The sequence below is a fragment of the Oncorhynchus gorbuscha genome, linkage group LG21 (genome assembly GCF_021184085.1).
Source record: "Oncorhynchus gorbuscha isolate QuinsamMale2020 ecotype Even-year linkage group LG21, OgorEven_v1.0, whole genome shotgun sequence".
In the NCBI taxonomy this organism is placed as follows: Eukaryota; Metazoa; Chordata; class Actinopteri; order Salmoniformes; family Salmonidae; genus Oncorhynchus; species Oncorhynchus gorbuscha.
This window is the reverse complement of record NC_060193.1, coordinates 44,787,969-44,860,057: the sequence shown is the minus strand read 5'-3', so window position 1 is coordinate 44,860,057 and position 72,089 is coordinate 44,787,969. Positions and strand designations below refer to the sequence as shown.

The window sequence follows — 72,089 nt, the reverse complement described above, 5'->3', positions numbered from 1 at the left end:
TGCTCTTACCTGGGACCAAAGCCAGGCCACTGGTACTTTTCACCTCACATTTACATAACAACGGCTGACTGTGAACTTTAACACCTTCTCACAAAGCAACTGTTTTGATGCAGCGGTTGTTGATTCTGCTCTTCATAAGCCCTCACTGTCAGCCCTAGCTATGGAAATACAATTTCCCTGGTATAACATGATGGTGTATACACTAGTGTCACACTGGTGTTACAGTTGAAAAGCAGCATTAATGCTGTGTTGTTTTGTATTATCAGAAGAAAAAAATATTATACCGAAAATGTTTGATAAATACCAGAATTCCTATTATATCCTCCAATATTCTATATGTGTAACGTATTATGCTATTTTGGGTGCTAAACCATTTGGTTATAAGTGAATTGGAGGATTTGGGTATGCTTTTTGAAACATCCTGTCATAGGCTGTACCAGCATTGTTTCAATAACAGCAATTCTAATGCTGACTGTGGGGTAAGTTACATTTGAATAACGAAGCAATTTTGTGGTCAACGTCTCCCAGGACCACTTTTTTAAAGTGAATTTAATCACTTTTTGTCAGTAAACTTCTGTATATTTTAAATGTTGTTCAACTGCCCCTTTAAATGGCAGTTGTTTATGTGGTACCACATAAATATGATAAAATAAATATTTACTTTAAAATTCTGAAAATGAAATGATAATTTAATCAAATGATGGTAAATATATTTTTTTGTACTATTGTGTATTGCACATTGGAAAACAGCTGTGCATTTTCTAAAGATTATGCAAATTAAATGTAATTTGGCTAAAATATGTCTGTTTTGGTCATTTTTTTATTTCAGATAACATTAATTGCATGTCTAATGATGTTTTTATAAGAACTGAGTTGATATTTTGTGATGATTGTTGCTTTTTCCAAAAGTTTATTCTTGGGGTCAAAATGACCCCAGTTGGTAATCGATGTATGTAAAATATAGGACTAGCTTGAGGGTTAAATGTGTAACAGTAATGGTATAATGTAAATGTATGTCACAACTTGTCTTTTAGAAGCAAGAATATATTAATAAAGGATATATAATATATATAGCTATTTTAGTTACTTTACACAATTTCCCAAATGTGAAATTAATTGTCCTATACCACCCTACATTCAAATGATCAGGAACTGACCTCCAAGACAAACATTCATTCTGTGATTCATTTTAAAGTGTCACCTCTCAGCATATCAGAAAAAGCAGGTCAGAAAAAAATAATTTCACCATTTAACCTTTGTAGAGGAGAGATCCTTGAATTCCTCCTAGTTTAGACACACACAGGCCTATAGCCAGGCTTTGCTTCAACCATCATCGGGGAGAGAGGAGGTACAATAATATTTAATAGGCTAAAGTCTCCACTGCTATTTCTCTGGAGGATACGGTGCCTCAATTCATATCTGAGTCCTTGGAAGAAAAGTTATTATTGGGGCTTCGTCCCAAATGGCACCCTATTCCATACATGGGCCCTGGGCAAAAGTAGTGCAGTGTGTAGGGAATATGGTGCTATTTTCAAGATTCTGAGCTGTGATATTCCATTGGTCCAGCTGCATTGGATCGGGCCAACTGGTCTGTTGGGATGATGAGCACAAAAAGATTCCTTCCACTTAACCATGAAGGAGATGCATGGATAGTGCTGCCAATGTGTGGCATGATGTACTTATGATGTACTATTACACACTTGAAAATGTGGAGGCTCAAAATGCAGCCGTGCACCGTCACTGTACACTGAATTAGGTAATGTTCCACAGCCACCAGAGCCGCCAGAAAACTTGTTGCGAGACAGCCTTTACCCCAGTTCTTTTTCAATTGGGTGTTGCGCCGCCACACTACTTTCACCAAACACGTTTACCAGACATATTCATTAGTTTCTGTCATAGAAAACATTTTTGCAATGGAAAAGAAAGCAGGCAAGTTATTGGACAAGTTGACATAGCACCTCACCCCAGCTAGATGTTCTTTACCATCCGGCCATCAGATTTTCCACCAATGCTCCTTATAGGACACATCAATGCACTCTATACTCCTCTGTAAACTGGTCATCTCTGTATACCCGTCGCAAGTCCCACTGGTTGATGCTTATTTATAAAACCCTCTTATGCCTCACTCCCTCCTATCTGAGATATCTACTGCAGCCCTCATCCTCCACATACAACACCCGTTCTGCCAGTCACATTCTGTTAAAGGTCCCCAAAGCACACACATCCCTGGGTTACTCATCTTTTCAGTTCGATGCAGCTAGCGAATGGAACGAGCTGCAACAAACACTCAAACGTGACAGTTTCATCTCAATCTCTTCATTCAAAGACTCAATCATGAACACTCTTTCTGACAGTTGTTGCTGCTTGGCGTGATGTATTGTTGTCTCTACCTTCTTGCCCTTTGTGCTGTTGTCTGTGACCAATAATGTTCGTACCATGTTTTGTGCTGCTACCATGTTGTGTTGCTACCATAATGTGTTGTCATGTGTTGCTGCCTTGCTATGTTGTTGTCTTTAGGTCTCTCTTTATGTAGTGTTGTGTTGTCTCTCTTGTCGTGATGTGTGTTTTGCCCTATATTTATATTTTATTTATTTTTTTATTTTTAATCCCAGCCCCCGTCCCTGCCTTTTGGTAGGCCGTCATTGTAAATAATAATTTGTTCTCAACTGACTTACCTAGTTAAATTAAGATTACATTTTTTAAAATTAAAAAATACTATTCAACTATTGCTGTATATATTCTGTCCTATATATTCTACAGATATACTAAATATTTTATCCACATACTGTCCATAATGTCTATATTGTCTGTACATCCCATCATATACAGTACCTGTGAAATGTTAGGACACACCTACTAATTCCAGGGTTTTTCTTTATTTTTACTATTTTGAACATTGTAGAATAATAGTGAAGACATAAAAATGATGAAATAACACCTATGGAATCATGTAGTAACCAACAAAGTGTAAAATAAATCTGAATATATTTAATTTATTTGAGACTCTTCAAAGTAGCCAACCATTGCTTTGATGACAACTTTGCACACTTGGCATTCTCTCAGCTTTATGAGGTAGTCACCTGGAATGCATTTCAATGAACAGGCGTGTCTTGTTAAAAGTACATTTGTGGAATTTCTTTCCTTCTTAATGTGTTTGAGCCAATCAGTTGTGTTGTGACAAGGTAGGGGTGGTATACAGAAGATAGCCCTATTTGGTAAAAGACCAAGTCCATATTATGGCAAGAACAGCTCAAAATAGTAAAGAGAAACGACAGTACATCATTATTTTAAGACATGAAGGTCAGTCAGTACGGAAAATGTCAAGAACTTTTAAAGTTTCTTCAAATGCAGTTGCAAAAACCATCAAGCACTATGATGAAACTGGCTGTCATGAGGACATGGAAGACCCAGAGGTACCTCTGCTGCAAAGGATAAATTAGTTAGCGTTAACTGCACCTCAGATTGCAGCCCAAATAAAGGCTTCACAGAGTTCAAGTAACAGACACACCTCAACATCAGCTGTTCAGAGGAGACTGTCGGAATCAGACCTTCATGGTCGAATTGCTGCTAAAGGACACCAATAAGAAGAAGAGACCTGCTTGGCCAAGAAATACGAGCAATGGATATTAGACCGGTGGTAATCTGTTCTTTGGTCTGATGAGTCCAAATTTGAGTAGGTGAACGGATGATCTCTGCATGTGTGGTTTCCACTGTGATGCATGGAGGAGAAGATGTGATGCTGTGGGGGTGCTTTGCTGGTGACACTGTCAATGATTTATTTAGAATTCAAGGCACCCTTAACCAGCATGGCTACCACAGCAATCTGCAGCAATATACATCCCATCTGGTTTGGGATTAGTGGGACTATCAATTGGTTTTTAACAGGACAATGACCCAAAACACACTTCCAGGCTGTGTAAGGGCTATTTGACCAAGAAGGAGAGTGATGGGGTGCTGCATCAGATGATCTGACCTCCACAATCACCCAACCTCAACCCAAATGAGATGGTTTGGGAGGAGTTGGACCGCAGAGGGAAGGAAAAGCAGCCAACAAGTACTCAGCATATGTGGGAACTCCTTTAAAAGACAGTTGGAAAAGCATTCCTCATTAAGCTGGTTGAGAGAATGCCAAGAGTGTGCAAAGCTGTCATTAGGGCAAAGAGTGGATACTTTGAAGAATCTAAAATACATTTTGGTTTGTTTAACACTTTTATTGAACTTTTGACTGGTATTGTATATATTTTTTGTACTCTGAACCTCGAAATTGCTTGTCCTAATATTTATATATTTCTTAATTCCACTTTTAGATCTGTGTGTATTGTTGTGAATTTTTAGATATTACTGCACTGCTGGAGCTACGAACACAAGCAGTTCCCTACACCCACAATAGCATCTGCTAAATATGTGGATGCGACCAATAAAATTGGATTTGATTTTACTTGGTTTCTTTCTTTACTCACGCTCCTCTCTGGTCTGTGGAATCAGACTTTGTGGCTATGTTATCTCGTGGAAACTCTCCTTTTCTGCCTGCCTGGTTTCCTGTCTCATAATAGAATAAACACACATTTTCATGGAAAAAAAGGTACAGCTGAAGTCGGAAGTTTACATACAACTTGGCCAAACACATTTAAACTCAGTTTTTCACAAATCCTGACATTTAATCCTAGACAGGGAGTCTTAGGTCAGTTACATGCTGACCAGACCGGACACGTCGCATGCACGAGCGTTGTAAAATAAATTTTGAAATCCATGTTATTCAATTATTGCACCCACACTGCTCGCGCGCGCCAACGAGCGTCTGCGACGCCAAGGGCTAAAATGGAACTCATTCCTATTTCTGACGCAGATTGCGCTGAAAATCCTGCCTCTTCCATCTCCTCACTGGTTTATAGAAGCAGGTACCCACGTGCCATCTCCTCATTGGTTTATAGTAGCAGGTACCCACGTGCCATCTCCTCATTGGTTATACCCACGTGAGTGACTGAAAGATGAACTGTTTTGCCGGGAGTCATGGTAATACAATGAAAGTTTAGACGCGATCACCATATAAGTTAAACGATGAAAAAGCCCGGAAGGAGGAGAGATGACTAGAAACGATTCGGTTGGCCGTTTTATGTGTGGATTAATTGTCGGAGTAGAGGTCCTTGTGAATTACAGGTAAAATAACAACTCAATGTTTATATCCCAGGACAAATTAGCTAGCAACAGCAATTTAGCTAAATAGGACAAATTAACGTTAGCTAGCAAGTGCAAGCTAACCAGCTAAATTGACATACATGTTTACCGCTTTTTGACCTCTCCCCAAATGAATGTCATTGGTTCAGAGTTTGTTTTGATATTTTAACCTGCGTGTCGTGATCGTGTTTGGTGTGGGGGGGCAAAATACATTTATGCTCGATAGCGCAAGCGCAGCCGGTTTAGGTTCTGTGTTAGGATCACCACTTTATTTTAAGAATGTGAAATGTCAGAATAATAGTGGAGAGAATGATTTCTTTCAGCTTTTATTTCTTTCATCACATTCAGAAGTTTACATACACTCAATTAGTATTTGGTAGCATTGCCTTTAAATTGTTTAACTTGGGTCAAACGTTTCGAGTAGCCTTCCACAAGCTTCCCACAATAAAGTTGGGTGAATTTTTGCCCATTCCTCCTGACAGAGCTGGTGTAACTGAGTCAGGTTTGTAGGCCTCTTTGCTCGCACATGCTTTTTCCGTTCTGCCCACAAATCTTCTATAGGTTTGAGGTCAGGGCTTTGTGGTGGCCACTCAAATACCTTGACTTTGTTGTCCTTAAGCCATTTTACCACAACTTTGGAAGTATGCTTGGGGTCATTTCCACTTGGAAACTTCCTGACTGATGTCTTGAGATGTTGCTTCAATATATCCACATCATATATAGGACTTGTTTTACTGTGGATATAGATACTTTGTACCTGTTCCCTCCAGCATCTTCACAAGTTCCTTTGCTTTTGTTCTGGGATTGATTTGCAATTCTCGCACCAAAGTACGTTCATCTCTAGGAAACAGAACGCGTCTCCTTCCTGAGCGGTATGACGGCTGTGTGGTCCCATGGTGTTTGTAATTGCGTACTATTGTTTGTACAGATGAACGTGGTACCTTCAGGCGTTAGAAAATTGCTCCCAAGGATGAACCAGACTTGTGGAGCTCTACAATTTATTTCTGAGGTCTTGGCTGACTTCTTTTGATTTTCCCATGATGTCAAGCAAAGAGGCACTGAGTTTGAAGGTAGGCCTTGAAAAACATCCACAGGTACACCTCCAATTGAATCAAATGATGTCAATTAGCCTATCAGAAGCTTCTAAAGCCATGACATCATTTTCTGGAATTTTCCAAGCCATTTAAAGGCACAGTCAACTTAGTGTTGTAACCTTCTGACCCACTGGAATTGTGATACAGTGAATTATAAGTGAAATAATCTGTCTGTAAACAATTGTTGGAAAAATGACTTGTGTCATGCACAAAGTAGATGGCCTAACCGACTTGCCAAAACTACAGTTTGTTAACAAGAAATTTTGGAGGTTGAAAAACAAGTTTTAATGACTCCAACCTAAGTGTATGTAAACTTCCGACTTCGACTGTATGTCTAGCACCACCATAACTTTCACAAATACAGAGAAAAGTTGGCATCATGACATCGGCCTTTTTGACACCTGCTGTTATGAACTGGTAATGCAGGTTTGGTTAGAATAGAGTGCAATACAAATGGGGGATATTATTTTCAATGAAAATGTTGAAAGTAGTTGATTTAATATATACATTTGAAAGGCAATCAGTTCCTACAGTGAGCACCAACCTTTGGTGGGCCAGACAGAGACAGGACAACAACACAAGCTTATTTGTTTTATCTTTATTTAACTAGGCAAGTCAGTTAAGAACAAATTATTATTTTCAATGATGACCTAGGAACAGTGGGTTAACTGCCTGTTCAGGGGCAGAATGACAGATTTGTACCTTTTCAGCTGGGGGACTTGAACTCGCAACCTTTATGGTTACTAGTCCAACTCTCTAACCACTAGGCTACCCTGCCCCCCTTAAATGATGACTTGTGACATAAAGAATTGTGTTCAATGTAACCCTCCCTGCCTTGTTACAAAATCTACCATGTATAGTGTTACATGGAACCATGCCTTACATAAAGCTTACAGAATGAATCATTGCAGAAGAGCACTGTAATCAGATGAACAAATAAAAGGTTTTATGACATCAAATGGCAATATTTTTTTTATTGAAATGTTTATTTTTCAAAGTCTACTGATTAACATTGTGTGTGTGTAGAGCGAAATTAACATTTAAAGACATTGTGACATTTTTCTTTGCATAACACAGCCCTGCTATAGTAAACTACAGAGTACTCGTGCCTTCAGAAAGTATTCACACCCTTGACTTTTTCCACATTTTGTTGTGAGATTTCGTGTCACTGGCCCTTGTTGTCCAATGTAAGTTGTTTGTCTCTGGCTCTTTAGATATCAGATTCAGAATGAAAAATAACAAGGCTTGATTGTGGTAGTTAGAACGGGTTTGATCCACCTTAGGCCAGGAGTGTTTCCAATTCACATAACCCGACAAGAAAAACCCCCAACCCTATAGTCATAGCACAGATGATAAGGGAAGCGATCTATAATAATTATATTTGGTCACAGCCTACGAATAGTACCCAGAGTTTTACCTGACCAGGTCATGAGACCAGGAAAAACTCCATGTCCCAGATTTTTTTTAAATTTTTTTTGCCATACCATTTAAAAAAAAATCTGTGGTATCACCTCTGCCAACCACTAAAAACATGTATGCAACGAACACATCTATCTCTGTCTGAGTACGTTTACTCCATATTCTCTATCATTAAAGATGCTATTAGTATTTGCTAAGGCAGCAATGGGGTGTCAATATTGGATTACCTTTATAAAACTGTTGATTGTGGATAAACTGTAATGATGTTGGTCATTTATGGTCAATCTAGTGTTAATTGGATGTAAGGTCTTCTTCCCGCAGTAGCCTAGCCCGTATTTCAGAGGTTTATATTGGTCAGGCAGGCTAAACAGATGAGCATGTAATGAACAAGCTGACCAGATGGATTTCATTAACCAGTAGCCAGTAGCTTAGTTGACATACTGATGTTGAGCAGATATACATGTATTTGAGTATTTGATACTTTTGTTTTTCTTGCGTGATTGTTTTTTTCTTTGATACATTTTCAACTGCACATAGCCCTAAACATCATCAATCAATTATGAATTCATTCCCATCTGTTATACATCCATTTGAACAAGCCCCTATTGTTCAGACTTTGCAACAAAATGTTTAATGTGGGTGGGCTATAAAGTTCAAACAACAAAAGGAAAGTGGTAGCCTACCTAATGCTCAATTATACAATATCAAATAATCATGTTATTTGGGTTAAATCACAGGATGAATAGAGCAGCCTTCTGTTCATCTTCTGCATCGTGCATGTTATCTATAATAATGGCATACAAAAACTTCCATCCGAATTCGCATTATTAGCACATCACACACTTAATTCAGTGATTTGTCATTCAGATATTTGTAACAAGCCTTGCTAAACAACATAACACATAGGCCTACGTGACAAAAAGCCAAGGACAAGGTCATAAAATGCTTTTGGAAATCTATGATTGTGATGTGATGATGATGATATGATACGAATAGATGGCTTTTCGACAGTAATAGCACAACATGAACTTGTTTTTACCTTGATCTGCATCCGCAGTTGTCAGCATTTTAGCAATTTGAAATAATCCCGATATGGTCAAAAAAGCTAAAATAAAGTCAGACATCGTTGCGGATCTAAAACTGGCCGCAGCACTTCATTCACTCACGTCCTGGTCCGGTTATAACGTTGAGAAATGTCAACTGTACAAAGCCACTTCGCTTGTCACGCAAACCTTTGCGTTCTACCTTTACCTCTTCCCAGCTGTATGTGAGCGAGTGGAGGACACTGTGAAAGCGTGCGAGAGATAGAAAAGGTAGGAAGGGAGGAAGGCGGGAGGGAGGTAAGAGCTATCCGTACAGGGAGATAATGTTTCTATCACTTTTCAACACTGAGGGTCTACATTACATAGCCTGTCCTCTCATTTGTAAACGTGACGATTTTTCTCGTGAGAGAGGGAGAGAGAGAGAGAGAGAGAGAGAGAGAGAGAGAGAGAGAGAGAGAGAGAGAGAGAGAGAGAGAGAGAGAGAGAGAGAGACTATAATTTAATTGACAATAGGGAATTGCATACATGCATATCTCTTCAAATTAATCTACAGTAGTGTATTCTAAGAATTGTCAGTAAGATTACTGACAATTCTTAGAATATTGAGGTACACAAAACGCAGCACTTTTAAAGGGATAACGTGTTCCAGAAGAGTAATCCATTTAGTCCAGGGTTTCCTAAACTCAGTTGTGTGAAGTACTTAAGTAAAACTACTACTAAAGTCGTTTTTTGGGATATCTGTACTTTACTTCACTATTTATATTTTCAACAACTTTTACTTTTACTTCACTACATTCCTAAATAAAATGATGTACTTTTTACTCCATACATTTTCCCAAATGTACTTGTTACATTTTGACAGGAAAATGGTGCAATTCACACACTTATCAAGCAAGACAACATCCCTGGTCATCCCAACTGCCTCTGATCTGGCGGACTCACTAAACACATGCTTTGTTTGTAAATTAAATTAGTGTTGTTGTGTGCCCCTGGCTATCCGTAAATAAATGAAAAACAAGACAATTGTGATGTCTGTTTTGCATAATATAAGCGATTTGAAATTATTCATACTTTTACTTTAGATACTTAAGTACATTTTTAACAATTCCATTTACTTTTGATAATTAAGTATACTTAAAACCAAATACTTTTAGACTTTTACTCAAGTAGCATTTTACTAGGTGACTTTCACTTTTCTATTAAGGTAACCTTACTTTTACTCAAGTATGACTTTTGAGGTCTTTTTCCACCACTATCCAAACTCGGCTTTGCCCCTCCCCCCCAAAAAAACATGAACAGGGGACGATGAAAACGACCTAGGACCAAGTTTGGGAAACTCTGATTTAGTCCAGCAATCTGAGTGACAAAGGGCTTCTTCTCTTCTCCGTGAATATGAAACCCTCTTTAGTCCGTTAAAAGTCTTTATTTGTCTCCTCTCCTTTCGTCTCCTCTCAGTCAAGTCCCACCATTGTGCCTGCAAAATCTTAAACTGTAGTGATTCAGCCACTGTCTGATCTCTCTGGTTTGGTTTCCCCCGAGGAGAAGCAGCAAGGATGGTCCCTCCATTCTCTCTATTAGCCTGTGGCAGCCCCACTCTCCATGCCCTTTTTCAAATATGGAATATGCGGGCCAGGGGCAGCCTAACAACGCAGATAAAATACACCCACCTAATATGGATGTAATAATGTATTGTAATTGCAAAACCATTCACTGTATGTCCATGCAATGTGTGTGTGTGTGTGTCAAATGTCAAATAGGGGGTGCTTATATTTGTCCTGTTTCACTGCATGCACACGTGGATAACCTGTACGAGTGTGTGGACATGGAAATGTGTTCTTTGCATATCCCACTCCCCTTGAGACACCCTCAGAGTGGGATCACAGCCAGGGATCCCATCTCATCCCATCTTTCAGTTTTCAGAGATTGTCATTCCTCACCCATATGCCCCTGATTGTTTACAGACTTGTGCTGGGCCTGGGGTATGGGTACGGGGGCAGGCTCCTGAATTTCAATCGAGCACCACAAAGGAGGTCAGTGTCCTAGGAGGGAGTTAGCTAGCTGAGTGTTCCAGTCCCCTGGCATAGTGGATGAACAGAAGCAGCTGCTGCCTGCCTTGCTAACTGTCTTATACTACACTAGTGGAGCTTACAGTACAGTCTCAGTCAGAAGACAGACAGGTCCAGAATGCAAGGGCCTTCTCCACCCCCTCCTGGGCAATCACAGAGATGAAGTACTGAAATTAGAAATGACATCCAACACACAACCAGACGCTCTTGTGGAAGGCTAATGTACCCAGCTTCTCTAGACTTGCAGCGTATCCTCACCCTAAGATGAATTTCCACTCCCTTGTCCTGGCTTGGCTTATGTGATATTTTAGGTTCCTTATGATCATGTTCATCCAAATGAATAATGTGCGGTACTTCGCTGCCCCCTACAGGGCTTTCTTTTCATGTACACAGAAACACAGAGAGAGAGACAGATTTCACCCAGTATTTCACTACTGGGTGAAATACCACAGTGTGCCATCACAGCAGCAATATTTGTGACCTGTCGCCACAAGAAAAGGGCAACCAGTGAAGAACAAACACCACTGTAAATACAACCCATATTTATGTTGATTTATTTTCTCTTTTGTACTTTTAACTATTTGCACATCACTATAACATTGTATATTGACATAATACGACATTTGAAATGTCTTTATTCTGTGAGTGTAATGTTTACTGTTCATTTTTATTGTTTATTTCACTTTTGTTTAATATCTCTTTCACTTGCTTTGGCAATGGTAACATGTTTCCCATGCCAATAAAGCCCTTGAATTGAATTGAGAGAGAGAGTGAAAGAGAGCGAGAGAGAGAAGATGAAAAGGAGAGGACAAAACACAATAAGAGAGACCAATTCCCGCACCATTGTCTAGAAGGCTGGCTGACAACCAGTCAATAGTGCTCAGTAAAGAGGTCATGTAGCCCATAAAGATGCGTTGTCCTCCATGTTTCTGAAGAAGAGGGCCCTGGAGACCTGTCCCAGCACAAAGCAGAGGCAGCAGCAGAGAGCTCCCCTCTTCTTACAAATGAGCCACAGAAGAGTCCATTAAAACCATGGAGGTCAGCACTTGTCAGATCCCAACCTACAGTACAAGCTATCCAAGACCTTCAAAATATAGCCGACATTGAAAGAAAATACAGTTATCTGTGTGAGTAGCCGGCAATGGAGTGGGGGAGATAGAGGAGAGTGGATGCGCTCTAAAAAAAAAAGTACAAGATTTACTTTCAATTGTATTGTGAAGATGTATAGTTAAAGGATCCATACATGTGTATGGTGTGTTTAGATATTGTGACAATGTGAGATGCTTGGGCTTGTTTGAAGAAGAGCCGTTTTGTTTGTAGTGGAAAAAAAACAAAAGCAACAAGGTTACCTCTGGGACAGCTCCATTGTATACTACAACAAACAACCTATTCCCTATGCAGTGCACTACTTTTGACCAGGGCCCATATGTCTCTGGTCAAAAGTAGTGCGCTATTTACAAGGAATTAAGGTGGGATGGAACCAACTTCTTGCTCAACCTCTCCTTCTTCAGAATTGGCTACTTCCTACACGAGACTTTTTTAATGTAATTGTCAGACATATAAACCTCCTAAAGCAAAACCAAACGTTCAAAATGTGCCGTTTATGGTATGGAGAAGTGAAAGAAATATGCAAAGGCTTATTATGACGCTTTGAAGGGTTTGTGTTCGACCTCCCTTTATGACTGGTGACTTAACGGAAGACTGGTTATTTGCCATGACACTGTTAAACCAAGGATCAACTCCTGCTGTCTGCAGCATTGAAGGGGATGATTTGTTTGAGGCGGTCTACCATTGGGATGCATGCAGTGGCAGTGGTGTAGCGCAAGGCCATGTGACAGAGAGAAACCTTTGCAGTTTTATAGCTAATCTCATGCCGTTCTGCACATTTTGACATGGCGCTGTGAGGTCGTGTATATATTTAATATTTTGTGTTCATTTTTTGTTTAAATCTTTTTATTCGTATTTTGCTTCTGAATAGCTGAATCAGTATAGATTAAGTCTGGGTTACATCTATATGTTTCCTGCCCGTGAATTTGAAAATCAGCTCTTTCAACATAGCTACTGTATGATGTAAATTGTATCCTCTGGTACTGTATGTCAGTGGTAATCTTAAAGATGGATAAGGGCTAGGGAAATGTGGTGAAGATTGGAGTTGAGATATTATTCAATATAGTAACGTTGTCTTTTCTTCATGGTGCTGAAACTCCTTTCTCTAAATTGATAATGCAGCTAGCTCCCTGTAGGTTCAGTGCTGATTCCTTCTATTCATTAACCAATTTAGGACTGTCAGAGGAAATGTCCACTGTGAATGAAGATGGGAAATAGGTAACACTCAACTCCTATAGACTTGACGGGTTAAATAGGCACCATCAGGAGACTTCCACCAGCTTTCCATGGAATACCATGGTACACTAATAAGTAGGAATATTAAGCATTGTGTTGTCTATTGTAAACTTGCAAGAAAGGTGGATAACTTTATTGACTCCATTCTCTATCCGCTCGCGCACGTTAGTCTACGTTATGTGAGCTAACTTCTAGCTAGCCAGTCGCCCGGTTGCGATGGACCGTTTTCTGATCAAGAGAAGAGTGGGGGTAGAAAATGAAAATCCAGACCCTGTCTCCGAGGGGCCCAATGAAGAAGAAGACGTAGAAGAAGAAAGAGAGAAAGAGAGAGAGAGAGAGAGCAGTTCGTCGCTGCTGGCCACCGCTCCCTCTGATTTAAACCAGTCACCTGTTGAAGAACCAAGGCGCCCTCTTCTTCGGCGTTATCCAGCCACAGAAGTTGGACAGCAAGATCGCTACTTCAATCGTAGATGGTACGAGGATTACACATGGCTGGAATATTCTATTTCAAAGGACCGTGCTTTCTGCTTTGCATGCCGCCACTTTCAACGTCCAGGAAACCATGGTGGAGAGAAGGCGGCATTTACCCAGGATGGCTACCAGAAGAACTGGACGAAGGGGACAAGTTCGTTCCTGACACACGATGCTAGTGTGGAGCATAAATATGCAATGACAGCGTGGAATGAGTGGACTATTCAGAAAGAGTCTGGCTCAACAATATGCAATGCTCTAAGTGATGGACATTCGAAACTAGCCCGAGAGAACAGAGAGTATATTACATGGCTGTCAACCAGGGAAACTTCCTTGAACTTTTACAGGTCATAGGCAAATTCGACAAAAACAGTTTCACAGAAAATCTCAGATAGTACTAGAAATGTTAAGTATACGCATCATGATATACAGAATGAAATACTGGGTTAAACCCTCGACTGCCTTGTCCATACACGCAGAAAGAACCAAGGCCCTGGATGTCCAGAAGATTACGACTCGTTTGCACTGAACCACAACAACAGCCGCATCGTCCTTCTACAAAACAACACTTGGTGAGTAACTGAAATACATTTTATTTATTTATTGACAGAGTGCGCCTGTCCGGTGGTGCGAACATGATTCAATCGCGCTGATCTGGATGGAACAAGAAGACTCCAGTCGGCCTATAAGGATTTTTGCAATAGAAATATAATCACTAAGATTGTGATGACAGGCATAGGGTAAATGCACTTCTCGTTGTGGCTGCACTTAGGATATTATTAATTTAATTTCAGACGTTGTGATAGCCATTTCATTATTATTAAACATTATTACTGACATGCTGACCTCGTGGTCTGTCAACCAATTAGATACAAGCAACGGTGTTCTTCCCGCCTCAATGACCTCCGGTCACCACGCACCTCTGCCCAATCGAAAGTAGGAACAACATTATAGTCTGTAATGAAAAATAACACGACAGTCTATAAAGGAAGTAGATCTACATAGTGCTTCTCCTTCACCCATATTGTTTACAGTATCGATAATAAGGCTAGAAAATGACATGTAGTACCCTAGACTGGAATTTATGAAGTCAACCTCACCGGCGAGTTTATCTTTGAGGTCAATGATTAGCTAACTTCGGATATTTACAGAGGGGTGAAGAGCACTTGTGAATGTTTCCATTTTAACTCTCAAACTGGTGAAAGAGACTGGGATATATTCAATTGAAATTAGGAAATACTTGCTTCATCTGGTAATTACCTAATTATTTAATTGTTTCTCCACTTTGAATTGTCATAGTTGAATGTATTGAACTTTGGAATGCAGGCAGTGGTTTCGTGCGTGCGTAAATGTAATTTAGCCAACTTGTCAAAACATTTGAGGTGGGTATATAGCCTGTGTCGATAATATACATACTGTAGGTCTAACTTTGTTTGAGAACTATTTGTAAATGGCATATTACTCTAAATAATTTTTCTTTTTTCAACTTCAGTAATGGACTCATTTGACGCCAACTCTCCGCGCAAGGTTCTGGAGCGCGTCTCTACTCTGCTGGGATGCAGCCAGATATCGAATGAAGTAGCCACATATCTGGACAATCACCACGAACTAAAGCATCTACGTGAACAGTTTCTATTACCAAAAGTTGCAGAACTCCCTCCTTGTAAGTAAGTGGTGGACTTGTAACCGAAAGGTTGCAAGTTCAAACCCCCGAGCTGACAAGGTACAAATCTGTCGTTCTGCCCCAGAACAGGCAGTTAACCCACTGTTCCTAGACCATCATTGAAAATAAGAATTTGTTCTTAACTAACTTGCCTAGTTAAATAAAGGTTAAAAAAAATATGTGGACAGCATGTACAGTATGGCCCAGCGTCGTCCGGGTTTGGCCGGGTTAGGTCGTCTTGTAAATAATAATTTGTTCGATATCACGCTGAAATCAATAGAACAGGGGGCAAACGTTTGGGAGTAGCGCTGTTTTAACTAACACGACTCAAAGGCCACACGGAAACTTAACCTAAACATGGTTGGTTACACATAAACGTGTACAAGGCTTATACCTATGTTTTGCAATGGCGGATGTTGATTTTAGGAGGCTGCCACCGTGGAAAAGGGAACAAACTATTAAAATACTTTTTCTGTTAACTTTAAGGAATCACGACCCTGCATAGGATATCAACTAGAGGTCGACCGATGATGATTTTTCAACGCCGATACCGATTATTGGAGGACAAAAAGCCTATACCGATTAAATCGGCCGATTTAAAAATAAATGTAAATTACATTTGTAATAATGACAATTACAACAATACTGAATTAACACTTATTTTGACTTAAGATAAAACATCAATAAAAATAAATTTAGCCTCAAATAAATAATGAAACATGTTCAATTTGGTTTAAATAATGCAAAAACAAAGTGTTGGAGAAGAAAGAAATGTGTGCCATGTAAAATATGTGCCATGTAAAAAAGCTAACGTTTTTTATTTTTTTATTTTTTTATTTCACCTTTATTTAACCAGGTAGGCTAGTTGAGAACAAGTTCTCATTTGCAACTGCAACCTGGCCAAGATAAAGCATAGCAGTGTGAACAGACAACACAGAGTTACACATGGAGTAAACAATTAACAACAATTAACAAGTATATAGAGGGGAGTCTATATACAATGTGTGCAAAAGGCATGAGGAGGTAGGCGAATAATTACAATATTGCAGATTAACACTGGAGTGATAAATGATCAGATGATCATGTACAGGTAGAGATATTGGTGTGGAAAAAGAGCAGAGAAGTAAATAAATAAAAACTGTGGGGATGAGGTAGGTGAAAATGGGTGGGCTATTTACCAATAGATTATGTACAGATGCAGTGATCGGTTAGCTGCTCAGATAGCTGATGTTTGAAGTTGGTGAGGGAGATAAGTCTCCAACTTCAGCGATTTTTGCAATTCGTTCCAGTCACAGGCAGCAGAGTACTGGAACGAAAGGCGGCCGAATGAGGTGTTGGCTTTAGGGATGATCAGTGAGCTACACCTGCTGGAGCGCGTGCTACGGATGGGTGTTGCCATCGTGACCAGTGAACTGAGATAAGGCGGAGCTTTACCTAGCATGGCCTTGTAGATGACCTGGAGCCAGTGGGTCTGGCGACGAATATGTAGCGAGGGCCAGCCTACTAGAGCATACAAGTCGCAGTGGTGGGTAGTATAAGGTGCTTTAGTGACAAAACGGATGGCACTGTGATAAACTGCATCCAGTTTGCTGAGTAGAGTGTTGGAAGCAATTTTGTAGATGACATCGCCGAAGTCGAGGATCGGTAGGATAGTACGTTTTACTAGGGTAAGCTTGGCAGCGCGAGTGAAGGAGGCTTTGTTGCGGAATAGAAAGCCGACTCTTGATTTGATTTTCGATTGGAGATGTTTGATATGAGTCTGGAAGGAGAGTTTGCAGTCTAGCCAGACACCTAGGTACTTATAGGTGTCCACATATTCAAGATCGGAACCATCCAGTGTGGTGATGCTAGTCGGGCATGCGGGTGCAGGCAGCGATCGGTTGAAAAGCATGCATTTGGTTTTACTAGCATTTAAGAGCAGTTGGAGGCCACGGAAGGAGTGTTGTATGGCATTGAAGCTCGTTTGGAGGTTAGATAGCACAGTGTCCAATGACGGGCCAAAAGTATATAGAATGGTGTCGTCTGCGTAGAGGTGGATCAGGGAATCGCCCGCAGCAAGAGCAACATCATTGATATATACAGAGAAAAGAGTCAGCCCGAGAATTGAACCCTGTGGCACCCCCATAGAGACTGCCAGAGGACCGGACAGCATGCCCTCCGATTTGACACACTGAACTCTTGTCTGCAAAGTAATTGGTGAACCAGGCAAGGCAGTCATCCGAAAAACTGAGGCTACTGAGTCTGCCGATAAGAATATGGTGATTGACAGAGTCGAAAGCCTTGGCAAGGTCGATGAAGACGGCTGCACAGTACTGTCTTTTATCGATGGCGGTTATGATATCGTTTAGTACCTTGAGTGTGGCTGAGGTGCACCCGTGACCGGCTCGGCGACCAGATTGCATAGCGGAGAAGGTACGGTGGGATTCGAGATGGTCAGTGACCTGTTTGTTGACTTGGCTTTCGAAGACCTTAGATAGGCAGGGCAGAATGGATATAGGTCTGTAACAGTTTGGGTCCAGGGTGTCTCCCCCTTTGAAGGGGGGGATGACTGCGGCAGCTTTCCAATCCTTGGGGATCTCAGACGATATGAAAGAGAAGTTGAACAGGCTGGTAATAGGGGTTGCGACAATGGCGGCGGATAGTTTCAGAAATAGAGGGTCCAGATTGTCAAGCCCAGCTGATTTATACGGATCCAGGTTTTGCAGCTCTTTCAGAACATCTGCTATCTGGATTTGGGTAAAGGAGAACCTGGAGAGGCTTGGGCGAGGAGCTGCGGGGGGGGGGGGGGGGGCGGAGCAGTTGGCCGAGGTAGGAGTAGCCAGGCGGAAGGCATGGCCAGCCGTTGAGAAATGCTTGTTGAAGTTTTCGATAATCATGGATTTATCGGTGGTGACCGTGTTCCCTTGCCTCAGTGCAGTGGGCAGCTGGGAGGAGGTGCTCTTGTTCTCCATGGACTTCACAGTGTCCCAGAACTTTTTGGAGTTGGAGCTACAGGATGCAAACTTCTGCCTGAAGAAGCTGGCCTTAGCTTTCCTGACTGACTGCATGTATTGGTTCCTGACTTCCCTGAACAGTTGCATATCGCGGGGACTGTTCGATGCTATTGCAGTCCGCCACAGGATGTTTTTGTGCTGGTCGAGGGCAGTCAGGTCTGGAGTGAACCAAGGGCTGTATCTGTTCTTAGTTCTGCATCTTTTGAACGGAGCATGCTTATCTAAAATGGTGAGGAAGTTACTCTTAAAGAATAACCAGGCATCCTCAACTGACGGGATGAGGTCAATGTCCTTCCAGGATACCCGGGCCAGGTCGATTAGAAAGGCCTGCTCACAGAAGTGTTTTAGGGAGCGTTTGACAGTGATGAGGGGTGGTCGTTTGACTGCGGCACCGTAGCGGATACAGGCAATGAGGCAGTGATCGCTGAGATCCTGGTTGAAGATAGCGGACGTGTATTTGGAGGGCCAGTTGGTCAGGATGACGTCTATGAGGGTGCCCTTGCTTACAAAGTTAGGGTTGTACCTGGTGGGTTCCTTGATGATTTGTGTGAGATTGAGGGCATCTAGCTTAGATTGTAGGACTGCCGGGGTGTTAAGCATATCCCAGTTTAGGTCACCTAACAGAACAAACTCTGAAGCTAGATGGGGGGCAATCAATTCACAAATGGTGTCCAGGGCACAGCTGGGAGCTGAGGGGGGTTGGTAGCAGGTGGCAACAGTGAGAGACTTATTTCTGGAGAGAGTCATTTTCAAAATTAGTAGTTCGAACTGTTTGGGTATGGACCTGGAAAGTATGACATTACTTTGCAGGCTATCTCTGCAGTAGACTGCAACTCCTCCCCCTTTGGCAGTTCTATCTTGACGGAAGATGTTATAGTTGGGTATGGAAATCTCTGAATTTTTGGTGGCCTTCCTGAGCCAGGATTCAGACACGGCAAGGACATCAGGGTTAGCAGAGTGTGCTAAAGCAGTGAGTAAAATAAACTTAGGGAGTATGCTTCTGATGTTGACATGCATGAAACCAAGGCTTTTTCGATCACAGAAGTCAACAAATGAGGGTGCCTGGGGACATGCAGGGCCTGGGTTTACCTCCACATCACCTGCGGAACAGAGAAGGAGTAGTATGAGGGTGCGGCTAAAAGCTATCAAAACTGGTCGCCTAGATCATTGGGGACAGAGAATAAGAGGAGCAGGTTTCTGGGCATGGTAGAATATATTCAGGGCATAATGCGCAGACAGGGGTATGGTGGGGTGCGGGTACGGCGGAGGTAAGCCCAGGCACTGGGTGATGATGAGAGAGGTTGTATCTCTGGACATGCTGGTTGTAATGGGTGAGGTCACCACATATGTAGGAGGTGGGGCAAAGGAGGTATCAGGGGTATGAGGAGTGGGACTAGGGGCTCCATTGTGAACTAAAACAATGATCACTAACCTGAGCAACAGTATACAAGGCATATTGACATTTGAGAGAGACATACAGCGAGGCATACAGTAAGCACTGGTGTTGAATTGGGAAAGCTAGCTAAAACAGTGGGTGAGACAACAGCTAATCAGCTAGCATAACAACAGCAGGTAAAATGGCGTTGACTAGGCAACTGGGCCGACAGATAAAACAAACAAGCAGAATGGAGTACCGTGATTAATGGACAGTCCAGCGTGCATCAGCTATGTAGCCAAGTGATCAGTGTCCAGGGGGCAGTGGTGGAAGGGGCAGGGGAGCTGGACTGGCGAGTGTTATCCAGGTTAAAAACTAACAATGACTTGTAGCTTGTAGCTAGTTAGCTGGTTAGCTTCTGGAGGTTCTTGAGTGTGTTCTAAAAATTAAAAATAATAGCGATTCCGTATCACATTGGGTGAGGCAGGTTTCCGGAAAGTATAAACATTTTTTTTTTTAATCGGGAAGAGATAGAAAGTACATATGGGCCACTGAGTGTTTGGGACGCGGCGATGCAGATGGTTAGCAGGCCTGTGCTAACAAGCTAACAGATTAGCAGTCCGGGGTAAACAAGGTAGTAGTTAGCGGACCTGGGCTAAACAAGCTAGCAGTTAGCAGGCCGAATTAGCAAGCATGGAGATAGCGAGGGTTAGAGAGTTAGCCTTTGGGGGACGTCGCAATGGGGTGAGTCTGTTTATTCCTCTTCATGCGGTGACATCGATAGACCGGTCGTGGGTCCGGGTATTGTAGCCCATGAGTATGCTACGGTGGCAGCACAGGGGCTCTGGCCGGACTAGCTTCAAGCTACGTGGGTGGAAACGCTAGCCAGGAGTAATCAACCAGGGTTGCGGTTTAGCTCAATAGCTAGTTGTGAAGATCCAGCTGAAAAATTTTCCGTTTGCGGTGGGAATCCGGGGATAAATAAATAAATAGGTCCGTTATGCTCTGGTTAGCGTCGCGTTGTTTGAACTGGCGAGAGCTTTCCGAGCTAAAGGTTAGCTGAAGACCGGAAAAAGTACCTACATTGGGTGAGGAGGGTTGCAGGAGAGTATTTGGAAGCTTAGGTTTAGCAAAATGTTTTTAAAGATATGCGAAGAAAAATATGTAAAACGAAAAAGAGACTATATATACAGAGAGACGATACGACAGGACGACTTACTGCTACGCCATCTTGCAACAGAATGTTTAAGTTCCTTGCTCAAAACATGAGAACATATGAAAGCTGGTGGTTCCTTTTAACATGGGACTTCAATATTCCAAGGTAAGAGGTTTTAGGTTGTAATTAAATATAGTATTTATAGGACTATTTCGCTCTATACCATTTGTATTTCATATACCTTTGACTATCGGATGTTGTTATATCAAATCAAATCAAATGTATTTATATAGCCCTTCGTACATCAGCTGATATCTCAAAGTGCTGTACAGAAACCCAGCCTAAAACCCCAAACAGCAAGCAATGCAGGTGTAGAAGCACGGTGGCTAGTAAAAACTCCCTAGAAAGGCCCAAACCTAGGAAGAAACCTAGAGGAACCAGGCTATGTGGGGTGGCCAGTCCTGGCTGTGCCGGGTGGAGATTAACAGAACATGGCCAAGATGTTCAAATGTTCATAAATGACCAGCATGGTCAAATAATAATAATCACAGGCAGAACAGTTGAAACTGGAGCAGCAGCACGGCCGGTGGACTGGGGACAGCAAGGAAGCATCATGTCAGGGAGTCCTGAGGCATGGTCCTAGGGCTCAGGTCCTCCGAGAGAGAGAAAGAAAGAAAGAGAGAATTAGAGAGAGCACACTTAAATTCACACAGGACACCTAATAGGACAGGAGAAGTACTCCAGATATAACAAACTGACCCTAGCCCCCCGACACATAAACTACTGCAGCATAAATACTGGAGGCTGAGACAGGAGGGGTCAGGAGACACTGTGGCCCCATCTGAGGACACCCCTGGACAGGGCCAAACAGGAAGGATATAACCCCACCCACTTTACCAAAGCACAGCCCCCACACCACTAGAGGGATATCTTCAACCACCAACTTAACATCCTCCTGAGACAAGGCCAAGTATAGCCCACAAAGATCTCCGCCAACCCAGACAGGAAGATCACATCAGTGACTCAACCCACTCAAGTGACGCACCCCTCCTAGGGACGGTATGAAAGAGCCCTAGTAAGCCAGTGACTCAGCCTTTGTAATGGGGTTAGAGGCAGAGAATCCCAGTGGAAAGAGGGGAACCGGCCAGGCAGAGACAGCAAGGGTGGTTCGTTGCTCCAGAGCCTTTCCGTTCACCTTCACACTCCTGGGCCAGACTACACTCAATCATATGACCCACTGAAGAGACGAGTCTTCAGTAAAGACTTAAAGGTTGAGACCGAGTTTGAGTCTCTCACATGGGTAGGCAGACCATTCCATAAAAATGGAGCTCTATAGGAGATAGCCCTGCCTCCAGCTGTTTGCTTAGAAATTATAGGGCCAATTAGGAGGCCTGCATCTTGTGACCATAGCGTACGTGTAGGTATGTACGGCAGGACCAAATCAGAGAGATAGGTAGGAGCAAGCCCATGTAATGCTTTGTAGGTTAGCAGTAAAACCAGCCCTTGCCTTGACAGGAAGCCAGTGTAGGGAGGCTAGCACTAGAGTAATGTGATCAAATCTTTGGTTCTAGTCAGGATTCTAGCAGCCGTATTTAGCACTAACTGAAGTTTATTTAGTGCTTTATCCGGGTAGCCGGAAAATAGAGCATTGCAGTAGTCTAACCTAGAAGTGACAAACGCATGGATTAATTTTTCTGCATCATTTTTGGACAGAAAGTTTCTGATTTTTGCAATGTTACGTAGATGGAAAAAAGCTGTCCTTGAAACAGTCTTGATATGTTCTTCAAAAGAGAGATCAGGGTCCAGAGTAACGCCGAGGTCCTTCACAGTTTTATTTGAGACGACTGTACAACCATTAAGATTAATTGTCAGATTCAACAGAAGATCTCTTTGTTTCTCGGGACCTAGAAAAAGCATCTCTGTTTTGTCCGAGTTTAAAAGTAGAACGTTTGCAGCCATCCACTTCCTTGTGTCTGCAACACATGCTTCGAGCGAGAGCAATTTTGGGGCTTCACCATGTTTCATTGAAATGTACAGCTGTGTTCATTTTTTATAGGCACTATAGTATTGCCAGTGTAACAGTATAGCTTCGGTCCCTCTCCTTGCCCCTACCTGGGCTCAAACCAGGAATACATCGACAACAGCCACACTCGAAGCATCGTTACCCATCACTCCAAAAATGCAGCGCAAGGGGGATAACTACTCCAAATCTAAAAGCGAGTGACGTTTGAAACAGTATTAGCGCACACCTAGCTAACTAAGCTAGCCATTTCATATTGGTTGCACCAGCCATTAGGCTGATAGGCTTGAAGTCATAAACAGCGCTGTGCTTGCGAAGAGCTGCTGGCAAAACGCACAAAAGTGCTGTTTGAATGAATGATTATGGGCCTGCTGCTGCTCAGTCAGACTGCTCTATCAAATCAGACTTAATTATAACATAATAACACACAGAAATACGAGCCTTTGGTCATTAATATGATCGAATCCGGAAACAATAATTTTGAAAACAACAAAATGTTTATTATTTCAGTGAAATACGGAACCATTCAGTATTTTATCTTAACTGGTGGCATCCCGAAGTCTAAATATTCTTGTTACATTGCACAACCTTCAATGTATGTCATAATATGTACAATTCTGGCAAATTAGTTTGCAATGAGCCAGGCAGCCCAAACTGTTGCATATACCCTGACTCTGCGTGCAATGAACGCAAGAGAAATTACAATTTCACCTGGTTAATATTGCCTGCTAAACTGGATTAGTAGTTATAACTAATGATTATGATTGATTTATAGTTTTTTTATAAGATAAGTTTAATGCTAGCTAGCAATTTACCTATGCTTCTACTGCATTCGCGTAACAGGCAGGGTACTCGTGGAGTGCAATGGTTAGAGCGTTGGACTAGTTAGCTGTGCGGTTGCAAGATTGATACCCCTGAGCTGACACGGTGAAAATCTGTCGTTCTGCCCCTGAACAAGGCAGTTAACCCACAGTTCCTAGGCCGTCATTGAAAATAAGAATGTGTTCTTAACTGACTTGCCTAGTTAAATAAAGGTATACAAAATAATCATATATTTTTTAAATAATCGAAAATGGCCACCCAAAAATACCGATTTCGATTGTTTTGAAAAATTGAAATCTGCCCTAATTAATCAGCCATTCCGATTAATCGGTCGACCTCTAATATCAACAGTACAAAACTAAAGACTGATATGTTTTAAGCAATTGATTTTGTGTCATTGCCTTTAGAACTGTTACACTAACATCACCAATCTGAGGTAAAAAGCACATGGAATTCCCTCCAATTCGATGCGGTCACAATGTCAGCTTGCGCACTAATAGTGTTTCAATCGGTGACGTCACTCGCTTTTAGATTTGGAGTAGTTGTTCCCCTTGATCTGCAAGGGCCGAGGCATTTGTGGAGCGATGGGTAACGATGCTTCGAGGGTGGCTGTTGTCGATGTGATCCTGGTTCGAGCCCAGGCAGGGGCGAGGAGAGGGACTGAAGCTATACTGTTACACTGGCAATACTAAAGTGCCTATAAGAACATCCAATAGTCAAAGGTATATGAAATACAAATGGTATAGAGAGAAATAGTCCTATAATTCCTATAATAACTACAACCTAAAATGTCTTACTTGGGAATATCGAAGACTGATGTTAAAAGGAACCACCAGCTTTCATATGTTCTCATGTTCTTAGCAAGGAACTTAAACGGTAGCTTTTTTTACATGGCACATATTGTACTTTTACTTTCTTCTCCAACACTTTGTTTTTGCATTATTTAAACCAAATTGAACCTGTTTCATTATTTATTTGAGGCTAAATTGATTTTATTGATGTTTTATATTAAGTTAAAATAAGTGTTCATTCAGTATAGTTGTAATTGTCCTTACAAATAAATGTAAAAATAAAATGTCCGATTAATAGTTTTCGGCTTTTTTTGATCCTCCAATAATCGGTATCGTCATTGAAAAATCATAATCGGTCGACCTCTAGTCAGTACGAGTAGTTATTGAGTGTAAGGGGACAATTACTTTTTCACACAGGGGAATTGGGTGTTGCATAAATTTATTAATTAAAGAAAATGTGTATATTTGTATTTATTTGTAAACTCATGTTCATCTTATATTCGTTTTTAGTTGAAGATCTGATAACATTCAGTATAAAAAATGGCAAAAATAGAGAAAATCTAAAAGTGGGGCAAATCATTTTTCATGGCACTATGTGTAGATAGTGCATTATAGGTTTTCAATATATCACAAACTGTTTCTGCATATTGGTTATTGATTTGGACACTTTAAAACTGTCTTGACATTGGGCTATTTATCAATGTCTTGTCATCAAGAAGCAGCGACAGCGTAATTTTCAACGTATGTTTTCGGTATATACACACCGTTCAAAAGTTTGGGGTCATTAGCCATGTCCTTGTTTTTGAAAGAAAAAATCTGCCATTTCCAGCTACAATAGTCATTTACAACTTGAACAATGTCTACACTGTTCTTGATCAATTTGATGTTATTTTAATGGACAATTTTTTTTGCTTTTATTTAAAAAAACACAAGATGTCTAAGTGACCACAAACTTTTGAACAGTATTGTAAATGTAAATTTCAACATGAATTCTCAATGCTATTGTACTTAATCAGGTAAAAACTGCTGAATGAGTCCGAAAAGGTGCTGGGATTTATTTATTTCGACGATACGGTATACCAGAAATCACCAAAATGGTTTTGCCCTGCCTATACATGTAGGTCTAAGATCCTACATACAGTGAGAAACGGCCTGCCTGTTCAGGTATAATGTGGTCGGAAAATATTGCACCCGGAAGAGAGATGCCTACAAAATTTGGGTTGAGCTGAATAAAGGAGATGACGAAGCACTTTCATTTAGCTAAGTGTTTGAAAGTTGAATAATTTTAATTACATATTCTTCAACTGTGAAACAAAGTCTCTTTCTGGGGCCAAGAAGTATGCCGTGATTTGAACAATGCAGGGAAGCTTCTTAGTGAAAATGTGTGGATCGATTGTGCTAATGCACTGTTAATGTTACCCTAGCTGACCTTACGCTTGTGGATGGCACCAAGGAATGCATTTACTTTGTGGGGAACTCACTTGGCCTCCAGCCCAAAATGGCCAAGAAGTACATCGACGAGGAGTTGGATAAATAGGCTAAAATGTAAGTTGCTTCCCCCAATGTCTGCTTTATGACACGGAATCAGCTCAGCCCCCCCCAAACCTCTTTCTCTGTTAATGTAATTGTCCTAGCTTTTATCTGTGAAATGTGTATCCTATCCTTGTAGCTGTGAGCATTGTCGTGATGTTCCTCTGTGTTCTGTCTTGCAGGGGGATTCACGGCCATGTGCAAGGCTCTCGACCTTGGTCCTGGGCGGAGAACAATATAGAGGGACTCATGGCTAATGTGGTTGGTAAGTTCATACAATAACACATGTCCAATGCATTATCAAATACAATGCATTACCAATTCGACATTCAATGTTCGTTGTATGATCATGACAGTTAACATGAGCTAGGGCTGAGATGGGGCTATTTAACGATGCAGGTCGGCACCTTTACAGGCTTTTTGCACTGATGTGCGACCAAAGGGATCCAATACGCGGTCGTCATGGTTCCCTTTTTCACACAGCACCGTTAAAAGCCTGTAATCTCCAGCTCTCACGACATTCATGGTTAAATTGTCGGGTAATTCTGATAGCTAACTATCGTTCTGTCTGGCTGTTGATGATTCATGACAGAGACCTCCGATCTGTGACTGGTTTTAAAGGGTAACTGCACCCTGGCATTGTGCCATATTTTGCAGTGAGCAAAGTACAGCCAAACCAAACAACCGAAGGCCGTTATGCTCCTCGGATGTCTTTTTTTGTGTGGAAAATGTAGGTTTTATGATTGCTTAAATGCTATTAGGTAAAAATGTGTTTTGTACACTTATGTCAGAGCAATGGGAATTAAATCACACCTGTGTGTTTGCTTACGAACAGGGGCTAAAGCTGAGGAGGTTGCCTTGATGAACAGGTTAACGGTAATCTGCATATTCTGCTGGTAAGATAATGTCAAACTTTTATACAAATCTCCAACGTAAACACGCATCATATACCGAGACTTTACATAAACAACATGTTATATATTTGCTTTGCAGCTGTCTTTTTACAAACCTACAGCAAAACGTCACAAAATCCTTCTTGAGGACAAGGCGTTCCCCTCAGACCATGTGAGTAATTCCAACGACACATAACTTGTTTTCAACCGACAGGATGTTGGTGTAATGACTGCAGGTCATTTTGTGTTCAAAAGTCATTTGCGTTCTTCAACTGCGTTTCAACCATAATTCATGTTTTTGCCCTAAAAAGACATCTCTGACAGTTGTATAATACGTGAGCGTGCAGGGCCTACTCTTCATCATTTATCCTGTTGTAATAGAATAGTCCACTGTTGTTATTCCCACCACATTGTATCTGTTGTCTCTGTGTTGGTGGAGGAGAGTGGGGGTAAATTGGCCCACTTTTTTTTTTTTTTACCATGTTCATGTGTGATTTCTTCAGTATGCTGTGGAATCTCAGATCCAGTTGACAGGATATGACCCTAAGCAGAGCATGCTGCTGATGAAGCCCAGACCTGTAAAAGTAGTCTTCATTTTTTTCTCTCTATTATCCCTTTTTAAAGGGGTGGGTCTTTTTAACTACTTCTAAACTACTTCTAAACCCTTTACAAATCCCCGTAGAGCAGGGTTCCACAACGCCCCCCTCATCCTCCGCTGTTATACAAACGTATGTGGACACCCCTTCAAATGAGTGGATTTGGCTATTTCAGCCACACCTGTTGCTGACATGTATAAAGTTGAGCACACGGCCATGCAATCTCCAAAGACAAACATTGGCAGTGGAATGGCCTTACTGAAGTGCTCAATGACTATCATCGTGGCACTGTCATATTTTCTTTACCTCTTTTTCTCACCAATTTCGCGATATCCAATTGGTAGTTAATCTTCTCCCATTGCTGCAACTCCCGTATGGAGTCGGGAGAGGCGAAGGTCGAGAGCCATGCCCCCTCTGAAACACAACCCCGCCAAGGCGTACTGCTTCTTAAGACTGCTCTCTTAACATGGAAGCCAGCCGCACCATTGTGTCGGAGGAAATACCATACACCTGGCGAGTCTCCTTTTAACCATTGGACAACCCAGTCAGCCAAACCCTCCCCGAACCCGGATGAAGCTGGGCCAATTGTGCGCCGTCTCCTGGGTCTCCCTGTCGCGACACTGCCTTGTATCGAACCCGCATCTGTAGTGATGTCGCTAGCACTGCGATGCAGTGCCTTAGACCGACGCGCCATTCGGGAGGCCTAGTTTGTTAAATTTCTGCCCTGTTAGAGCTGCCCCATTCAATTGTAAGGGCTGTTATTGTGAAGTGGAAACGTCTACGAGCAACAACGGCTCAGCCGCAAAGTGGTAGGCCACACAAGCTCACAGAACGGGGCCGACGAGTGCTGAAGTGTGTAAAAATCATCTGACCTTGGTTGCAACACTCACTACCAAGTTCCAAACTGCCTCGTCAGCACAATAACTGTTTGTCAGGAGCTTCATGAAATGGGTTTCCATGGCCAAGTAGCAGCACACAAGCCTAAGGTCCCCATGCGCAATGCCAAGCGTCGGCTGGAGTGGTATAAAGCTTGCTGCCGTTGGACTGCGTGAGAACACGTTCTCTGGAGTGATGAATTACGCTTCACCATCTGGCAGTCCGACGGACGAATCTGGGTTTGGCAGATGCCAGGAGAACACTACCCGCCCCAATTCTTTTAATGTTTTTGTCAAATATTATCTCTATTTGAGCTTCTTGCGGTCAATTTGTAGTCTACAAATTATTTGTAATTATTTTCCGCTCAAGAAAAAATTGGCCCGCGGCTGAATCTATTTTATGGTCCCATGCCTTCTTAGAGGGTACTCCAACATGATCTGGATGGTGTTTTATGAAGGTTCAATTTAGACGGTCAAGAGAGTAACACTGCTCTCTGGCGTCAACTGTGATACTGTCACTACATTGCGACAGAGAAGTGAAGTCTTTGTTTATAATCAGTGGTTAAATTGGGCTGGAGTCTCTCCCACCTACCTCCCTTCTAGATTCTATTTTTAAACCCTCATATCAAAGGAGGCATAAACTTTGTCTATACGTTATTAAACTCGCACAATCTGGACTTCCTGAACTCTTAAGAACCAATGGGAAGAGGATTTAGGTGAACAACTTTCAGACAAAACTTGGCAGAGTTTGCCTCAAGAGAATACATTCTTCATCTATATGTCTAAGACCTGCTGTAATTAAATTTAAAACAGTTCATCGTCTGCATTGGCCAAAGGCAAAATCATCCAAGATTAGACCAGAAATAGATCCCACTTGTGACCGATGTAAGCAGGCTCCTGCTACTTTATTACACGTTTTGGGCAGGCCCGAAATGGACATTTCTGGATATCAATTTTTGAGACGTTTTCTAAGATACTGGAGAGACCTATAGAACCTTCTGTCTTTTTTGCATTATTCAGAGTGGCACCACAGGAGGCCCCACAGGAGGCCCATCGAAACAGTTCTATGGAGTGGCACCACAGGAGGCCCCTCGAAACAGTTCTATGGAGTGGTACCACAGGAGGCCCCTCTAAACAGTTCTATTACTTTTCTTCTAGCTAGACGTCATCTACTATTTAAGTGGAAGGATGGGTTTCTTTCTACTTTTAAACATTGGATAAAGGAAGTTATGCAACATCTCAAGCTAGAGAAAATATGCTACTCCGTTAGGGGATCTGGAATTACATTTTCGAAAATCTCGCAACCTTTCCTATCTTTTGCAGAAGACATGGACCAGCTAATTTCACCCAGTTAACTCTATAAACCAAACTAAATTAGAATTTGTATAATTATTGAATAATTTTTTCTTAACTCTTTGTATTCTTTTTTTAACGATCTGATTATATTACTCATTGTATATCATGTCTGCTTTAATAAGTCTGGTTTTGGGGTGGGGCTCTGTTAGAGCATGTGGTGGGTTTGATTTGGTGTGTGTTCTGCCCTCTACTTGTTCTGCCTGTTATCTGTAGAATCATTAAAAATGCCAAATGAAAAAAAAACTGGTCTGGAGCTACCAGGAACCGGGTTCCTGCACATTGGGTCAAAAGGAGAAACAGGTGGAGCCGAACTCAATTTTAAGGTTTTGAAGAAAAAAATAGGAGAAACCAAGGATAGGGTTAGGATTGAATGTGTCGTTGAGGTTAGGGTTATGCAAAGTTGGGTTTAGGGTTGTGGTTGAGGCTAGGGTTGAACAGGGATTTAGACATGAAGCTAGGCTTTGAATTGTGGATGAGGGTTAGAGTTGAACCAGGATGTGAACATGAAGCTAGGATTAGGTTTAGAGGGGCTCCTCTGAATTCCTAATTCAACCTCTATTTATAGTGGATAATGGCCATTGTATCCATTGTGTGTAGTCATGCTTCTATTCTATAATGTTGTTATTAACATTGGCTCTTAAGGTAATGAAGCATGTTATTTAAAACAAAAAAAGCATTTTGTTTGACAACAGCTGCTCCAACAGCGTCCTCTGTTGTCAGGGATGTGTAACAATATGACATGATTGGCTCGCAGGATTTGTCTGCATTCACCTCATGCAAGTGTTGACAAGGAAATATAAATGACACTCAGGAGATGTCACACACACACACACACACACACACACACACACACACACACACACACACACACACACACACACACACACACACACACACACACACACACACACACACACACACACACACACACACACACACACACACACACACACACACACACACACACACACACACACACACACACACACACACACACACAAACAGGGGGAAGCCTTCCCTCTCTGTCACATTTAGCAGGGCAATCAAAACAGCCAGACTTAGAGTCCTAATGATCCACACAATAATACCCCCACTAGGAGTACATTAATCATTTATGAAGTTTATCTTAAAAAGACACACACACGCAAACAAACAGACACGCCGATGAACTGCCTCTGATGCGTCCTGACTGCACAGCTCCGGCCTGCTGCTCTTAGCATCTGGCACGACAGTGCGTTTTTGCTCTTCCCACAGGGCTGCTACGTTGGATTCGACTGTGCACACGCAGTGGGCAATGCAGAGCTGAAGCTGCATGACTGGGGAGTGGACTTTGCCTGCTGGTGCTCCTACAAGGTCAGCATTGGGGTTTGTGTGGAGAAATCAAGGGCAAAATGAACTGCTGGCAGTGGCTTCACTCTGTTTCCTGTCCAACACCTGCTGACACAGGAAGACCACACAATATGTGGGGTAGAAATGGACTTGTTCTAGCTTAATATTGCCAACAAGGATTGTCTTGCAGTTGTTATCGATGCCCATTTCAAATATTTTAGATTATCCTTGGTCTTGAATACTGTAGATGAGAGTTCATTTTTTTATTCATGTGTAGTATGTGAATTCTGGAGCTGGTGGTCTGGCTGGAGCTTTTATTCATGAGAAGAATGCACATACAGTCAAGCCTGCGTGAGTATGACGGTGCAGTACAGCTCAGATTTGTGTTCATATTACGTGTGGACTCTTGTTATGTTTGAACTACTTGTTACTTTCTCTCTCAGGCTCACGGGATGGTGGGGACATGACTTGAAAACAAGGTTCCGCGTGGATAATGGTATCAACATATTTGTGATTATGTTCTCATTTTGTTCCCTAGACTGGGACACATTGCAGAATGCTGCTTCGAGTTGGCGCTGTTGGTCTCTAAGCAGAGATACCCATGTAGCTTAATTTACACTGACATCTCCTGGTCATATTAGGGTATTACAGAAAATGGGTTCTACCGTGTTCATTTCACCCTTTCAGTTGAGCCACATGAATTCATCACAAACATCCTACGTTTTTGTCTTACCATAGAAATGGATCTACTACCTGGTATAAGTGGCTATCGGCTATCAAACCAACCCATCCTGCTGGTGTGTCCACTGCAAGCTAGTTTAGAGGTGACTGGACCCAATTTGGGTTCGATTTCATACAGCAAATATTAGAACAAGTTTGTAACAAGTTTGTATTCATATCTCAAATCATGGAATTTCACAAGTGACCTGTAAAAGGTTGTAACTGTTGTTATAACCAGGGTTGGGGTCAATTCCATTTCTATTCCAGTCAATCCAGGAAGTACACTGAAATGTAAATTCTCTTCAATGCTTTTCAATTAGGAGAATTTGGAATTGGAATTTTGTTTACTTTCTGATTGTAAATGGGATTGACTCCAGTCCTGGCAATAACTGTTAAGTTGTCAATCTTTGCCATTACGTCCAGGTCTTTGCTATGACCAGTATGGCAGCTCTGAGGAAGAAGTCCAGACTTCGAGGATGCCAACTCTCCCTCTCTTTCTCGGTCCCCATCACAGCCGTGTTCCAGGAGCTGGAGAAGAGGGGCGTCGCTGTGAGTGGCTTCATGTATATACAATAGTAGCACAGTATTGGTGAGTTTCCCCAGATCCATATTAAGCCTAGCCTGGACTAAAAAAGCGCTGTCTAAAATAAATACAAATTCACTTTAAAAAAGTAATAATTAATTGACCGTGCTTTTTAGTCCAGATGTGGGCTTACATTTAATTTGGGTATGAAACACAAGCCCTTATCATGTATGCTGAACAAAATATAAACACAACATATGAAGTCTTGGTTTCATGAGCTGAAATAAAAGATCCCGGAAATGTTCCAGACGCACAGAAAGCGTATTTCTCTCAAATGTTGTGCACAAATGTATTTACGTCCTTGTTATAGTGAGCATTTCTCCTTTGCCAAGATAAGCCATCCACCTGACAGGTGAGGCGTGTCAAGAAGCTGATTAAACAACCGCAGACCACGTGTAACCACCCCAGCCCAGGACCTCCTTATCCTTCTTCTTTACCTGCAGGATCGTGAGGAGGGAGAGGGAGGGTGCTGAGGAGTATTTATGTCGGTCATAAAGCCCTTTTGTGAGGGGGGAAAAACACATTCTGATTGGTTGGGCCAGGCTCCCCAGGGGCTGAGCCCCTGTCCAGTCATGTGAAATCCATAGATTAGGGTATAATTTAATTGATTTCAAATGACTGATTTTCTTCTATGAACTGTAACTCGGTAAAATCTTTGAAATTGTTGCCTGTTGCGTTTGATATATTTGGACAGTATATGTGTTTATGCATGAGTGTAGATGCATAGATTTGAATCTATGTTTTGTAATTGACTGTTGCTGTTTTGATCTGTTCTCTCCATGCCATCTCAGTGTGACATGAGGGAACCCAACGTTCTGCGCATCGCTCCGGTGCTGCTCTACAACTCCTTTAGTGACGTTCACCGTGTCATCACTGTTCTAGGATCAGCTCTGGCTGCCAGCAAAGAACTACAACAATGATAGGAAGTCTTTTTTATTGTTACCCCACCTTTCGGAGTATTTTTGACCGTGTCAATAAAAACGAGTTGTTTTTATACTGCAATGTGCTGGAGTCATTGACAGGTCTTCTGAACTACTGTCCCAAAGAATTGGCTACCCAGTAAAACTAAATTGGTTGGAATTGTATCCCGACTCGAAATTCTGTGAGACAGGTTTGTATAGTAACAATGTCAAATAAAAGCCAATAGTCATTGTGAATCTCAATTCAAGATGAGCTTCTGCATTTTTCATTTTTTGGAAAGGGAGTCAAGACCAGAGGTGGCAGAACAGAGTCCTCGGGTTGGGGTGTAGGGAATGAGCAGAGCCTGAAGGTAGGGAGGGGCAGTTCCTCTTGCTGCCATGTAGGCAATACCATGGTCTTGTAGGTGAATGCACCAATTTGTAAGTCGCTCTGGATAAGAGCGTCTGCTAAATGACTTAAATGTAAATGTAATGTAGCGGATGCGAGCTTTGACTGGAAGCTAGTGGAGTGTGCGGAGGAGTATGATGACATGGGAGACCTTGGGAAGGTTGAAAATTGTACGGGCTGCAGCGTTCTTGGTAAGTTGCAGGGGTTTGATGGCACAAGCGGGGAGCCCAGCCAACAGCGAGCCTGGATTTGGACCTGCGTGTAGGGTTGTACTCTACGGATGTTGTAGAGCATGAACCTGCAGGAGTGAGTCACTGCTTTGATGTTTGCAGAGAACGACAGGGTGTCGTCTAGGCTCACGCCAAACGTCTTTGCACTCTGGGAGAGGAACACTGGAGTTGTCAACCATGATGGAGAGGTCTTGGAGCGGGCAGGCCTTCCCCGGTAGGAAGAGCAGCTCTTTCTTGTTGAGCTTGAGGTGGTGGGCCGTCATCCAAGCTGAGATATCTACCAGGCAACGCAGAGAAGCTTGACGTCACCTGGGTGTCAGAAGGGGGGGAAGGAGAAAGGTAGTTGAGTGTCATCCACATAGCAATGATAGGAGAGACCATGTGAGGATATGGCGGAGCGGAGTGACTTGGTGTATAGAGAGAAGAGAGTGCCTAGAACCGAGCCCTGGGGGACAGTAGTCGTAAGAGTGTGGTGCAGACACAGATTCCACGTCACCTGATAGGAACGGCCTCCAAGAGTGTGCATAGCCTGAGACGCCCAGCCTTGAGAGGGTGAAGTTGAAGATCTGATGGTTCATGGTGTCGAAGGCAGTGGATAGATCTAGGGAGAATTAGAACAGAGGAGAGCCTCCGTGACCCAGAGAAGAACAATATTGGTTGAGTGACCCGTCTTGAAGCCTGACTGGATAGGGTCAAGAAGATCGTCCTGAGGGAGATAGCGAGAGAGTTGGAAAAGAAAGAAGTGATACCAGTCAAGAGGGGTCAAGTCAATCAATCAAATGTATTTATAAAACCCTTTTTCGATCAGCAAATGTCACACAGTGCTATACAGATACTCAGCCTAAAACCCCAAACCGCAAGCAATGCAGATGTGGAAACACGGTGGCTAGGAAAAACTCCCTTGAAAGGTAGGAACCTAGGAAGAAACCCAGAGAGGAATCAGGCTCTTGAGGGATGGCCAGTCCTCTTTTGACTGTGCCCGGTGGATATTATAAGAGTCCATGACCATTTAAGGCCAGATTGTTCTTCAAGATGTTCAAAGATGGGTGACCAGCAGGGTCAAATAATAATCAGTGGTTGTAGAGGATGCAACAGGTCAGTATCTCAGGAGTAAATGTTAGTTGGCTTTTCATAGACAAGAATTCAGAGGTCGAGACAGCAGGTGCGGTAGACCGAGAGAGTCGAACAGCAGGTCCGGGACAAGGTAACATCCGGCAAACACGTCAGGGTTCCCTAACGACAGGCAGAATAGTTGAAACTGGAGCAGCAACACTACCAGATGGACTGGGGACAGCCAGGTGTCATTGGGCTGATCCCTAGCCCCACGGCACTTGGACTATTGCAGCATAGATACTGGAGACTGAGACAGGTGGGTCGGGGGACACTGGCCCCGTCCGACAGTACCCCCGGACAGGGCCAACCAGGCAGTTTATAACCACACCCACTTTGCCAAAGCACAGCCCCCACACCACTCGAGGTATAAACAGACCACCAACTTACTACCCTGAGAGAAGGCCGAGTATAGCCCACGAAGATGTCCTCCACCACATGAGCCCAAGGGGGCGCAAAACCGGACAAGAAGATCACTCAACCCTGGTCTGACTCAACCCACTCAAGTGACGCACCCCTCCTGACTAGTGAGACTAGTGAGTCACTAGTAAGCCAGTGACTCAGTCCCCGTAATAGCGTCAGAGGCAGATAATCCCAGAGAGAGGGGAGCCGACCAGGCAGACAGCAAGGGCGATTCGTCACTCCAGTGCCTTGCCATTCACCTTCGCACCCCTGGGCCGGAATTCACTCAATCCTAGGACCTACTGAAGAGATGAGTCTTCAGTAATGACTTAAAGGTCAAGACTGAGTCCCTCACATGGATAGGCAGACCATTCCATAGAAATTTAGCTCTATAGGAGAAAGCCCTGCTGCTGTTGTCTTAGAGGCGGCCTACTTCTTATGACTGTAGTGTAGGTGTAGCTATGTACAGCAGGACCAACACAGAGAGACAGGTAGGAGCAAGCCCATGTAATGCTTTGTAGGTTAGCAGTAAAACCTTGAAATCAGCACTAGCCTTAACAGGAAGCCGATATAGAGAGGCTAGCAGTGGAGTAATATGATTCGTTCTAGTCAGGATTCTAGCAGCCATGTTTAGCACTAGTTGATTTACTACTTTATCCGGGTAGACAGAGATTAGAGCATTGTAGTATTCTAATCTAGAAGTGACAAAAGCATGGATTAGCTTTTTGGACTAAAGGTTTCTGATTTTTGCAATGTTACGAAAAAATTCCAGGTAAAGGTTTGGCTTTTTCAAGAGAGGCTTTATTACTGCCGCTTTTAGTGAGTTTGGTACACATCCAGTGGATAGGGAGCCATTTGTTATGTTCAACACAAGAAAGCCAAGCACAGAAAGTATCTGTTTCAGTAGTTTAGTTGGAATAGGGTCCAGTATGCAGCTTCACAGTTTAGAGGCCACGACTATATTCATGAATGTGTCGAGATACAGGATTAAAAAACTTGAGTGTCTCCATTGATCCTAGGCCTTGGCAGTTCTGTGCAGACTCCGGATAACTGAGCTTTGGAGAAATATGCAGATTTAAAGAGGAGTCTGTAGTTTGCTTTCTAATGATCATGATGTTTTCATCAAAGAAGTTCATGAATTTATCACTGCTGAAGTGAAACCTGTCCTCTATTGTTGAATGTTGCTTTTTAGTTAGCTTTGTGACAGTATCAAAAATAAATGTTGGATTGTTCTTATTCTCCTCAATTAGGTTGTAGAAATAGGATGATTGAGCAGCAGTGAGGGCTATATTCCATACTGTTTTTCCAAGCTAGACGGAAGACTTCCAGATTGGTGGAGCGCCATTTTTGTTCCAATTTTCTGGAAGCTTGCTTCAGGGCTTGTTTTTTTTGGGGGGTGCGACTGCATCTAGGGTATTACGCAAGGTTAAGTTTAGATCCTTAGGTGGTTAACCGATTTTTGTACTCCGACATCCTTGGGTAGGAGGAGGGAGTCTGGAAGGGCATCTAGAAATATTTGGGTTGTCCGAGAATTTATAGCACGGCTCTTGATGATGTTGGGGTCTGAGCAGATTATTTGATGCGATTGCAAACGTAATAAGATGATAGTCCAGCATTTTAAGGAAAAGCATTTAGATCCACAATATTTATTCTATGGGCATAACTAGATCCAGGGTATGACTGTGGCAATGAGTAGGTCCGGAGACGTTGGACAAAACCCACTGAGTCGATGATGGCTCCGTAAACCTTTTGAAGTGCGTCTGTGGACTTTTCAATGTGAATATTAATGTCAAAATTTGAATATTATCTGCCATAACTACAAGGTCCGACAGGAATGCAGGGGACTCAGTGAGGAATGCTGTATACGGCCTGTAAACAGTAGCTATATAAAGTGATTGAGTAGGTTACATAGATTTCATGACTAGAAGCTCAAAAGACGCAAGCACAGTCATTTTATTTTGGTCAATTTAATTTTGCTATCATAAATGTGATGCCTCATTTAACACAGTAAATTCATCAGGCTTCTGCCATGTTTCGGTCAGGCCAATCACATCAAGATTATGATCAGTGATTAGTTCATTGACTATATTGGTTTCTTGAGGAGGGGAGTGACTCTGGACATTTTGAAGTCAGAGGGGACGCAGCCAGTGGTCAGGGATGAGTTAATGAGTGAAGTGAGGAATGGGAAAAGGTCTCCAAAGATGGTTTCCCCTCCAGGGAGGAAGGGATTGGGTTGAGCGGGCAGGTTGGCGGGTGGCCCGACTTCACTAGTTGCAGCATTTAATCTGGAGAGAGGGAAGAAAAAGATCAAGGCGTAGGTTAGTTATATGTGAGTGTGTCCAGTGGCTGAATTGAATGAAAAGTGGATGTCGTCTAGGGAGGGAGGGGTGGACGATTAAGGAGGAAGGAGTTTCCTAGAAGAAGTTAATTCTTAATTTCTTAACTAACTCATCAACATGCTTTTCGTCAATCCAGATGCTCAAATATTATAGGCGGAGACATGATCAATGATGGCACCATCCAAAGTAAGTATGAATAAATGATCAGATATGTTTTTACGTGATTTGGGAAATAACATACTTTGTGTTACTTGCATTAAGTACCAATTTCAGTTCAACAAAGGCGTTCTGCAGGGCAATAAAGACAGATTGAAGTTCTGAAAGAGCCTGGTCAGCTGTGGGGGCATTCTGCATACAGGTGAAAGTATATATATTTTTTTACAGATAAACCAATATTTGGTCATTTAAATAGTGAAATGAACCGGACCAAGAATCGATCCCTGTGGGACACCCTTTGTTATGTCAAGAAACACCGATTTTTGCACCGTTAGTAAAAACACTGTTCTGTAATTTAAATAATTTTAAAACCAGCTACACGCAGCGTGGTCCAGGCCAATTGATGAAGCCTCTGAATAAGTAATAAATGAGCCACAGTGTCGAAGGTTTTAGAAATGTCAATGAAAAGGACCACACAGTGTTTAATTTTATCTTGTCTGGAACCTGACTGGTGTACATTTAGAATACATTTTGTAGTTTAAAATTATCGAAGTTGAGTATTTACCAAGGATTCTAGAATTTTTGCTAGTCAGTGGTGGTCGGTGGCATTTATTTTTATTTTTTGAGCATGGTCTTACTTCTATTACAGCATATTGGATGTCTGTCACTCATTCACCAAGCTCAATGTAACATGGATAGGTTTAGGCTACTTACTACATGATACTCAAATTTTCCATATAACTATCATGAGGATGCTACAACCTGGCCTATGAATGAAAGTAAACAGCAGGTCGAGAGTAATTTGAGTAATCAAGGTGACAGCCATTGACACATTTAATACCACCTCGCACAATATAGGGTGCAATCATTATTCCAACAGTTGCAAACTATAGTTTCTAATTGACAAATTCAGGTAATGTTTATCCCCGTTTCGTTCTGTTTGCTTCGATTTAAGAAACGTTTTTCAACAGAATCAGCAGAATGAATACACCCCTGATTACACGCAAACACAGTTCACTTTCATGGCATACAGATCATTGTGTAAATCCTTCTCGCATCTATGCACTTTCCTCCTCTCAGCTTTTCCCTTTTCCCTTTGCTTGTGGACTTCAGTGCATCAGGTGTCTGTGACCAGGTGAAAAAACCTTTCCAAGCCAAACCTTCATATCATAACCGTTAACCACTACTATGTCGTTGTCACCATATTAGCTAACGTCAAGTTAACAACATAGCTACTAGAACTAACACGTTAGTATATCTTGCAGTACACCGGCGGGCCCCGGTGGCAATAAATTAATAAAACCAAAATCTTACCTTGACTTGGAACAGTTCCAGTGTTGGATATCCATAGCCAAACAGGTAACATAGCATCCCTCTCTGTTTGAGCCAGGTGTATGAGTTGGCTAAAGTTGCTAGCTAGCTAAGTAAGTGACAATAAAAGTGAAAAGAAAAACGAAAATACAAAAATGAAAACGCTCTCTCTTTCTCACTCGCTTCTTAATTTTTGAGGAAATTAATTTGTTCAAAACTGTTCAACTATTGTCTTTCTCTTTGAGCATAATACTACCACATTTAATTTAATTGCAGTGCTAGCTAGCTAGCTGTAGCCTATGCTTTCAGTACTAGATTCATTCTGTGATCCTTTGATTGACAACATGTCAGTTGATTTTATTCTGTAAGAGCTCTGATATGTTGGAGGACCTCCTCCGGAAGTTGTCATAATTACTGTGTAAGTCTATGGAAGAGGTTGAGTACCACGAGCCTCCTAGGTTTTGTATTGAAGTCAATGTACCCAGAGGAGGACAGAAGCCAGCTGTCCTCCGTCTACACCATGGTGCTACCCTACAGAGTGATGTTAAGGCTACTTTAGACCTTCATTGCAAAACAGTGTGTCTTGTGAATATATTTAGTGTAGTTTTATCTAAAAGTACCAACTTTTTTGATGTTACACTATTTTTATGAAATTTACTGAGGAGGATGGTCCTCCCCTTCTTCCTCTGAAGAGCCTCCAATGTCGCTAGTGTAGAGAGTTTGAAAATGGGGAGAATTATTTAGGTCACACTGGTCACCACCTTTGTGAAGGGGGTATACAGTGGGGAGAACAAGTATTTGATACACTGCCAATTTTACAGGTTTTCCAACTTACAAAGCATGTAGAGGTCTGTAATTTTTAACAAAAATCCAGAAAATCACATTGTATGATTTTTAAGTAATTCAATTGCATTTTATTGCATGACATAAGTATTTGATCACCTACCAACCAGTAAGAATTCCGGCTCTCAAAGACCTGTTAGTTTTTCTTTACAAAGCCCTCCTGTTCTCCACTCATTACCTGTATTAACTGCACCTGTTTGAACTCGTTACCTGTATAAAAGACACCTGTCCACACACTCAATCAAACAGACTCCAACCTCTCCACAACGGCCAAGACCAGAGAGCTGTGTAAGGACATCAGGGATAAAATTGTAGACCTGCACAAAGCTGGGATGGGCTACAGGATAATAGGCAAGTGCTTGGTGAGAAGGCAACAACTGTTGGCACAATTATTAGAAAATGGATGAAGTTCAAGATGACGGTCAATCACCCTCGGTCTGGAGCTCCGTGCAAGATCTCACCTCGTGGGGCATCAATGATCATGAGGAAGGTGAGGGATCAGCCCAGAACTACAAGGCAGGAACAGGTCAATGACCTGAATAGAGCTGGGACCACAGTCTCAAAGAAAACCATTAGTAACACACTATGCCGTCATGGATTAAAATCCTGCAGCGCACGTAAGGTCCCCCTGCTAAAGCCAGTGCATGTCCAGGCCCGTCTGAAGTTTGCCAATGACTATCTGGATGATCCAGAGGAGGAATGGGAGAAGGTCATGTGGTCTGATGAGACAAAAATAGAGCTTTTTAGTCTAAACTCCACTCGTCATGTTTGGAGGAAGAAGAAGGATGAGTGCAACCCCAAGAACACCATCCCAACCGTGAAGCATGGAGGTGGAAACATCATTCTTTGGGGATGCTTTTCTGCAAAGGGGACAGGACAACTGCACCGTATTGAGGGGAGGACGGATGGGGCCATGTATCACGAGATCTTGGCCAACAACCTCCTTCCCTCAGTAAGAGCATTGAAGATGGGTCGTGGCTGGGTCTTCCAGCATGACAACAACCCGAAACACACAGCCAGGGAAACTAAGTAGTGGCTCCGTAAGAAGCATCTCAAGGTCCTGTAGTGGCCTAGCCAGTCTCCAGACCTGAACCCAATAGAAAATCTTTGGAGGGAGCTGAAAGTCTGTATTGCCCAGCGACAGCCCCGAAACCTGAAGGATCTGGAGAATGTCTGTATGGAGGAGTGGGCTAAAATCCCTGCTGCAGTGTGTGCAAACCTGGTCAAGAACTACAGGAAACGTATGATCTCTGTAATTGCAAACAAAGGTTTCTGTACCAAATATTGAGTTCTTCTTTTCTGATGTATCAAATACTTATGTCATGCAATAAAATGCAAATGAATTACTTAAAAATCATACAATGTGATTTTCTGGATTTTTGTTTTAGATTCCGTCTCTCACAGTTGAAGTGTACCTATGATAAAAATTACAGACCTCTACATGCTTTGTAAGTAGGAAAACCTGCAAAATCGGCAGTGTTAAAAATGATTGTTCTCCCCACTGTATATGGGCCGCCTTCCAGACCTTGCCGAGATAAAATGCTGATTAAAAACATAATTTTTTTTTTTTAAATCTCAGTAGTGATGCCAGTCTGACACAACTTTCTTAGGCAAGTAATGAGAATAATTTCCACTCTTTAGACGGATCACCAGCAGAGTCTGAGATAAAACTTAGAAAGTATCTAGGTTTAGCTTTCGTGATCCAGGAAATGCATCCATTTCTCAATTTCCTGAAAAACTGCCAGTCAGTTTTTCTAGCCTTGGCCCAAGCCTGATTTATCATCATAACAAGATCTGAAAGTTCTGTAGAGAACCAAGGATTTGTTATATTTTTACTATAAGGCGTTTAACGGGAGCGTGTTTGTCTGCCAGAGAGAGAACTTAGAAATAGCACTCCCCCCATATTTTGGTTAGGCTTGCCTCTGCCCTTCCATGCCCCTCCCCCCTGTGTTTTGGTGAGGCCTGCCTCCCCCCTCCCATGTACTCCCCCCATATTTTGTTGAGGCTTGTGTCTGCCCTCCCATGCACCCCAACCCCATATTTTGGTGAGGCCTGCCTCCCCCTCTCATATTTTGGTGATTCTTGCCTTGCAGATCTGCATCCCAGCCCGCCCCAGCATGGGGTGTGCAAATGGCATGATTTCATGATTTAGAAACTCTGACGAACCATCCTTCTCCTTCCTGCATTACACACCTCAGTAGCCTGCAGTCCACTTCCTAGCAATTAGCGCTCACTTCATTACATGTTGGGTTGTTCCTAATGTAGCTCCTGTGTTTATGCACTATTACCTTGATGGATGTCTATCCCACAATTAGACATAATTGGCATATCAATATGCAGAAGCTAAATGGATTAACCTTCTCTAAAACTAATGAGCACTCCCATGACCAGCTGGGGAATGGACCAGAATTAGCATTTGTCATTTTTAGGGGTTTGATGATAATATAGAAATAAATAATTTAATAAGGGGTTAGGGGGCTATTTTCTTTGTCTTTGTTAACTTAACCCCAAGATTGTATGCATGTTAAATATGTATTAAATGTAGAGATACTCTATTAAGTAACAGGGATTGTTGATAATATTGGTTCATACAGTAACATATTAAAACAGGCAGCATGAAAAGGTATGCACAACAATGCTACAATACTACTAACAACACTATACTAACAGTATACTGTACATCCTTATGCCATTGGAAATATATCTCATTCCTTCTAGTCTAGTTGCTAGTTTGGGCACCGCTCCAGTGAGAAGCGTCAGCTACCTAGCTGATTAGTTACAGAGAATATTGACCGACCGACCTGACTGTTCAGTACCTTCTAACCCTGATTTCCGTGCATTCATTTTCAGAACTCTTTGTAATCTAATCACCGACAGCAGCCTTGGTGGTGCTGGGTTTGGTTGCTGGCAGGGATGATGCTTTGTGGGTGTTCCTGTATATACCCTGAAAATCCAGGAGGACGCATTGATTCGTGTTCTCTGCCAGATTCCCGTATTGAGGGGAGGTGTGTGTGTGTGTGTGTGTGTGTGTGTGTGTGTGTGTGTGTGTGTGTGTGTGTGTGTGTGTGTGTGTGTGTGTGTGTGTGTGTGTGTGTGTGTGTGTGTGTGTGTGTGTGTGTGTGTCAGCTGAATCACCATCAGCAAAGAGTCTTGTTAAACATCTGGCCTCTGACACCAGGGAGACTCAGATACCGGCAGCTTTAGCAGAGCGATCCGTCTACCGTGCCAAACGCCGAAACACATCTGACAACCTGCTCAAGTAGCAGCATACTGCATGATTCATTCTGGATATACTTTCTTCTTTTAGGAAACAGAAGTATTGGAAGAAGAGATATCATTGCAGTGTTGCAGCATTACAAATGCTGAAAGACGAGGAATGATTGCCTTGCTGAAATGTATATATTTTATCACTTGCCGAAGTGGGTGAAATATTTTAGACAAAATACGAAGACATATAAGACAATGGTTATTAACCATGTGGAATAAAAATGATAAACTAATACTGTACTTTTAAAAAAATCAAATCAGCCTTGACTGTTTAGCTCAGATTGTTTATGTCAGAAAATTCAGAAACACCTCCTTCCTTTTGCACCTAACATCATCCAGGTTATGACCCATCCGTGTCCTTGGATTAGGCCTGGGGTATTGTTGCAGGGCTCATTACATAGACTGCCTGTGATATGAGCTTGAAATTCACATCGAGTGACAGATGTAAAGCTTGACTAATTCACACTGACACTTGGCATGAAGATACTGAAATGGCAGACTTCGTCCCCGACTGTTTGTGTTCCGATACTAAGCAACTGATTTGGAGAACCGCTGCCTCAGTGTGCACAGACGTGGTGGATTTGAAATACTTATATTTTGTCACATTGTCTCTCTCCCTCTCTTCCTCTTTCTACAAGGACATGTTAAACTTAGCTTCCCAGTCAGTGCTCAGGGCAGTGAGTAGCATAGCGGTGGTCCTGCCAGCAGACTGCAGGTACGGTAATAGGGATTGAGAGCTGTATGCGTCAACCTTAATTACCTTAAATAGCAGCCCCTCAGGCTTCTTTCTACACTCCGTGTGTCTCTGAATTGACAGATTGAAAAGGTAGCCAGAGAGGCGAGGTATGAGACTTTTCAGCCTGTTAATTAATTGTACAGGAACTAAACCATGACCGCCAACCGCAGATAGGGAACTTTAGTGACCATTTCTCCTTAAAGGTCTGGTCATACTATTGTAGCTAGCTTCACTAAGGACTGATTCCTTAGTCGTATTCATAAATGACATGCAGCAATGGTTACCGGTATTCATTTCTAGCTTAGGTATTCTGTCTCAAGCTGGTGACCTTATTCTGAGCATCATAGTGGTTTGGAAATCAAATAAAGATTTCCCTATACTGTATATCTCAAATCATGCCAATTTACCTGGTCTTACATGTTCCAGATTCAGTTTGAAGCATTGCGCTTTTAGCCCACTCATATAGGTCCATTTTCAGTCCGGCGGCAGACATACTAGCTCTGTGAGAAATGGACAATAAGTTGCAGCTTTAAGTTATCAAAGAGATCCATCAAAGGGCTTTACACTTTTCAAGAAGTGGATAAAAGCCTTGTTTTCAGCCAGAAAAGTAGCTTGTTGGGAAGAGAGAAAAAAGAAACCGCTTCATAAATAAGAGAAAAGGAGAAATAAGAAATATAAGGCTAAATGGAAGGGAGTGCTTAAGAAAAGAAAGCTGGCTGGCTTTTCTTTTTTTCATGTTCAAATGATTTCAATCCCAAATCACATCCTATAACCTTGTTAGCATCTGAGCTGATTTCCATATTAACAACCTCTTCAGAACCTTCAAAGTCTTGAATAATTGACAACAAATGAAATGTTTTGATTGTCGCCGGTCGGCACATAGCATGTTTAATGTTTTATACGTGGCTGGCTGCTTCCTCCTAGCTAATTATGCAGATGATGCATTTGTCGGCTAGCTAGACCCCCGTCCCTTCCTCTCCCTCCGATCTGTCGGTATTTGGTTCAACGTTTTCAGACTGTAGCGCACGCACACACACACACACACACACACATCTGAGCTAGTAATTAACTAGTAGGGGAATGCTCAATGACCTGCACCAGAGTCAAACGTCTGCCAATTCAGCCATTGTTTAGCCACAGAAGTATTGGGATAATTAAAATGGTAAATGAGCTCATAGTTAAAAAGGGGACAGTCTTATTTATAGTGATGGTGTTGTAATAGCGAGGTCAGCATAGGAGAGGACTGAGTTATTGATGACACACACACACAGAGAGTTATTGACGACTGTCTGTCAAAGCCATTTACTGCATTTAACCTAAATGTCTTAGTATGATGTTATTATTTATGTGGACAGTACACACAGAGGAGATGTAGAGTTACAGTTCATTTAACATGGATTGATTGAGGATACAACTGCTGATATGGGATGACAGCGATCATGTCCAAAGGAGACAGATAGCGAGAGAGCTTGCGTGTGTTCTATAAGTGGATGCGTGTGTAAGCTTATTTGTGTGTGCATCCATATGTGAGTGTCTCTGCATATACTGTATGTGTTTGAAACAGATGAGAGTCAGTGCCCAGTCAGGTCTGAGTATGTATCCTGAAGACACTGTCAGGCAGGATTGATTTCCACTTTCCCATTTTATACAAGTGTTCCTGTAATACAGCTGACCCCCACATTGCGTTACCTTGTCATTCTGCGAGACAGATCAAAGAGAGGATGAGCTGGAAATAGCCGGACTATGACCTTGAACTCAGAGCAGAACGGTGGAGTGACAGAGGAAGCGAGGAGTGACACACACACAAGCACGCTACCCCCCCCCCCAACAGCACACACCGCACACACACCACACAGAGCAAAAAAAAAAAAATAGGACAATTCTGTTACTGAATATTTTGCCATGGGAACAGTAGAGGGCAGACCAACACTGTTAAAAATAGGAAGAAATGGCTGGATTTTGGCTGACCACAAACACATTGGGTTTCTCTGAAACCGAGTGTTGGGTTTAACATTCTAAGTCTCAACTGTCCTGGCTGTAAACAGATATGTTAAATATCAAATATATTTGTTAAATATATATATATATATATATATATGATTGATTCATATAGTGAACTACACTGAGTACTAAACATGACAACAAAACATTACGAATACCTGCTCTTTCAATGACATAGCTTTAACCTGGATTCACCTGTTCAGTCTATGATTCAGTGTAGATGAAGGGGAGGAGACAAGTTAAAGAAGGGTTTTTAAGCCTTAAGATAGTTGAGACATGGAATGGGTGTGTGCCATTCAGAAGGTGAATGGGCAAGACAAAATATTGTAGTTCCTTTGAACGGGGCATGGTAGTAGTAATGGCGGTCAGTGCTGTTTAAGATGAGATAGGACAATTGTTTGTATTTGTATGAGCATGCCCTTTTTATTTCTATTACAGCATGTTGGAGGACTGCCATTCATATTCCATTCACCCAGCACAATGTAACATCCACAGGTTTAGGCTACTACATGATACTAACATTTTCCCTACACCCATCATGATGTGGCTACAACCTAGCCCACGAATGAAAGTTTACAACTTGGGGGAAACAGGTCAAGAGGTGACAGACATTGACACATTCAATACCGCCTTGCACACTCTTGCCTGTGTCTTGCTGATCTTTGGTGTATTCATTAGTCTGACAGTTGCAACGGAAGTTTCTATTGGACAAATTCAGGTATGTTTTCCTTCTGGTGTTCCATTTGCTTCTATTTTAAAATGAGTTTTAATCGGCGGAATGAATACACACAAACACAGAACGAGCAGCATCATATAAAGGGCATGGTTACTTTGCTCGTTACATTTATAATTCCTTCTCTCATCCACACTCCTTCCGCCGCTCACCTTTGCCCTTTGCTTGTGGAATTCAGTGCACAATACAACAGCTGCATGTGACCAGGCGAGAGCCTTTACAAGCCAAACTTTCAAACCATAACCGCTACACACAGCCTAAATTGTTTTCACCATATTAGCGTCATAGTCAACATAGCTACTAGAACTAATGCGCTAGTAAACCAATCATGGAGTACAGTATACAATCATGCAGTACAGTATACAGCAAGCAGTTTAGCAGTTTCACCAGCAGGCCCCGGTGGCAATACATTAATGAAACCCGAAGCTTACATTGACTAGGAAGAGATCTAGTGTTGGATAGCCATAGCCAGCTAGCAAACATAGCATTCCTCTCTGTTTGAGCCAGGTGTTTGAGTAGTCTAAACTAGCTAAATAAATTTTCTAGCTAAGTCAGTGAAAGTGAAACAAAATACAGTTGAAGTCGTAAGTTTACATACACTTAGGTTGGAGTCATTAAAACTTGTTTTTCAACCACTCCACAAATTTCTTGTTAGCAAACTTTAGTTTTGGCAAGTCGTTTAGGACATCCACCTTGTGCAAGACACTAGTATTATTTTCCAACAAATGTTTACAGACAGATTATTTCACTTATAATTCACTGTATCACAATTCCAGTGGGTCAGAAGTTTACATACACTAAATCGACTGTGCCATACTTCCAAAGTTGTGGCAAAATGGCTTAAGTACAACAAAGTCAAGGTATTGGAGTGGCCACCACAAAGCCTTGACCTCAATCCTATAGACAATTTGTGGGCAGAACTGAAAAAGCATTTGCGAACAAGGAGGCCTACAAACCTGACTCAGTTACACCAGCTCTGTCAGGAGGAATGGGTCAACTTATTGTGGGAAGCTTTTAGAAGGCTACACGAAACGTTTGACCCAAGTTAAACAATTTAAAGGCAATGCTACCAAATACTAATTGAGTGTATGTAAATGTCTGACCTACTGGGAATGTGATGAAAGAAAGAAATGCTGAAATAAATCATTCTCTCTACTATTATTCTGACATTTCACACTCTTAAAATAAGTTGGTGATCCTATCTGACCTAAAATAAGGATTTTTTACTTGGATTAAATGTCAGGAATTGTGAAAAACTGTTTAAATGTATTTGGCTAAGGTGCATGTAAACTTTTGACTTCAACTGTAGCTAGCTCTCTCTCTCTTTCTCTCTCTCTCTCTCTATCTTTCTCTAGCTTCTCCTTAAATTCCCTTTAAAATTTTCTTTCTCTTTGAGTCAACTAATCACCAAATTGTATGCACTGCAGTGTTAGTTAGCTGTAGCTTATGCTTTCACTACTAGATTCATTCTCTGAACCTTTGATTGGGTGGACAACATATTACTTAAATACATGCTGCAAGAGCTCTGATAGGTTGAAGGATGTCCTCCAGAAGTTGTCATAATTAGTGTAAGTCTATGGAAGGGGACGAGAACCATGAGCCTCCAAGGTTTTGTATTGAAGTCATTGTACCCAGAGGAGGAGTGAAGCGAGCTGTCCTCCAGCTACAACATGGTGCTACCCTACAGAGTTCTGCTGAGGCGACTGTAGACCTTCATTGCAAAACAGTGTGTTTTAATCAATTATTTGGTGATATGAATATATTTAGTATAGTTTTATCAAAAAATAATAATTTTAAATTGAACTATTTACACTTTTTTGAAATTCACTGAGAAGGACGGTCCTCGCCTTCCTCTGCCGAGGAGCCTCCACTGGCTAGTAGGTGCCAGGCACACCGGTTTGTGTCAAGAAGTGCTGGGGTTTTCAAGCTCAACAGTTTCCCTTGTGAGTCAAGAATGGTCCACCAGCCAATGGACATCCAGCCAACTTGACACAACTGTGGGAAGCATTGGAGTCAACATGTGCCAGCATCCCTGTGGAACGCTTTGTGGAGTCCATGCCCCCATGAATTGAGGCTGTTCTGTGGGCAAAAGGGGGCAGTACAACTCAATATTAGGAGCGCTCTTAATGTTTTGTACGCTCAGTGTATATGATTTAAAGCAAACTGTAAAAACAGACTGTCAAATCTGCTCCTAATAAGATAAGAGTCTTACAGAAACTGTAAGGTTGGAGTCCCGACTACACCAAACCGAGAGAGAACAGAAGGGGAATGAGAGCAAGAACTGGAGAGCCCCAGCTGTGAGAGACTGCTCTCTCTCTTTCTCGCTCTCTCTTCTCTCTCTGAGATATTTGGTTCATTATAGTTCCCTGGAGAGGCTGCATCCTGTGAGTGAGGCCCGTTGCCAGGCCTTTGCTTGCACCGTGGTGGAGAGAGACTGTCTTTAGGACACTGTTTGGCAGTTCCACAAGCACAGTTCTAAAAGACAACAGTAGTGCTGTGAGGGAGGTTGTGTTGGAGAGGACATGTAGGTGTGAATCTGTGGACATCAGAAGCGTGTGGATGAGGTGCTGTTCGTGGTGGGAAAAGAACCCCAACCATGCTGTCATCTATATCAATGACCTACTATAATGGTGTTTTAATTGGGGCATGGTTCATACATTGGCCTTTCACTGTAACACATTTTTGAAAATGTTTTTCTGAATATTTTCGGGGAATATTTTTTTCACAAGTACAGTATATTCTTCTTCATTTCTATAGCTTTGAACACTCAGATTTGACTGTGTCTCATTTCATTTAGCTCTGAGGTTTGTAGTAGTCTATTTTCTTCTCTCTCCCGCACAATTATGTCTCTAATATTTCCCATTGCTTAAGCTCGCTGCCGATTTTGGTTAGGAACTCATAAATAATTTACTGAAAGAGTGGCTGGAAATTCATGTGCAATTTGCAGCTGCTAAAATCCGGCTATTGTTTCCTGGGCTGTTCGACAGAACTACAGATAGAATCGTAGAATGTTAGACAGTCGCTTTGTACAACAGAGAACATGATCTAAAATTCTAACAGTCCCTCCCTGACAGGCCAGACAATCATTAGTGGGCGAACTGCAAGTCACTGTCCACTAAGGGCTACAAGCTGTCTCCAGCTATCATTTTATATACCAGAGAGACCCACATTTTCATAATATATTTTGATACTCTTTGGTCACATTTATGCTGTTTCACCGTGAAAGCGTGTTGGATTAAACAATGCTATGTACTGAATAATTTAATATGAGCATTATGGCATATCCTATTTGTATCGACTGCAGTCTCACTACTGCAACATATTTTCACTCTAACATAAATACATAATATTGAACATTTTTACTTTTACCCCACCAACCTAAATCTTCATGAAGGTAGTTTTACTCATTTGATATGATTATTTTAAGAACTTATTTGCCCCTGAAATAATCCTGAATGTCTATGTTAAAGTGTGATATTGTGTACCGTGGTTCTTATGGGGGGAGAATCTGAGTCAGGGAGTTAAGGTTAGGGATATAGCATGGGGGTGTGTCCCTGCCGGCAGCTCCAGGTGCAACCTATCCCTCAGTGACTCCTCGGTCCGGGTAAATACACCCTCACAGTCTGATATCTCCTCGCCTGGACAGGTGGCCAGTCCTCTGGTTCAGAGGTTCCCCCCTTCCCTCTCCCACCACCCTCTCTCCCCTCGTCCTTCTCCCCTCTGTCTCTCTCCCCTTCATCTCCCCTCATCCCTCTTCCCCTCTGTCTCCTCACCCAGCACCCCTGAATCTGATACACTGTGGGGAACACAGCCAAGCCTGGCAGCGGATAAATGACCCCACGATCCACCATCTTAACCATTGTCGTACGCAGCAAACAGGAGACGGCTCTATAGTAGTGTGTGCTTGTGTGTATGTTTGACGACTATGGGGATATAAAACAACATTTCCTCCCCAGCAGCTCCCAGCTCCCTTCCTATACCCTGACCTATTTTGAGGATGTATCTCTTAACGGAAAGATTAAGGCTGTTTAATGGTAGGTGACACAGCAGTGTCCTGCAGTGATTTTCTTGCTTAATCCTTAACATCTTTGGTAAAAGAGCTTTCAGAATAAATTCTGTGAGTTTTTGGCATGCACCCCTTGAGGGAATGCGCGATTGTCAGAGTGCATTTTTCGATTCTTGGAAGCTATTCCTCAGGAGAGTCATGGAGGGCTTCTCCCTTCAGTGAGTTAGGTAAGAGAGTCAGGAATAGTTGCCAAAGTAATTCCACCTAAAGCTCTGTTGGAAATTACAAAATGTTTCTTCTATATTAGTCTGTCACCTTGCCTCAAACGTCTCTAGAAACACTATAAAACGAAGACCACTGAAGTGAAGAATTTCCTTACGAGGAGCTCTTAAGAAGAGGAGACGATGTCCTGGGGCTATTTGGTGCCATGCTCAGAGACTCACAGATGAGGCCAGGGGATGTTTAGCAGCTACTGGGCTGTGACCATGTTGTGAAGCTGCCTGTGTGTCCTGGAAGCAGAATCAGATGCCCACTCTGGCCCTTATCCTATCCTCCTCTCAGGAATTAACAAATACAACAAAATAGTATTTTCTTGCCAAACACATGTAAAGTTACATGCCAAGCTTTCTCAAAGTTGTTTTGTCAAATCAAATCATCAAATCAAATTTTATGGTTAGCAGATGTTAATGCGAGTGCAGCGAAATGCTTGTGCTTCTAGTTCCCGCAGTGCAGTAATATCAAACAGGTCATCTAACAATCCACAACAACTTCCTAATACACACAAATCTAAAGGGGTGAATGAGAATATGTACATGTAAGTATATGGATGAGAGTGGCCGAGCGGCATAGGCAAGGTGCAATAGATGGTATAAAATACAGTATATACAGTACATATGAGTAATGTAAGATATGTAAACATTATAAATAAAATACAGTATTTACATGTGATATGAGAATGTAAGATATGTAAACATCATTAAAGTGGCATTATTTAGAGTGCCATTGTATAAAGTGACAAGTGATCCATTTATTAAATTGGCCAGTGATTGGATCTCAATGTAGGCAGCAGCCTCTCTGAGTTAGTGATGGTTATTTAACAGTCTGATGGCCTTGAGATGGAAGCTGTTTTTCAGTCTCTCGGTCCCAGCTTTGATGCACCTGCATTGACTTCGCCGTCCGGATGGTAGCGGTATGAACAGGCAAGGGCTCGGGTGGTTGATGTCCTTGATGATCTTTTTGACCTTCCTGTGACATTGGGTGCCGTAGGTGTCCTGGAGGGCAGGTAGTTTGCCCCCGGTGATGCGTTGTGCAGACCACACCACCCTCTGTAGAGCCTTGCGGGTTGAGGGTGGTGCAGTTGCCGTACCAGGTGGTGATACAGCCCGACAGGAGGCTCTCGATTGTGGATCTGTAAAAGTTTATCAGGGTTTTTCTTGTGACAAGCCAAATTTCTTCAGCCTCCTGAGGTTGAAGAGGCGCTGTTGCGCCTTCTTCACCACACTCTCTGTGTAGGTGGACCATTTCAGTTTGTCTGTGATGTGTACGCCGAGGAACTTAAAACTTTCCACCTTCTCCACTGCAGTCCCTTCAATGTGAATAGGGGGGGGTGGTGCTCCCTCTTCTCTTTCCTGAAGTCCACGGTCATCTCCTTTGTTTTGTTGATGTTGAGTGAGAGGTTGTTTTCCTGACACTACACTCCAAGTGCCCTCACCTCCTCCCTGTAGGCCGTCTCGCCGTTGTTGGTAATAAAGCCCCCTTCTGTTGTTTTGTCTGCAAACTTGGTGATTGAGTTGGAGGTGTGCATGGCCACACAGTTGTGGGTGAAACAGGGAGTATAGGAGGGGGCTGAGCATGCACCCTTGTGGGACCACAGTGTTGAGGGTCAGTGAAGTGGAGATGTTGTTTCCTTCCTTCACCACCTGGGGGCGGCCCGTCAGAAAGTCCAGGACCCAATTGCACAGGGCGGGGTTGAGACCCAGGGCCTCCAGCTTGATGATAAGATTGGAGGGTACTATGGTGTTGAATGCTGAGTTGTAGTCAATGGACAGCATTCTTACATAGGTATTTCTTTTGTCCAGATGGGATAGGGGGCAGTGTTTTAGACCCTGCCACATACGTCTCGTGTCTGAGCCGTTGAATTGCGACTCCACCACCTTGTTCCTGTGGTTTGGAATTCTTGATAAGGGCAATATTAGCAGACGCTCTTATCCAGAGCGACTTATTAATATTGTAATACATAGTCAGGTAAATGAATTGCCGTGGCCTCCCGAGTGGCACAATGGTCTAAGGCACTGCATCACAGTGCTAACTGTCCATACAGATCCTGGTTCGGTTCCAGGCTGTGTCACAGCCGGCCATGACCTGGAGACCCATTAGGTGGCGTACAATTGTCCAAGTTAGTTTGGCCGCCCGGGATGTCCTTGTCCCATTGCACTCTTGTGGCAGGCTGGGCGCATGCACGGTCGCCAGGTGCAGGTTGTTTCTTCCAACACATTGGTGCGACTGGCTTCCAGGTTAAGAGGTGTCAAGAAGCAGTGCGGCTTGGTGTGGTCGTGTTTCGGAAGACGCAAACCTTGGGAGAAAAATGATAATATTACCAAATAACATTTCAAGATATAGTATATTGTATACTGCACTAGTTGATCACATAGTACAACTATAGAAAACATTTCAACCTACATGACACTAGAATACAGTATGTGGATGTTTATAGTGAATTGTGAAGTAGTACAGCTGGAGAGCAGACTCTGAGTTATCCCAGCCGAAGAACAGCAGGCCAGGTTCAGAGAAAGAAATAGAGAGCAAATTGGCTGGTCCGTTGCTACTCCTCTCTTTAAGATATAAGGGGTTGACCTCTGTTATTCCATCTGTAAGGCCTGTTGCTCTCCGTCTGTAAGGGCAATGTAGTGTAATGGCTCCAGGATCTTGGAACTTCCCCCAATCAAATGTTCTATTAACCCAGTGCCATGTTACCTAATTGAGACTGGATGTGGTTAGATACACCAATTTGTCATTTCTACTTATCTTTGGTAATGTCCCAGCAAGCACATAATGCTCTGAGAACATATGTTTGTTAGAGCTTGGTGAGAGCGTGGTTGTCGTGTGGTTATTTTGCACACAACCTTCCCACGTTCTGGGAATGGTCCAGCATAGTTGCTTGGCTTTGGAACATTCTCAGTACAATTAAGGAACTTGACAAAAAATAACTTTATTTTCATGGTATTTCATTGAATTAACAGAACCTTTCCGAAAAAGTTCAAACGTGGTTACATTTAATGACATTTTTAGTAATGTTCTAGGAACGTTCTCTAACTGGTTTGACATTGGGAATGTTCTCAAATAGTTCAGCGAACGTTACGAAACAACATTCTTCTGTGGGAACTTCAATACAATTTCAATACTTAAGCATAATGTTTCCTACACGTTTTCTCTGGTTTCTATTTAAAGTCATATTCTCAGAAAACTTTCCACAAAACCACATTTCTAACAAAGTTATTTAAAAACATATGCATTCTGCTCCCAGCATCAACAAACTCTCTCTCTCTCTCCTCATTCTTGTTAAGTAGGTTCAGGTGTGTTGGCTGCGCACACTGATCTTAATAAGTGCTTTTTTGAATAGACTAAAAATGAACAGCTTTATATGAGTAAAAATAACGTGGCATGATACAGTAGCTCCACCCACAGTGGACTTATTCCCTGGATAGAGAACAGAAGATCATAGTTTCGAATATCGCTAATGCCGTGCCACAATAAAACATGTACTTTATGTGTTTGCAACATTAATGCCTGGGCAAATTCATTTCCATGTGTCCTATCTCTACTTCAAAAGCTCAAAACTGTTAACCTAAGCCAGCAGGGTTTTTAAAAGTCTTATTGAAACATTCAGTGAAAGTTTAAATTTTTTCAAAAACATCCAAATAACCCATAATTTCTGTTCTCAGAACATTTAAATGTTTTTCTGTTTCACCGGTCAGGAAATGTATGGCTTCATTCCCAGAACCAATGGGAAACCAACAAACGTACTTTTCCACAACTTCCAAGGAACCAAATGTGCTAGCTGGGGGGCTATTATGTGCGATTTACTACAAGCGTCATATCAAGACATTTCTGACAGTTTGTGTAATTATTTAACAATTTCTGAGGTTTTATATTTGATTATGTTCAGATTAGATTGTCTTTTTGTTCTGAGAATGTACTTGTAAGTAATGCTTTTGATTTCCCGATTTTTAAGCAAATTGAGATACCACTATATATATACAGTGGGGCAAAAAAGTATTTAGTCAGCCACCAATTGTGCAAGTTCTTCCACTTAAAAAGATGAGGCCTGTAATTTTCATCATAGGTACACTTCAACTAAGACAGATGAAATGAGGAAAATAAATCCAGAAAATCACTTTGTAGGATTTTTTAATGAATTTATTTGCAAATTATGGTGGAAAATAAGTATTTGGTCAATAACAAAAGTTTATCTCAATAATTTGTTATATACCCTATGTTGGCAATGACAGAGGTCAAACGTCTTCACAAGGTTTTCACACACTGTTGCTGGTATTTTGGCCCATTCCTCCATGTAGATCTCCTCTAGAGCAGTGATGTTTTGGGGCTGTTGCTGGGCAACACGGACTTTCAACTCCCTCCAAAGATTTTCTATGGGGTAGAGATCTGGAGACTGGCTCGGCCACTCCAGGACCTTGAAATGCTTCTTACGAAGCCACTCCTTCGTTGCCCGGGCGGTGGGTTTGGGATCATTGTCATGCTGAAAGACCCAGCCACGTTTCATCTTCAATGCCCTTGCTGATGGTAGGCTTTGTTACTTTGGTCCCAGCTCTCTGCAGGTCATTCACTAGGTCCCCCCGTGTGGTTCTAGGATTTTTGCTCATCGTGATCATTTTGACCCCACGGTGTGAGATCTTGAGATCGAGGGAGATTATCAGTGGTCTTGTATGTCTTCCATTTCCTAATAATTGCTCCCACAGTTGATTTCTTCAAACCAAGCTGCTTACCTATTGCAGATTCAGTCTTCCCAGCCTGGTGCAGGTCTACAATGTTGTTTCTGGTGTCCTTTGACAGCTCTTTGGTCTTGGCCATAGTGGAGTTTGGAGTGTGACTGTTTGAGGTTGTGGACAGGTGTCTTTTATACTGATAACAAGTTCAAACAGGTGCCATTAATACAGGTAACGAGTGGAGGACAGAGGAGCCTCTTAAAGAAGAAGTTACAGGTCTGTGAGAGCCAGAAATCTTGCTTGTTTGTAGTTGACCAAATACTTATTCTCCACCATAATTTGCAAATAAATTCATTAAAAATCGTACAATGTGATTTTCTGGATTTCTTTTCTCATTTTGTCTGTCATAGTTGAAGTGTACCTACGATGAAAAGTACAGGCCTCTCATCTTTTTAAGTGGGAGAACTTGCACAATTGGTGGCTGACTAAATACTTTTTTGCCCCACTGTATATATATATATATATATCTATCTATCTGATATGTCCATTTGTGTTATGCAACAAATTATTTATATATGTTAGAAATGCTTAATTTAGTGTGAACATTTAAATAGCCATGTGAAGTGTCATATAATTTACCATTTAACCTCAGACTCCCACACAAATGATACATTCTAAAGGTAATTTGATTTGATGTTTCTACTCCATTTCAACATATTTTTTGTTTCTTCAGTGAGGATAAAGAACATCAAATATATTGTTAAATTGTTACGTTGCTTCCTGATGGTGTGTGTGACCGTCTTATCTCCTTGAGAGGAGTAAAATGTTCTAATCTGGTCCCCAATAGACTTAAGCTCTATCTCCAGTACGTTAACTGTTGTTCAGCATAATCCCAGAACCCAGCACCCTTCAAGTAGGTCATGTGGTCATGTTTGTCAAACCCAGCTGAAGTGAACATGACATTTTTCCTGGCTTAATTCAGAATTTAAAAAAAAATGCATGCGATTTTGAACTTTAGATCTCCGGAGAGAGGCGTAAACAAGTATGAAATTAAGTGTCTTTTGAAATGCTGGGCCAGGGACGTGAATCGAATTGAGACGTGCGCATTATTCACATTAGAGAGAGAGAGAGAGAGAGAGAGAGAGAGAGAGAGAGAGAGAGAGAGAGAGAGAGAGAGAGAGAGAGAGAGAGAGAGAGAGAGAGAGAGAGAGAGAGAGAGAGAGAGAGAGAGAGAGAGAGAGAGAGAGAGAGAGAGAGAGAGAGAGAGAGAGAGAGAGATGGGGATGACCAGTATAGTAATTATATAATATTTCTAGTATTATCAATACTGCTTAGAACTGCGTAGATTACAAATATTGTGGTCCTCTGTAGCTCAGTGGATTCGATTCCCGGGACCACCCGTATGCAAGCATGACCGCAAGTCACTTTGGATAAAAGAATCTGCTAAATGTACTATGTTATTATGGTATATTGCAAAGTCATCACGCCTGCGGTCCTTGGTTCTAGCCTAGTATAGAACCGAGTTCCCTTAGCTGTTCTCTCATTAGGAACAGCTAACTATGTTTGTCCCCATTTTAACAGTAGGTTACTCTGGGGTCATAATAATACCCCAAGAAACAGAAAACATCCTGATAGCCCCCAGGACACTTTACCATCAGCCAGTTAGTTTTAGAGCAAATCTTAACATTTTAATAAGAGCTTAATAATAATTTAATCTGGCCTTATTTGCAATGCACATTCAAGCCTAATACAAGTATATTATGTGTTTTTAAATGTGTTTGACATTCGGTGACTGGATGACTGGTTGACTGGAGCGCTGCTTTAACAACAAGGATACCATCATGCTCAACCATCAGGCCACAGAGCATGGATAAGGGTGCAGTCCTGGGTTCAGATAGTATTTGTTATCATTGAAATACTTTTAGAGTTTGATTGGGTCTGCCCGAAGAGCCAAATCATAGAGGTTTGCATTTTTTTGGGACTCTTGAATTGGTTCCATTGAGCCAGGGATGCTCAATCAAGCGCTGGTAATGTGTTTGAAATGAAAACGAATACTACTTGAAACGACATCTGGTACGGTGGACTGAGCTGCTGCAGTTAGTCCTTGGACCACCTGACAGACAGCGTGACCAGAGTAGACCAGACCAGTGGAACCTCCAGCCAGCCTCCCGATGAGGGATGGAACAGAGCAGGAAACTACAGCCCATATCAACGGAAATGATCCCACAGCAGAGAGATACGGACAGGATTAGATGTTATCGCACTGTAATTTCCTCTGTGTGATGAATGGGTCTAGATACAGACCTTATTGTCTGTAACCCTTTGAAGACCTCTCTGATTATTACTTATGATCCATTTACCATCAGGGCCTTTCTGACACACGTTAGCAATTGCTCTCTGACCGATTCCAAGCCGGCGTACTTTTCTGATAAAGCATTCTGGCCTCACAGACACACACCATACACACGCAAACACCGAGTCATGCAATATATAATATATATTTTGTATCCCAATGGTTCTGTCAACGGTGTTGTAGGTACATCAGTCATAAGCTACAAACTGTGTGTGTGTACAGCAGGTCGATGTTGGTTCGCCACTGTGATAGCAGACCCTTTCTATGACAAAACCCCACAGCTGAGCTGCCACCGACAGATAGGGAAACAGGGAAGCACCTATCTCTGCAATAGCCACGCAGCAGTGTCAGGTCATTTCACAGCCAAAAAAACGCATGGCGTGCAGTCTTGTTCCCTTGCAGCACCCCAGCCATGAGCTAATTCATTACCTGTCTGAGGACACGAGTGGTGGTGGGGGATGAAACACCGAAACACCTTCTGGAAACGCTAGCGTTAAACAAGCTATTTAGGGGGAGACATGTCTCCTAAACGCCACAGTGGAAACAGACAGTGATGCAAAGCTCCCAGTGAAATGGCTCGTCCTGATCCTGGGGGCTAGAGGAAAGAAAGAGAGAGAGAGAGAGAGAGAGAGAGAGAGAGAGAGAGAGAGAGAGGAGGAGGAGGAGAGGGGGATGGAGAAAAAAAAGACCTATTGTGACAGATCTGGGTATCCTGAAATAGAAGCTAACCCGGGGAGGCACGCCAACTCACCTTGTAGCAACAGCAGTCAGGAAAAAAAACACACACAGGCTCACCTCTGCTAGTCAGGCTGGGGTGAGGGGAGCGAGGCCGCGAGCTGTCTGCCGTGACATTGCAGCGTTGCAGGGCTGGGGGAAGGAAGTGGGGGGCTGGGTGTCTGACAATGTGTCCCCCTCAACCTCCCTGCTGTGTGATAGCTGTCAGGGGACTGGACCGGACCTGCCAGCACGCATCTGTCTGACAGGCGACTGGGAAGGTGCACTGCAAGCGCACGTCACTATCAATAACCCCTGTTGTGGACGACGGGTCAGGGACATACCCCTGGTACATAACATACAGTCACCATGCTCTCTGTGTGTGTGTGTGCGCGTGTGTGCGTGTGTGTGTGTGTGTGGGGGGGGGGGGTGTTGTCACCTAACACAGAGTCATGTTTGCTAATACTGAGAGTTGTGAATGGGAAAAATGGGAAAAATACAGTGTGTGAATAAATAGTAGTTTAGACTAACACGCAGGAGTACACACTATGAGATGAGGCTATATACTGACAAATAGATGCCGGTGAGAGGGGAGAGGTGGGAAGGCATATGCTAAACTGCATCTTATTTGCCTGTTTGCTCACTCGGTCGATGGCAAGCAGACAGACAGAAGTACACACAGGTTTTGTTAGGTCAGTTTGAGAGAGGGAGAGTGGGAGAGGGGGTCGGGGAGGGCGATCGAGGGGAGGATGAAGGATGCATTATATGAGTGCTTACAGTCAACAGCCAGTCAGTCCACCACGCTGTCTGACATGTAGATCTGTTACAATCATTTCCAGAAAGTGAGGAAATCAACCTGGGTGTCTGTGAGACGTTTTATTCCTGGCACATCCGGCCACACACACACGGGCACACACCTACACACACACACACACACACACACACACACACACACACACACACACACACACACACACACACACACACACACACACACACACACACACACACACACACACACACACACACACACACACACACACACACACACACACACACACACACACACACACACACACACACACACACACACACACACACGTGGGCACACACCTACACACAGACATTCTCCCCATACTGCCACAGTGAACAGATGGAATAGGTAAGCTCTGTAAGATGAGAGAATGTCAATGACGGCTGACACAGAAAACTCCAGACCACAGATCGATACATGACATTACACTTCGCTCTCTGAAAAAGGGCTGCTTCAGTCTGTAAGTATTACAGAACATCTTACTTTACAGGTTAGTTGACACCTCCCTGGTTTTCTTTTTTATTTCACCTTCATTTAGCAAGGCAAGTCAGTAAAGAACAAATTCTTATGAGGGCCTGTGTGGCGATAAATGCGTCGGTACCCTACATATTTACTGAAGTAAAATGCTACTGAAGTTCTCAGGAGCAACACCAGCAACACCCAAGCGTTAGCCCTTCAAAAACGGTTCAGACTTCCATTTTTATTTGATTTATTACTTCGTCTCAGTCATGGAATATGTATTAGATTTTTTCTTGCATTTTATTCTGATTGCTTATCTCATTGAAACTATAGGTTATTTTTTGCAAAACTCTACACACTTACCACAAATCCTTACACCAAACCAGCAAAACATTGTACGTCTCTTGCAAAACCCTTCAAACTCAAAAAATAAGTAAAAATGTTTGCGTCAATACAGTAGACACAAACCATCGCTTGAATAAGCACACGAAGCACCAACTACGCACTGACAGTATAAATGTAAAATATATAAAACAAAAACACTTTTTCTGTGTGCAGGGCATAGCAGTTTTGTCATACAGGTAGAAAACACACATACACACAGGTATCCAAATGTGTAATAGCCGCACACATTGTTATGTTGCCACCACGTTGTCCCAGGACGTTGATGATGGCACAGTGACCGATGCTATTTCTGCTGCGTGCCCTTGTTTTTGCAAGGTTGAAACCTGCCTCGTCCACATATATTACCCCATGATGCAAATCATTTTCGAAAAGGGGCTCTGTACAGCTGCTTCATCCTAATTCTATTGCGTTTCAGTGGACGAGACAGTGCAGAGAGACTCACTCTGTTGACGTATTGGAATATGGTGTTATCTGCCATTATGTGGTCCTGCAGCTCTCTGAGTCTGATGCAGTTATTTGCAATGGCCATATTTACAATGTGGGTCTCCTGCTCTGGGGTGAACAGACAACCTCTTCCACCAGATACTGGTTTTCTTGCAGTTCTGTAAACACATTTGAATGGTTTTTGTGAAGATCCTTCTCATTGTGAAAGTACAGTACATATTACTGCACCAGTAAGACTACAGCACTTACAGTTACTCACCGGTTCTCATTTCGAAATATCCAGATGATACCTGCATCAGTATAGCTGCTCAGTCAGATTTGGTTGAACCCGTTGCCCACCCTAGCTCATGCTCATCCCATGGTTGACAACATGGTCAACCACAGTCGCCCTGATTTCATCAGTCATTGTGTTCCTGACTCCCCTTCCTCTTCCTCTCCTTCTCCCCCGTCCTGCTTCACCTCTTCCTTCTCCTCCTCCTTCTACTCCTCCTCCTCTTACTTCTTCACCTACTAGTCCTCCTCTTCCTCCTCCTCATCCTCCTCTAGTTCTCACCCCTCTATTTATAGTGCTCCAGCTCTGGTTTGTAAGTGAACTCGTTATCTAAAAGGGGTTTACAAACGTGTCAATGTGGAAAGGCAATTGGCGAAATGTTGTAGCAATGTAGAGACCAACGTTTACGGTTTTGCTAGAAGTGTGTTATTACATTGCAAACTGCGTGTAAAGCAGTGAGTTGTGTTAACAGTTTTGAAGAAAAAGTGTGTTATAGAATTACATACTGAGCTTAAAGCAGGGAACGTGGATTCAGTTTGGCACTGTTGGTGAATGCATTGGCTAAAAGTGTTAATGGTTTCAGGGATAGTGCTTCAAGAATCACTGTTAGAAAAAACTGTAATATGCAATTTAGATGCAAGATTTGAAATGGCATATTACAAAACTGCTTTTGACTGATCTAAGCGATTAATTCTAATCACGTTAACTACTCAAACTTATTTGGGACATAGACTGTGGTAGAAAAAATATTTTCATGAATGAAGGCCCATGTGAGATGATTATCCACATCCAAACCCAACATAGTGTCACATCACATAGTGTTTAAGTTGACACCGCCATAGTGTCCTCTGTCAGGTTCCTCTCCTTTTTACTGCTGTCAGATTCCAAACTAGCAAATTAACAGGCTTTGATTCCAAGGTTCTGAGAAGCTCATCCTTTCAAAAGCCAATCAGAATGTTTACCAGAACGGTCGCCGGGTAGAGAAGTTTAGAGTGTAATCCGCAGTGTAGCCAGCGCTCTGATGTGGTCCTTTCGTGACAGCGACACACACACACACACACACACACACACACACACACACACACACACACACACACACACACACACACACACGCACACGCACACACACACACACACACACACACACACACACACACACACACACACACACACACACACACACACACACACACACACACACACACACACACACACACACACACACACACACACACACACACACACACACACACACACACACCTCCTCAATGATGAGCTGGTCTCTGCGCTTTTAATGACCCGCAGGGCAATTATCAAAGCCTCCCCGTCTTGATCTCCCCTTAGTGAGAGGTCCAACAGCCACCAGCCTTACACACACATGTTTTAAGTCACTTTCAGCCATGTTCATTACAGAGACCAGGCACCATGAAGCCAGTGTCAGGCTCAAGTCCTATTCCTCGGCCCACGCTCATGTACAGTTACACCACATACAGGAGAAGTGTTGGTGTCCAGTGTGTGTGTGTGCGCGTGTGCATGTGCGCGTGTTTGCAAGACAAGAGCATGAGAACATACCCATGATTTCTCAGCATTTGCGGAATCTCTCATTTTTTACACTGACTGAACTCCATGGTTGCTGTCCGTGCAGTAATGTTGAGGTATACAATATGTCTCTGTTGTTTAACTGAAAAGTGAAAGCTCCAGTCATTTCTGGGTTCTGAAATCAGTTGATACTTTGCACAATCTTTGGAGATCTGCTTCCAAGCATCCATATATCCAGGCTGTTTTAACTTAGTATTTACCTTACCCTATTCATTGTGTACATGGACTCTAACAGTTTTTGCATTGCTACCTGTCACAAACTCTCATTTATAAAGTTACCAAGTTCTCTCCCTCCAAACAATTCTAAAGCTGTGAGACTAAGTGTTATATTCACGCCGAACGAAATATAAATATTTTGAGGAAAAAAAGTTGAATGGAGTTTTTTTGTGTAAATTAAGCTGTTCTGTCATATAATATACAACCTCAATTGTTACCTTTATGAAATCACGGATAGTATTTACGCCGGGGTCAGAGTGAGTGATAACGACATCAGTGCTATGTTTGTAATATTAGAGAGCTAAGACCTGAACTGCTCCAGCTGAGACAATTTTGTATCTATACAGAGTTTACATGAAAAAACCTGTTTATATTGCAAAAGAAGCGTATTTTACAAGATTTTGTCCCTGTGTTTATTTAAATGTAAAATATTTCTCTCCCCCTTTTGCCTCGCGGCAATGCTGGTGTGTCCAAAGCAGTTGTATAAATCACCTAATGCCGGGTCACAGCCATTTCAACAGCATGCAACATTGTGTGGATTTATTAAGCATTGTATCAGATCTGTATTTATGGTTCATTTTGATGCAGCTGTTCTGGAATTCCACGTAGATTACTGTCCATTGGTGTTGATATTGATTGGTTGGCTGGAATCATTCTAGACGTGGTACCGTGTAATTCCGACCATATGAACACGCTGGGACAGGTTTCTCATGTAACTCTCGTCTTAACCCTTAATGGGCGCCCTTTGAAAATGGTACATTTTCAATTATTATCAGTGTATCTGTCACTAGTCCATCTGTCAGCTGTGGTTGGTAAAGTAGCGGGATGGAGGATGCACATGGTAATGGAATGTATGGACCCCTCTGTACTCTTCATAGTCTGTAATCTCCCTAATCTCCTCGGAGCTCAGACGTAATCTTTAGGACTTCCACGTGCATTGTGTAACTTCAGTAGCTCCAAAACGCATAGGGGTAAAGACATGGTACCTTTTGAAGATTTAAGATGTGCTCAAAATGGCACCCTTTCCCCTAAATTTGACCAGGTTCCTGGTCAAAGTAGTACACTATAAAGTGAATGGGGTGCCATTTGGGATGCGGGTCTGATTCTTTCATGCTCGTTATATTATTCATTTCTAACAGTTGTAGGAGAACACAGAAGACCAATCATGTGGTATATTAAAGTTGTTTTTCTATTTAGTTTTCCAGTGCCTGTTATTTGGCCCTTTCTTCAAAGGGATGATTTTTAGCCACAGGAAACAGAGAACGTTTCAAATGACCATTTCAAATGGCATTTCCTACAATTGTTTCACAATTAAGAAGAAGAAGTACGATCATTTGACACGTCTTTCATTCCAAAGAAATACCATCAGCTATTGGATTGTAGTTCATTTTTTTGTGTGTGCGAAAAACCCCATCCAAGATAAGGACGCAAGTGAAGATTTGTTTTTTATTTGTGAAATTCTTTTTGCATAGTTTTACAAAGGTTTCTCAGTCAAGTACCGCTCGTTGTCATTCCATGCACCACAGAGTATTCTGTGCATACTGAGCCTCATCTTTTAGCCTTTCGTTTTTCATTTTTCTAGGAGAGCTTGGTCTCTGGTCGTTTTGTATTTATTATTCATATCTTTTCCCCCTCTGTTTTCTAACAGATTGTATCGATTTGATAATGACACAGAAACCACCTACATTGTCTTATGTCTTTAGATGGATGTCTCTTACGCAATGTTTCTTTGCTCTTTCATAATGCAAACCCCTGCTGTTAAGTACTCTGTTCTTACACTTCTATTAAACTAAAGACCAGATCGACCAAAAAAGGAGAGATTATAAAATGTTAAGGCCTTTTTCGAATGGTACCTAAGTGGTGTATCATCTAACCAATATGCCTTTTTTTCTGGAACCTCTCCCACAACCACACGGACTGGGCTTCAAAAAATCCAGTGCATTGTGAAATTCTGGTTTAGAGCGCTGTATGTGTGGCTCGTGTCCAAATGCCTGTGGTCTCCCTGTTTATTTGTCCTGCGGCGCAGGTTTAGAGTGAGGTAGGTCTGAGGACTCCAGCTGAAAAAGGGTAAACACACTGCCCTGGGTGCCGTGGCAAAAACAAAAAAATGTGGATATTTCTACTCAAGACGGATTTCAACTGGCCCACTGTTTTTAACAGAGAGGCAGAGAGAGCCGACCCCCTTTTCAAACATTGGACACTTTCTCATAGCACATTGTGCTGGGATAAAAAGTGTTTTGTATATGTCTATTGACCAAAAAATATTCCTGTGTCATGGCATGTGTATACTAGAGCTTATGTAAACTAAAGAACACTAGTACTTTGGCAAGTAACATCAACATTTTTAGACAGTGTTCCCTGCAAATCTCTCTGGTTATTGGAAGCGCAGTTCCCCCCCCCAAAAAATGACTGATATACATAATCTATACTCTCACATATCCTCCCAGTGTTATAACGAAGATCCCTCTCTCCCACATGATTACACTTTGTCCGTAGAATATTTAGGTTATACGTCTACTAAGCTGTGTAAGCTAAGCTAGTCAACTCCTTAAATAGGACAGAGGACAAGAGGCAAACACCAGACGTGTTACCAACTAACTGTGTCCCAAGCTCACAACAACAGGCCCTTATCGTAACCCAATCAAACCCCCTCATACTCTTGCAGAGAAATTAATCATTGACTACAACAGACAGGCAGTGCCTCCAAAATGGAGATTGTTCACCGCCACCGGATGGAAGCTAGGGACTCCAGACAAGCCCCAGCTGCACGGCTACTAGTCTAAGTTCAGAATGAGAAAAACAACATGCCACAACTGTATAAAGACAGCTTGGGTCCATGTTTGAGTTTGTCGCTATGTGAAAGCCACTCTAGGCAGCCAGTGCACTCTGACCGGTGGTTCTGGCCTACAGGCCAGGCCAGTCAGGCTGTAGGGGAGAAAGGGGATAGGGGGCCAATCTGCTGTGGGGATCTGGGACTAGGAACCTAGCCAGGGTCATGTGGGTGACTGTACATGTCCTAAAAGCAAACTGTAACCTACTTTTCCCCCGGGACAACAAGTCCTCAGTCAGAGAGAGTTCTGGTTGGCTAGAGGAAACTCTCTCTATGTTGCAATGTCAACAGGAGAGAAACAGTGACGGTATACAAATGTCTCTAAAAAAATCTAATTGGTTTTCTATAGAAACATTTTTAAAATATCTGTGCTAATGGTAGCATGAATGCTATATTTGGGACTAAACTGCTGTGTAATTTAGGTCCAGCTTACCCCTTATTTTTCGTCAACAGAAATTCTAAACATCGCATGCGGTACTGTACAACCCTTTGCTTTGAAATACTCATAGTTCCCAGGTCAAAGCGTATTAATTATAAACAACATTTGAGCTACACAGCACGGCCTGTTCAAGTCCACGCGCAACCTCTCAAAGTGTACTATACATGGCTGTCGAGTTCTGTCTGCTGGTGTTATCAGTATGAGTATGGAACGACAATGCTAGCCTGTAGCGTTAAGACAAGATATCCTCCACATAAGATCTTCATCCATTTGCTATATTGTTTCCAGGGTAAAGAAGGAGATGTTATACAATATGACGTTTCAGCTCCGACCACAAACACCCAACCGCAAACCAACCCTCTAATTGAGCTCCAAGCTCTCTCCCCCCTTCACATACAGAGAAGTAGCTATTAGAGATTGGCTGAAGAAAAAAAAACATTTCTGGAAGCCAAATGTGCACTTCTTTTGTAGTGAGAAATATGCAGATCAACAGAGCATCAGTAATCATGTTAGGGCCAGGCCAGAATGATGTTAAACTCCCTCCAAACTAATCCTGCTCCGTCCTGCTCATTGATGTATGTCACTGGCATCTGATAGACCCTCTGGCTAGTCCATGGATTCCCTTTCCTCTCACTCTCAAATTCACATTTTAGTTGTCACATGCGCCGAATACAACAGGTGTAGACTTTACCGTGAAATGCGTACTCATTATACTACTTAATTTCACGTGCTGAATATTACATCAGTGACTTAAAGTACATCTCTTTGCATAGCGCATCCAAGAATGTTTAAGGAAACAAATATATAATATCTGTGTGTGCATTCATGTCCAAGAGTATATAGCCAGAGACAGAATAAGCCTGAAAGCCAAGCCAGACAACGGTTGTATTAGAGTTGGGAAATGTTGGACAGAGTGTGGTCCAGAGACTGTAGCCTATTATCTGTCTTTGATGAGAAGAGCAGAGGGATGCAAAGCCTGGCTGGAGACACTCTTAGTCTCAGCAGGACATGCATGGGGCAGAGATGTGGGTTATACAGACAGTACAGAAGGAGAATATCAGTGGTGCTGGAGAAATGATAAAACCTCAGAGGTTACGATCGAACAGGAACAGGGGGTGCTCCTCTGGCGTCAACACATTTTCCTCCAAAAGTTTCAGGGATCATTTTGTACTCTTTCACACCCAGTGTGTTTCATGAGTTGTCCCTCAGCGTGATATTCCTTCTTCCTTTGGTTTGTCTCTCTGTGATTTCTTTCGAGTTTGGTAAATATGTGTTTTTCCGTAGTGATTGGGATGAGAGGGGGATGTGTCCTTTGGAAATATTGTATTGTCACTGCTGTGAGCAAATGGAAGTGTTGCTCATCGGTCTATTGACAATGTAGACTTTTCTCACAGAATAAATAAGAGAAAGGGAAATTAAGACAGCTTCCCCAATCACCTAACATGCTTAAGACTTCATTGCTGATTTACTGTTCCAGTATTTTGACTGAAATCTTAATGCAATGAGGATTAAACGGATTACAACATAATCTTGAATAATCCAAAGTGCTATGGACAGAGAAAGGCTTGTAATAACGGTATAAACCCGTCATGAGGTCTGACAACATTGCCAGTCAATGCTAGGATTAAACATTTGTGGAGAAAGTTTCAACTGATGCCTTAGCATCACAGAAAGTACAGTCCAGGAAGCTATTTGTAATTTAAGAGACATGCCTCTTAAACGAATAGCCGGCCATCTCCTGTAAGAGAAATGCTAACAGGAGATGAAGGGTAGGTGGTTCTAACAAAGATTCAGTTCTCTTCATTTTGGTTTTTGATCACCAATGTTGAAAAGGTTCATTATACATGTAAAGCATCCGAGGTTAGTGAAATACTAAGAATCGATTTTCATTAAAGGGCTTTTCAAAAATTCCATCAGCTTGTCCATTTACTTAACCTATGAATATATTTTTTAAAGAGTTAAATAAATGTGGTAGCTATTTCTCGTATATTTTAAGGATTATGCAAAAATATTTATCTTTTGAACTAAATAAACCGGCATTCATCTGTGATATTGACATGATGTTTTGACATTTTCCAACCTACAGTTTCTTTAAAACCCTTAATTACTAACCTTCACTCAATAAGATATGCTAAATTATGTTATTAAGGCACATTACTATGTTTTGCAGTAGATTATTTATGAATACAGATATATTGATGTTGTGAAGCATGGAATTGGTAAAAGTTCAGGTTTATGAACATGCAATGATAGAGCAATGTCCATAACCCCTTCAAAAGAACAGATAACCATACCCATAACAAATAACAAATGTAGTTGTCAGTTGTCTTCACAAAATTGGATACCTAAAGTTATTATTGATGTATATGGTCAATATACCACAGGTAAAGGCTGTTCTTACGCACAACTCAACGTGGAGTGCCTTGATACAGAATTGGCCATATACCATAAACCTCCGATGTGCTTTATTGCAATTATAAACTGGTTGACCAAAGTAATTAGTCCAGTAGAATAAATTGTTTTGTCATAACCATGGTATACGGTCTGTTATACAACGGGTGGGTCTAATCCAGAATGCTGTTTAGTTAATAACGCATTCCTGACGGTTTCTATTCCACAAGTTACAACCGGCTAAATGTATGATGTTAAAAGGCCTATTTACTCTGTTCCATCTGACTGTGCAATCCACTGTCTCATCAGCCCAGCCATGCATTTGATAAACTTGATCTCCACTATAAAAAGCATCTAGACATTTCATTTTCAACAGGGGATTTGTAAAAACCTTGCTGTCTGTCTATTCTGACATTTGCAACATTGATTCAATATTCAAATTTGAACTCCTGCTGTGTTACACCCTGATCTGTTTCACCTGTCCTTGTGCTTGTCTCCACCCCCCTCCAGGTGTCGCCCATCTTCCCCATTATCCCCTGGGTACTTATACCTGTGTTTTCTGTCTGTCTCTACCAGTTTGTTTTGTTCGTCATGCCTACCAGCGGTTTTCCCCCTGCGTCTGTCTGTTTCTAGTTTCTGTTTTATAGTTTTCCCGGTTTTGACCACTCTGTCCGCCCCGACCCTGACTGACCTTGTCACGCCACACTGGTTTACTGACCTCTGCCTACCCATGACCTGTCGTTTTGTCTGCCCCCTGTTCTAGGAGTAAACTTTTGTTACTTCGACACTGTCTGCATCTGGGTCTTCCCTAAAATTGTAATGTAGTTCGTCTGTTGTATGAAGAGAGTCAGACCGAAATGCAGCGTGTAGGTTATTAATGACTTTAATGAAGGAATTGCGGTACATGAAATAACTCAAAAATACAAAAACAACAAACGGAACGTGAAACCTATTACAGCCTATCTGGTGACTACAACACAGAGACAGGAACAAACACCCACAAAATACAACGCGAACTCAGGCTACCTAAATACGGTTCCCAATCTGAGACAACGAGAATCACCTGACTCCAATTGAGAATCGCCTCAGGCAGCCAAGCCTAACTAGACACACCCCTAATCATACACAATCCCAATTAATACAAACCCCAATACGAAACACAACAATTAAACCCATGTCACTGTTATGCAGGTGAATGAGGACCCAAAAGCGACTTAACGGAAAAAGTCTTTATTCCAGTTTTAAACAAAAGCGATAATCCTGGATCTTATCTAGGTAAATGCAAAAACAGGAAAACTGAAATCCACTCGTCAGTAGAGAGGAACGACTGGAGACGCGACCACAGACTGCAGGTCGCTTCAGGAAGGCACCGGCCGTAGCTGACATTGACACCTGCTCACACGCAGCATCTGAAGAAGGTAAAAACACGACAGGGCGGAACAAGGACACAGAACTGCGAACATCAAACAAGGATCCGACAAGGACAGAAGCGGAAAACAGAGGGAGAAATAGGGACTCTAATCAGAGGGCAAAATAGGGGACAGGTGTGAAAAGAGTAAATGAGGTAGTTAGGAGAATGAGGAACAGCTGGGAGCAGGAATGGAACGATAGAGAGAGAGAGCGAGAGAGGGAGAGAGGGAGGGGGAGAGAGAGGGATAGAAAGAGGGAAAGAACCTAATAAGACCAGCAGAGGGAAACGAATAGAAGGGAAGCACAGAGACAAGACATGATAATCAATGACAAAACATGACAGTCACACCCTGGCCTACCCAAACATATAACAAAAACACAAAATACAATGACCAAGGCGTGACAAAAATGTGATAAGTTTACCTAACCAAACCACCAGTCCTAGCTTGCTATTTTGAAAATCGAATTCAACAATGCCAATAATGTTTTCAATTCAACTTTTACTTTCAAACTTAGCTCAAACATAGACGATGTAAGATTGAACTAAAGCCATTTTATAATAATTTTTATAATTAAAAACATTTGAAAGAAGAGATGTGATTACATATTTACAAATGTATTGAACCATCAAACATAGAAAATGGAACAATGAACTAAAGCCATTTTATAATTATAATTATAAACTGGGTAATTCGAGCCCTGAATGTTGATTGGCTGACAGCCGTGGTATATCAGACCATATACAAATGACAAAACATACATTTTTACTACTCAAATTACGTTGGTAACCAGTTTATAATAGCAGTAAGGCACCCTGGGGGCTTGTGATATATGGCCATTATACAGTACCACGGCTTATGGCTGTGTCCAGGCACTCCGTGTTACGTCATGGTAAGAACAACCCTTAGCCGTGGCCTTATACCACACCTCATCTGGCCTTAATTATACCATGGAATTGTTGTTCTGGCTTTAAGGGCATTCTAGAGTGTGCATTATATAAGTGATAATGGCCAAGAAGCCAGTGTTTGGAGCATACAGTATATTGGCACGGGTGTTAGGTTGTCTTCCAAACACCGGCTTCGAGGGCATTATCACTTTTATACGGAAGACCAACATATAAATAAAAACGTTATTCTGATGAATTTATTCATGCTATTTCATCCTTCCACAAGATATAGTGCCGACAGATATCTAGGGTTGCTACTCAAGCCAGCTGGTTGTTCGTTCTATTGGTTCGGTTGCCAGAGACGTGACCCAGTCATTCAGTCTTCTTGTTCTGTATCGGTATCTTTTTGTTCTAAATGTTCCATTGCCATACTGGCTGGCAATGTTCTTATTCCTTGCTTGCTTGCTAGCCAACTACGGCTAACTTAGGCTACAGTCATGTCAAAAAGTGCTGCCAGAATAACAGCAACGTAGCAGAATTGACATTTGTTAAAGCTGTTTTCTCGTGACATTTATTTGGAATCCATAACAAAGAGCTAATGAGGCACGATTTCACCTGGCATAGAAAATGTGCTCACTCTGTGGTTCAGCCGTGGTATATCAGCTGTGGACGCTGTTGTTCAGAGGAGATAGTCAACAACACAGCTAACACAATCACTTCAATCTGAAGCTGGAAAGACTGCAAACTAGCTGCACTTCGTTTCGTTTGACCTTTTTTGAATTAACATTTCTTTGTATATATCTATATTTTTTAATGATGCCAGCTGATTCATGATTTTGACTGGCTGAGAAACGCTGTCTGTCTGTCTGTCTGTCTGTCTGTCTGTCTGTCTGTCTGTCTGTCTGTCTGTCTGTCTGTCTGTCTGTCTGTCTGTCTGTCTGTCTGTCTGTCTGTCTGTCTGTCTGTCTGTCTGTCTGTCTGTCTGTCTCGTCCTGACTACCAACTCGTTCGTTACTATGGGACAGCAGGAGATCGAATTTGAATATTTAAACAATGTTGCAAACGTCGAAGAGACAGACAGCAAGGTTTATACAAATCTCCACTGTTGAAAACTAAATGTTTGTCTAAAAGAAATGTGAGAGAGTGTCCAGATGTTTTTA

The 72,089-nt window shown here is 42.2% G+C and overlaps 1 pseudogene; it reads left to right on the top strand.

The window, feature by feature from the left end:
• The first annotated feature begins 15,105 nt into the window (after positions 1 to 15,105).
• On the top strand, positions 15,106 to 33,315 carry LOC124008024 (annotated as a pseudogene).
• Positions 33,316 to 72,089: the final 38,774 nt, after the last annotated feature.